This window comes from Salminus brasiliensis, chromosome 14 (assembly GCF_030463535.1).
Source record: "Salminus brasiliensis chromosome 14, fSalBra1.hap2, whole genome shotgun sequence".
Classification (NCBI taxonomy): domain Eukaryota; kingdom Metazoa; phylum Chordata; class Actinopteri; order Characiformes; family Bryconidae; genus Salminus; species Salminus brasiliensis.
The window spans coordinates 5004191-5075450 of NC_132891.1; the positions used below are offsets into that span (position 1 = coordinate 5004191).

The 71260-nt window shown below is 42.0% G+C and overlaps 3 protein-coding genes across 6 annotated transcripts; 1 reads left to right on the forward strand and 2 right to left on the reverse strand.

Annotated features, from left to right (window-relative positions):
- Positions 1-4636: 4636 nt before the first annotated feature.
- Positions 4637-8880, reverse strand: LOC140577410 (SAM pointed domain-containing Ets transcription factor-like). Its single transcript, XM_072697379.1, has 5 exons — positions 8472-8880; positions 6547-6744; positions 5377-5424; positions 5135-5269; positions 4637-4815 (listed from the first exon to the last, which is right to left on the reverse strand). Exons 1-5 carry the CDS (start codon positions 8878-8880, stop codon positions 4637-4639), a joined length of 969 nt encoding a protein of 322 aa, XP_072553480.1.
- A 21169-nt stretch (positions 8881-30049) lies between these two features.
- Positions 30050-39208, reverse strand: LOC140577391 (protein ILRUN-like). The gene is made up of 5 exons (XM_072697354.1): positions 38851-39208; positions 37809-37963; positions 36683-36880; positions 33527-33819; positions 30050-32130 (listed from the first exon to the last, which is right to left on the reverse strand). Exons 1-5 carry the CDS (start codon positions 39006-39008, stop codon positions 32095-32097), a joined length of 840 nt encoding a protein of 279 aa, XP_072553455.1. The 5' UTR covers positions 39009-39208; the 3' UTR covers positions 30050-32094.
- Positions 39209-41144: 1936 nt separating this feature from the next.
- hm13 (histocompatibility (minor) 13) lies at positions 41145-59089 on the forward strand. Of its 4 annotated transcripts, XM_072696915.1 has the most exons (14): positions 41145-41543; positions 43521-43544; positions 46173-46271; positions 47144-47226; positions 47319-47407; positions 48875-48960; positions 49641-49766; positions 50466-50523; positions 50626-50709; positions 51678-51714; positions 51873-51975; positions 52071-52156; positions 55778-55975; positions 57582-57670. In XM_072696915.1, exons 1-13 carry the CDS (start codon positions 41331-41333, stop codon positions 55926-55928), a joined length of 1239 nt encoding a protein of 412 aa, XP_072553016.1. In that variant the 5' UTR covers positions 41145-41330; the 3' UTR covers positions 55929-55975; positions 57582-57670. The 4 variants fall into 4 exon arrangements, with proteins under 4 accessions (XP_072553016.1, XP_072553018.1, XP_072553017.1 ...); XM_072696917.1 differs by lacking the exon at positions 55778-55975 and having other exon boundaries at positions 57582-59089; XM_072696916.1 differs by lacking the exon at positions 43521-43544.
- The last annotated feature ends 12171 nt before the right edge of the window (positions 59090-71260 follow it).

Consider the following 71260-nt stretch of genomic DNA (forward strand, 5'->3'; position numbering starts at 1 on the left):
GTCGCTAAACTCTCAACTATAGTAGGCTAGTTTTTTTCTCACCTGTTTTCAGAGCATGACTTCAGCCATGTTCCCACATGTTTTGGTGGCAAACCTTATTAATAGTGAAAAACAATGGAATTATTATTATTATCATTATTATTATTATTATTATTATTATTATTATTATTATTATTAACTGATTCAATAAAAATCTGGCTTTTTTATAAAATAAAAAGGTTTATCTGGGAGACACAAAATGTACCCCCAGTTCTCGAGTGACCCATACATTTATTTATCTTCTTACTGATCAGAGTCCAGAGCTTATCTAAAAGCAAGGCAAGAATAACCCCTGGAGAGGGCGCTAGTCAATTGCAGGGTACCACACATATTCATTTACTCACACCTAAGAGGTAATTTGGCATAGCCAGTTTACCCGTGTTTTGGAAATGCCACCAAGGTTCAAATAATAAAACAAAGGTTTGGAAAGCTTGGACATTGTACACGAAATGGACAAAAGTATTGGGACACCTGCTCATACATTGTTTCTTCCGCAATCAAGGGTATTAAAAAGAGTTCATCCTGCTTTTGTTGGAGTAACTGTCTCTACTGTCCAAGGAAGGCTTCATGTTGCTGTGAGGATTTGATTGAATTCAGCGCCAAGAGCATAAGTGAGGTCAGGATGTTGGACGATCACCACTCCACCACATCCCCAACTTCCCAACTCATCCTGAAAGTATTGAGATGGACACAGTTCCACTGCTCCACACTGCTCCACTACCACTGTAGCCCATGTCTGGCATTAGGCATGGTGCCAATAGGCTCACATTTATCTGCTCCCGAAAGTTACTTCTCAATGGGTGCAGTAGGTGAAATGGAAGGTAGCTGAATGCATTCAGTAGAGGGTGTCCGCAAACATTTGACAGTCCGTGGTGGTTTTCAGGGATTATAAACAGCAGTCATTTCAATGGGAGGAATGGAATGGTAATGCTGGAGGGTCCAGGCACTTTGCATGTAGCTAAACATCCTTGTGTCAACTCAGCCAACTAGGTTTCATCAGTTCTGCGAATGCTCATGACAAGAGTAAACAGCTGCACACACACACACACACACACACACACACACACACACGTTAGCACTAAGTCAACACACAGTAGTGTGCCCAGGGCTTCCCTGAAACTACAACTGAAAACAAAGAGAGTTTTGTGTATCTGCTGAGGGTCTCAGCGGAGGTCAGCGGAGTGTTTAAATGTGTTTACACACCCATTGATGCCTCACCTCTTCAGGGCAAGGGCATTTGTCCAGTCGTATAATGTAAATCACAATGTTTGCGTTTTAAACACTTTTCTGCAACGTTTTTGAACAATTTCACAGGTCTAGTTCAGCTTCAGTTCAACTGACAACAAATTCAAGGATAATATCAATTAAACGCTGGTTAAAACCTTCAAGTCTCAGGATTATTAGATTATTAGTGAGTTCCAGAGTTGCGAATCCTGAGGTCAGAAAGAGCACAGTTGGCCATGCTCTCTGTGGGTAGATGGATTCCTCCCCTCTTAAGTGATTATTATTATTATTATTATTATTAACTGATTCAATCATTTTTATATAAAAAAAGGTTTATTTGGGAGATAAAAATGTACTCCCAGTTCGAGAGTGACCCATACATTTATTTATCTTCTTACTGATCAGAGAGTCCAGAGCTTTTCAACTGACAACAAATTTGAGGATAATATCAATATTACATTTACATTTACATTTACGGCATTTAGCAGACGCTCTTATCCAGAGCGACTTACAAAGTGCTTTGCTATTTACCCAATTAAACGCTGGTTAAAACCTTAAAATCTCAGGATTATTGGATTCCAATTATTACTATTTGCTAAATTTCTGCACAATTCAATGGTTGAGATGTATAGTACCACACCTTCTCATTCAAACGTTTTCTTTTTTTGTTTTTTTTCTCATTAAAAATTAATAATGAAGTTATCCAGACTATGAAGGAACACATAAGAAATCAAGTAACTTAAAAGTAAAGCATTGAGGTGGGCTGTCATCTGGGGTTCTGTTAACTTGCGGTTTCTGAGGCTGGTAATTTCATGGGGTGGTCTTGATAAGAGCCAGTTTTATCATAATGTTTGATGGTCTCTGCAATTGAGGATACTTTCAAAGTTTTTCGGTCTAACTGAGCTTCATTACTTAAAGTTATAATGGACCGTCGTTTTTTTCTCAGATGAGAAGCTCTATAATATGGATTAGAACATTACTCAGATAGGGCATTTCATTGTATACCAACTCTACCTCTTCACAACACGACTGATGGGCAAGAAACTCAAAGTAATTAACTCTTGACGAGGCACAGCTGTTAACTGAAAGCCATTCCAGGTGACTGCCTCATAAAGCTGACTGAGAAAATGCCAAGATATGCAAAGCTAGGTGCCTACTTTAACACTTTTTTATTAACTAAATCATTCCATATGTTTTTCTTCATAGTTTAGTTGTCTTTAATATTCATCTACAACGCAGAACATAAAAAAACCAAAACATTTAAGGTGTGTCCAAACTTTTGACACTTTTTGGTACTGTAAATAAATTCATTCACAGTGTATGGGTGTGAAATTGTTTATTTTAGAGAAATGTTTTTTTTTAATGGTGGTAAATGGAAAAAGTGGTTGCCATGACTACAACACAAGTGTAGCCTACATAAATAAAAAGCAATGATGTAAAACTGTGTTTCATTACAAACTATTGTAGCCATTCATAACCTTTTAGTGTAAGCGGGTAGCTTTGATGCTTTAAAGTTTTCAGACGTCTGCGGCCTTAACGTTCACCAACATTGTAAACAATTGTGATGCAGTAAGGAATTTCTCAGGAATCAAGCTTTTCACAACAAACCGCTTTCAATGACTTTGCATAAAAGTTGAGAAACTGCCAGAATCCCACCTTAACTTTACGTTTTACGTTTTAACCATAAACACAGACACCTGTTTTGAAACGAACTCTTCTTGTATTTAACTGTGATGTTTATTTCATGACGCAGACAAGCTTTCTCTGATTTCTGCTTATTTAGAAACTGTTAAAAGTTGTTTAATGCCGACATTAAACATCTGGATTTAGACTGCACTCAACTTTCCACATGTTCCACAATATAGATTAATTCACAATCACATGATAGTAGCCAGCAGGTCTGTCCTGGACATTATAAACAGCACTGCAGTTTGTTGGCATAAAATGATTACAATTAAAGAGCAGAATTAAAATGATAATCTTGTTTTTTTGACCTTGTAAAGTGTCATAACATGGATAAAAAAATTGTTGGATAAAACAAAATTGTTCTATGTTGTATGTAAACATCACTAAAACTACCATCCCCTTCCTCAGTCCATGGCTCTATTTAAAAAAATGAGCCTTATGCATTTTAATTTACTTATTATTTCATTATTATTCAGTAACCACAACAAATATAAGTATTTTTCAGAGTGAGGATTTGAAGATCTTTGCAGTTTAAGTGGTTTAGGAAATATTTTATGATTGTCTGCAATAGTGTAAATATATGAACCATATGTGATGTGATCTTCTATAGGAAAAAAGCTTAAATATGTACATCACATACATGTATGTCTATATTTTAGGCAACATCTCAATTTGTTAATATTTTTATTGCTATGATTAATATTGTAACATATTAGAATAAAAATACAAATACATATAAGACTCAAGGTGCCATTACTTTTGCACACACCACATTTCATTTTTAAGGTTTTTCTTTCCCCCAAAAAAGTTAAAAGTTTGTTTCTGTAAAGGATGTGAACTTACATACACCAAGAACATCAAAAACATTCGATGTCATTTGACCAGGATGCCCAAACTGTAGCTAAAAATGAATGAAGACTAAAGGGTCCCAAAAGAGTATCTGTTGTATCTGCTGGTGGAGACTTAATTTAAGCATTCGTACCATAGGTTTATTACTGTGTTAATCAAAATGCAGAAGCTACTATGAATTATTTGACAGTATAACATTTTATAATTTTGTGGCATCCCACAGGGTTTTATTTTAGGGTCTATTTATGAGACTGATGCATTTAAGATGTTAAAGAACTGAAGTGCGGGCCTATGTACAGGGTTTAGGGAGTTAAGCGCTTTGCTAGAAAGTCACAACATCGCCTGTATGTTGTGTCCTGAACAGAAAAAAGGAGGTAAAACATCAGAGGTGAAATTAAGAACTGACCATAAGGAAAACTAAAGTGGTGCTCTTTGAACTAAGGCAGGTTATGCAAATGAAAAAGGCAGTTGGCTGTTGCTGTTGATACAGAGCAATCAGCAGGTCAGCTTTGTGAATGTGCTGCACTCCATCTGAGGTTCTAGCAGTCATTCAGAAATGCAGGTCATTCTTGTGGATATACGGTTAATGCATCTTTTCTACATGGTCAGTCTTACTCACAATACAGTCACTGAACAGTCACTGGTCATTCTCAATGTTGCCATTGTCAATAGGTCAGAGAGGTGTGGGGGGCTGAAGACCACTTGGGGTGGCTTGATGAAGCTCTGAGTCTAAGTCCATTGATTCTTCACCAGCAATCGAACGTTTCTGGTCTGGAGCCTTCAGTCTTTTCCCGCAGTGTCTCTGACCCCCCTCTTCCAATCTGCTTGCCTGGTTGCCTCACACTGGATGGACAAACTGATAGACCAGTCGCTGAGATACGTCTGGCTTTTTAATGATGCCCTTCTTGTAGTATTGCCGGATGGAGCGGCTCAGCTTATCATAGTTCATCGCTGGCCGGTTTTTCCTGATCCCCCACAGTTTGGCCACATGAGCTGAGTCTTCAATTTTGAAGATACCTGCAAAGTAAGAAACAGCAACACAATCTAAGCTCCGGGCTACAGAATAATAAAGCTGTCAATCATGTTTACTTCCAGCGCCTTCCAAAGCAGACTAGATCAGGTGTCTCTACATCTGCCATGTCTTGTTAAAAAAAAATTCCAAGAAGATCTTCACTGGAGAAGATCATGAAAAACAAATGGGACAATACCAATGTAGTCCAGGACAATTAAATTGTCCAATGCAGTTCAGGCTTTATTAAATAAGTAGCTCAATGCTGCATTTGACCATGAAAGAGATGGAGAGCCTTTGATAGTCAACACAGAGCGATCTTCTCACCTTTCTCCTTGTTGAGCCAGCGGATGGACCGCCCGTAACTGTGAGGTTTAAGGAGCAGCTCTCGGAGGAACTGCCACAGGTGGATGGGTTGACCAGTGCAGGACGAGTCCGCTTCAGAACACACCTCATCTGCTCCTGAAACCAGAAGAGACCAATGCAGTTGACTCTTCTGAGGGCCGTGTTTCATACTGAAAATATATACGATATGGCAAAAATGGTGGTGGAGCTGAGAAGAACCATACCTAGGAATGTGTTGTTTTCAGAGGAACACCGCGCTTTCATCCAGGCAGCTAAAAAAGAAAGAGCAGAATGAATAATCAAAGCCCACTTTATTAAGAGTTAAAGATAATAACATTCAAATAAACAAGCTAAATTAAGATTTATTTTTAAAGAATTCCTTGAAAGTAAGCTTGACTATCTAATAAAAGTCATTTCAGGCATTATGTGTTGTAGATCCTCTTAGATCCCAAAATTAAAATCATGGAGTTGCAGGTTCCCTAATTGAGTTACAGCCCAAATCCTAAAGGTGTTACAGTGCTAAGAGAATACGAACATCTTCATGATGTGAGAGAAGTTTGTGAGTAAATGACTTTGGCTAACCCTCATGCAAATCTTCACCAGACCACCTCAAGTCAAGAAGTCGTAAAGTGTAAGTGAGTCTAGAGTGTCTAGGGGCTGAGCCTGAGTCAAGTCTAGAGTCTTTAGGTTTTTAGTTCAAGTGAGGTCTTAAGTCTTAGGGATGTGAGTCAACTCTTAAATCTCATGGGATGTGAATCTGAGTTGAGTTTTGAGTGTCTAGGAGCTGAGCCTGAGTCAAGTCTAGAGTCTCTAGGTTTTTAGTCTGAGTCAAGTCTAGAGTCTCTAGGTTTTTAGTCTGAGTCAAGTCTAGAGTCTCTAGGCTTTTAGCCTGAGTCAAGTGTAGAGTCTCTAGGTTTTTAGCCTGAGTCAAGTCTAGAGTCTCTAGGTTTTTAACTTGAGTCAAGTCTAGAGTCTCTAGGTTTTTAGCCAGAGTCAAGTCTAGAGTCTCTAGGTTTTTAGTCTGAGTCAAGTCTAGAGTCTCTAAGTTTTTAGTCTGAGTCAAGTCTAGAGTCTCTAGGTTTTTAGTCTGAGTCAAGTCTAGAGTCTCTAAGTTTTTAGTCTGAGTCAAGTCTAGAGTCTCTAAGTTTTTAGTCTGAGTCAAGTCTAGAGTCTCTAAGTTTTTAGTCTGAGTCAAGTCTAGAGTCTAGTCTCTTGGTTGTGAGTCTGAGTTGAGTCATGAGTTTCCAAGTTACAAAGTCACAAAGTTTGAGAGAAGTTTGTGAGTAAATGATTTTTGTAGCAAACCCTCATGCAAATTTTCAGCAGACCACTGTTGTTGGGGGAAGTATTACTGTAATCACAGCAAAAAGGAGGCATCCCTGATTTCTCAGTACCTGATTTCCAAATGTCCAGGTGGGCATGCAGCATATCGCCACACTGTGAGGTTCGCTGCCTGAAATTGTCTTCACTCATCATGCACAGATCCCTACCGCTGAGGTCCTGGAAGGCCCGTCCCACTGGTGGAAGTCTGTACAGGTGTTCAGTCCAGAGCAGCCACTTTTGAACATGGCCTGAGCTCCACTCTGCAGGGTCTGGAGACAGAATATTAGAGATCAGTTAATACACAAACCTACTTGTGATATGTAGACCCACACAATTAAAATGTCTAGCTGTCCAGCAGAGAGAAAGCCAGTTTTGAGCAAATGACAGTTAACAAAAGACATTTGCAGAAGGTGAGGTCAAACATCCCTTCATGCCTGTAACTGACAGCAGCTCCAGGCCATACTTTGTAACATGATACAAAGTCTATACTTCAGCCCGCATGTGACAGCCTTGTTTGTGGACTCACTTACTACTAAACTACACCTGCAAACAATTATCCAACAAGAAAAAACAAGGCTTGCTTGATTATACTTCCAACTCCAAGGCTCAATTAATTAGTATGTGCAGTCAGATCTCACTGTCTCAGGATTATTAAATCAAATTTCCCCAGACAAATTGTGAGTCTGAGTTGAGTCTCAGGTCCCCAGGGTGTACATCTGAATTGTGTCTCAAGTCTCTAGGGTGTGAGTCTGAGTCCAGAGTCTCTGGGTTTTTAGCTTGAGTCAAGTCTTGAGTTTCTGGGATGTCAACTATCAGGTCAGGTCTTAGGTTTCTAGTCTGAGTCAAGTCCTGAGTCTCCAAGTCAAGGCGTACTAAAGTGTAAGTGAGTCTAGAGTGTCTAGGGGCTGAGCCTGAGTCAAGTCTGGAGTCTCTAGGTTTTTAGCCTAGGTCAAGTCTTAAGTCTCTAGGTTTTTAGCCTAGGTCAGGCCTTATGTTTCTAGTCTGAGTCAAGTCCTGAGTCTCCAAATCAGGACGTCCTAAAGTGTAAGTGAGTCTCGGGTGTCTAGGGGCTGAGCCTGAGTCAAGTCAAGAGTCTCTAGGTTTTCAGTTTAAGTGAAGTCTTGAGTCTTAGGGATGTCAATCCAGTCTCAAATCTCTTGGGATGTGAATCCGAGTAAAGCTTTGAATGTCTAGGAGCTGAGCCTGAGTCAAGTCTAGAGTCTCTAGGTTTTTAGCCTGAGTCAAGTGTAGAGTCTAGTCTCTAGGGTGTGAGTCTGAGTTGAGTCATGAGTCTCCAAGTTACAAAGTCCCAAAGTGTAAGTCAAAAATCAACTGTCTAGGAGCTGAGCCTGAGTCAAATCTCGGTCTTCAGGTGTTTTTAGCCTAGGTCAAGTGTTAAGTCTCTAGTCCTGAGTCTCCAAGTCAAGAAGTCTTTTTAGAAGGTTTTTAGTTTAAGTCTTGAGTCTCTGGGATGTGAGTCAACTCTCAAATCTTTTGGGGGGTGAATCTGAGTTCAGTTTTGAGTGTCTGGGTGTGAGTCTCAAGTCAAGTCCTGAGTCTTTTGGTTTTTAGGATGAGTCAAGTCTCTAGCGTGTGAGTCTGATTTGAGTCTCCAAGTTGAGAAGTGTAGATCTGAGATAAAAATTAAGTCTCTAGGGTGTAAACCTGGTCAAGCCTCAAGTCTCCAGGTCAGGGAGTCTTTAAGTTCAAGTCCAAATCATGTGTCAAGTCTCTAGAGTTTAGGTCTAAGTTGAGTCTCAAGTCTCTGGGGTTTAAGTTTGAGTTGAGTCTCAAGTCTTTGTAATTTGAGTTTGACTTAAGTCTCAAGTCTATTGACTTTGATACAATACAACATGCAACTCAAGTAACACTTGATCCAAGTCTCTGTCTCAAGTTTCCATCCGTGGTCTAAAGAACCTGTTGTAAATACAAACAGAAGGAGGATCCATATTTAGGTGGATCTGTGCACACTTTTGCCCCTGGCTGCCACGCCTACCTGGAGTAATGTTGAGCAGTTTACATGCTGTCTCAATGTCCTTCAGCACCTCCTCCAGCACCAGAGTCTGCACCTGCTCCAAACACCTGTCCTCCACATCCACCTGGCCATTCATCCCTGGACACAGACCACGTCCCACACTGTCAATCATTGGGCACTGTCCCGCCTCCTTGCAGTGAGTCATCTGTTCGTCTCTCGACAGAGGCGAGGCCACCTCTGTCTTCCTCACGAGCCAAGCTGTGTCCTCGGCCAGCAGCATGTCAAAGCGGGATAGGTACTCTGGCATGCAGGGAAAGCCAGTGAAGACCTTGGCATGTTCATCAGTACCCCACGGTGAAACATGGCTGTGGGGGAATCCGGGAAATTCCATGTAGAGATGCCTCAGGGCTTCAGGATCAGGGCTGGTCATGGTTTGCTCCTTTCTTAAGACAGAAACATATTTGCAAGTTGTGATGGTTGAAATATGAATTTAAATAAATTAATAATAAATGAATCATTCATTTTATAGTTATTTTGGAAACTGTATAAATTGCCAGACTTTGGATAATTATGATTATTCTGAATAAACTTAAAAACAAAATCTCCTAAAAACACTAAATGGACAAAAATATGTGGACACCTGCTTAAAAAGAGTTAACCCTGCTCTTGTTGGAGTAACTGTCTCTACTGTCCAGGCTTTCTACTAGACTTTGAACAAACATTGCTGTAAGTATTTGATTGCATTCAGCAACCATTGAGTTGGCAAGGTCTGTATAAAGCACTGCCATCATTCCAGAGAACACAGTTCTTCCCCTGCTCCACAGCTCAATGAGGGGGGGTCATATCCCTCTACCCCACACCTGGCATTAGGCTTAATGCCAATAGGCCCATGTTTATCTGCTCCAGATAGTCCTATTCTATTGGCAGTACTTCTCTACATGAACTAGACAAGCTGTGTGTGTGCATTTGCACATCTGTGTCAGCAACAAGTGCAACTTAAAGCAACTGAATGCAGTCATTAGTAGGGGAGTCCACAAACATTTGGACATATAGTGTAACAGAAGAGCTGTAATAACCGTGCCAGGAATCTCCTCGTCCCCTGATTAACATAAAGCAAGATAAGCGCTCACCCAAACAAAAAGCAAAGCCTTTTCAGGAGAACCGTTTGGGTGTATATTCGGGTCGTAAATCAGGCCTGTCACCCGAAGCAAAAACAGAAGACTGGGCCTTTGAAGGTAGCTTGGTGAATTTGCTGCGTAGGCACTTAAAGTGATTATCCTCAGAATGACAATTTGTAACAACTATAATTGTTGTTGATGTGGGCTGAAGATTTGGTTGAGAGTTTAAGAAGTGGAGTTTTGCACCAAATATCAATTCTGGAGAAGCCTCCGAATAAAAAACACTGATGAAACTTTGATAATTATACACTTCAGTGTATCATCCACACAGTTCCACTTATTATCCACAGCTAAAGTACAACAGATATAGTTTTTACCTGAAGATTTTACACTCCACACTGTACTGGTAGGGTGTAGTTGCTAATCCCCAAAGTATGAACACTATAAATATACCCCTAACCCCATTAGAAATACCTATATCCCGCCAGCGGGCCGGAAGTGTTCTATTACTAAAGAACAGCCCCACCAGTTTGTACAGACGTCCCTGTAGTTACTGACTAACATGCCCTAGAGTGTAATAAGCCATGTAGAATAAAGTGCCAATAATAATTACAATAATAAAATGCAAACTGCATTGTAATTATACTAATACAGGGTTGTACAGTACAACCAAACACTGTTAGGCTAAGTGCAATAAGGACATTAGGTCCTTACATAAGGTACTCTGTCCAAGGACAGTAGACAAGACACAAGACTGGGCACATAGACAATAAGTACAAAGACAATAAAGACACTACATATAAAAATATACAAATATGTACATGTACCCATGTGTTCATGAATGCTGGGTGATTAAGGTGCAAAGTTATTTAAATAAAGTAAATATAAAGGCCAGCGATGGACCAGCGATGTAGTCCAGTGATGGAAACGGGCAGATTTGTACATTTTCAGCACCATTTCATTTTCTTTTTAAACATCATATATTTTATAGTTGTGTTGGAAACTGTATAAATTGCCACACTTTGGATATTTATGATTATTCTGAAAAAAAAAACCTGAAAAATGTAAAGTCTCCAAAAACAGGGTAGTGCAATTAATACACTAAATGGACAAAAATATTGGGACACCTGCTTAAAAAGAGTGAACCATGCTCTTGTTGGAGTAACTGTCTCTACTGTCCAGGGAAGAAGGCTTTCTACTAGGTTTTGGACAAACATTGCTGTAAGTATTTGATTCCATTCAGGGGGGGTGGGTTATACCCCTCTATCCCATGCCTGGCATTAGGCATATAGTCCAGTGATTTGTACCTTTTCAGCACCATTTCATTTTCTTTTTAAACATACAATTAAATGAAAAAGCCTGGATTGAGATTTTTTGAGTGTATAAAAGCAAGGGAGCTTAGGATGACTAACTGTAGTGGGATATGGTACAATTATGTTCCCTAACTAAAGGGAACCCTCCTAAGCCCTCAAGGGTACATTTTTTCAGGAGATGTTGCCATTCTTTCATCACTGAATTTTAAACAATGTCTTTGTATTTCCTTTATGTGTAATAACCTATAACCAAACTTGGTGCAACTAAATCAAATCCAATCATTGTTTTTGTCATGTCACAATACAGGAGTGTAGGGTGAGTGAAAAGGGGTGCACTGTCTCTTTAGGATTTAGGATTTAGGGTTGATTCAGGGGTAAGGTTGAGGTTAGGGTTAGGATTAGGGTTGGGTGTAGGGTTAGATTTAAGGTTTAGGTTAAGGTTAATGTTAGGGTTAGGATTTAGGGTTTATTCAAGAGTAAGGTTAGGGTTGGGGTTAGATTTAAGGTTTAGGTGTAGGGTTAGGATTAGGGTTGGATGTAGGGTTAGATTTAAGGTTTAGGTGTAGGGTTAGATTTAAGGTTTAGGTGTAGGGTTAGGATTAGGGTTGGGTGTAGGGTTAGATTTAAGGTGTAGGTTACGGTTGTTTATATGTGGAGGTGTGCAGTATAACTGGGCTGATAGTACAGGTCCAGGTGGTAAAGCGCACGGTGCAGAGTGAGTCTATGTGGGTGGAGGTGTAATGTGGTTTGTTCCATAGTGCTGATTGAGGAGATATGTGGATGTGTGTGTGTGATGGGCTGTGGACAGATGTAATGCTACTGGCTGTTCAGGAGCCTGATGGCCTGGGGGAAGAAGCTGTCTCAGAACCGGTTAGTTCTGGATTTCATATATTGAAGCTTAGCAAATGTCACTATTTCAGAAGTATTTCAGACATAAAATGTGTCAATATTTTGATGCAAAACCTTGTATCTCCAAGCCTTCTGGATTTATACACCAGCCACTGTCTAAGGAAGTCTAGGAAGACTATTAAGGACACCAACCACCCAGTCAGCCAGTTCTGAGACAGCTTCTACCTCCAGACCATCAGGGTGCTGAACAGCCAGTGTATCAGTCCAGTCCGTCTCACCAGTCTCATCAACTCAAAGTTTTTAAAATCCGGGTGATTAAAAGGTATTTTAACAAATAAAGTTGACTTTTTACTTAACGTACATTTCTAACTGATTAAAAAATGTAAATCATACTTGAGTACTTTTAAACTTTAGTACTTTTAGGGTCTTCTGCCACACTCTGGTACTAAGCCCAGCTGGAATACTTTTACTTTCCTCAGTTCCTCAAGTTCTCCCCATTCACAGCCACAGCTTTTAATTAGGTCTTGCTGCACTGCTTCAGCTCCTGGACTGCTTGACTGTTGCTTCCACACTCTCAATTTGGAGCTTTATCAGTGCATCTCACCCCAAAGCTAGTACAGGTTGAGCTCCAGTGGGATCAACTGTCCTCTACTTCTTAAGAGTTGATGTCCTTATGCGTATGTAGACATACAGTGGCCTGAAAGGTAAACTGTCCTCTTACGTACGAGGTTTCCCTCTTGACAGTTTTCGAGTGTTTGCCATCAGCTGAACAGGCTCAGAGGAACCTTTGATAACCTGACACACTCAGTAAATCATAGGAAACAGTAATCGGTGCAAACAGCAGCAGTAAGAAACAGCGAACGGCCCGAGTCAGCGGTTAAGCCTGGCTCAGGAGTTATGGTTTCTTCTCGCCGCAGCGTTGCAGGGCGAGGTGTTTGTGGTTGAAGGCGTGACTGTTTGACATGGCAGTGGAGAGAAGTTACCATTCATCAATACATGTAATTTCTCTCGTGGGAAATGGCTGCCCTTTTCATACTCCTTCCCGAAGTCCTTTTCAAAACCCCAGTTTATCATGCAGTTTTCCACAGGTCTGGGATCAGCAGTGATTAGGAGAATTCGGGAAGATTTGGTCCCTTTAGGCCTCCTTTAGGCCTATTAGGCACCCAGAACAATGTATTAAAGCAGGCGTTTGCAGGTTTACTGATGTGATGTACTGATTCGCAAGCTGATCTACTGTCCATTGCCTTGGAAAGGGTTTCTTGGTCGGCACTTCCGTGTAAATGTGATAATGATCTGCCTGTGTGTCTGTGTGTTCCTTCTCTATCTCGGAATGCTTCAATGGCCTTATCCGTACTGGATCGCGCCACCTCAGCGGCTCAGTGCTCATCTTACTGAAGTGTTTGCTCTGGATCCTCTTGGAGGATGCACGCTACTTTACTGTTTTCCTTCCTTGATGATCAGTAGTGATTTGGCTTCCACTGCATAACACTTTGCATACGCTTCATCCTTCAGTGACGGAGAGTAAACAGTCCTGATGTAAGCCTACAGGAGGAAAACCTGTAATATGAGACTTTATTTTAGCGCATTTTGGACCCATGCTACAGGTCTGTGGACTGGACCGACTGGGAGTCAGTGGCACAGTGTGTGTAACACTGCCTTTGGACACCACCTCAATGGAGCTGAAACAAGGCAATCGAGATCTGACTGAAGTGTGTAGACTTTGAGCCTTAATTCAAGGGTTTTTTTTTTTTTACTAATCAAATTCTGCCATCAATGACTGCCTGAAGTATGGAACCCATGGACATCACTGAGTTTCCTCTCATGAGATGCTTTGCTAGGCTAGGCTTTTACTGCAGCTGCCTTTTACAGCAACACCTTTGCCATCACCATTGCTGCCTGTTGCTTTGCATTTCTTTTTTGCATCTCAGTTGGAGATATATATATATATATATATATGATCGATAGATAGATAGATAGATATGGTTATATATATATATATATATATATATATATATATATATATATATAACCATATCTCATTTTAATTTGTTTATTTTTTCCTAAACATTTTTTATACATTTAATACATCCATTGCTTTTCATTACATTCTGATTGATGAATTCAAAGGGGTTATTGAGGGAGGCCATAGAAGAACCACTTTTGGTTCTGTAATCAATACATATACATATAAACAAATAAAAATTAGAACCAGAAGTTTACAGCACCTATATAAATATATAGACTGCCTGAGGTATGGAAACTTATGGACATCACTGAGTTCCCTCTCATGAGATGCTTTGCTAGGCTAGGCTTTTACTGCAGCTGCCTTTTACAGCAACGCCTTTGCCGTCACCATTCCTGCCTGTTGCTTTGCACTTCTTTCCATCTCAGTTTTGTCTTCAATAAAAGTTAAAAGCTGCTCATTTGGGTTGAGGTCAAGTGACTGACTTTGCCTTAAAAAGCTATTGGGTTGCTTCCACTGTATTCCATCTGTTTTTTGGATCATTATCCATCGGTACTGTTAAAGAGCCATGTGATCAGCACTGGACAGCAAGGTACAGCTCTATACTCTCCAGAATTCCTCAGGATTCCTGGAGTCTGCCCGAGAGGTTAGATGTGCTTTTTGTAGCCGGATGATGAACTCGTTCAACTCCAGTATATTTATATGTACAAGTAGGCATTAATGTTATCTGGGTACTCTTTGTCACTGAAGGGTGAAGCGTATGCAAAGTGTTATGCTGTGGAGGCCAAATCACTACTGATCATCAAGGAAGAAAAACAGTAAAGTGGAAGTGGAGTGCATCCTGCAAGAGGATCCAGAGCAGATATTTACACTATTTTACACTATATATAACACTATATACACACACAAATATATATGCACGTATATATATACATATGTAGTCGCTGTCTAATGAAAAACATGTATCACCAATTTGGTGACTTTACAGGAGAGAGCAAAAATAATCTTAACTTTAAATAATAAAAAAAGTTAATTTGTTTAAGTAATTTCAATAATTTAGAGCGTCTTACCAGAGTATTTAAGAATGTTACAAGGCAGTTGGCATTTTCAAGTATGAAAAGTAAAAAAAATACAAAAATGTACAAATGTTGACATTGGCAAATGACAAAAAAGTTTAAAAATATACCTATATATATGTATAATGTATATAATAATACATTATATACATTATTTACAATAATAAAATAATAATTATTTTGCATTAAATATGTAATAAGTTATGTGTAAAAACAAATCTATACAGGACTAAAGTTCACATGTATATATATATATATAAACTAACACACACACACACACATAATACCTCACACTTGGAAAGGATTACAGAAAATACAACTTTAAATATTTTAAATGGTTTAAACGTAAAGATTTTAAGTGTAAATATAATTTAAAAAATATATATATATATATAAATATTTTGATTACATAAATATATTTATTTATTTTTACTTTACAATAAAAATATATATGTATCATTCCATTCAGTTACATTACATTACTACTACATATTCTCATAAAGCTCATAAAGACAGATATCATTCAGGGCAGGATTTCCCAAAAGCTCTTACCACAGAAATGCTTCTTAGAAGGCAGAGCGAGCATCACACTGAACACTCTCTCTACCTGTTAAAACAGCCTTAGTGCTAAGATGCTTTTGGGAGTCTTGGGCCCAGAGCAATGTCTGAAACACTTCAGTGCTGCAGTGTAAATGATCTGGATACTCACTCAGTGGAGGATGAGCTGCTGCAGAGTGGAGAGTTATGCAGGATTTTAGCAGCACAGGGAGCAGCACAGTTCACAGCCTGCTGTAGCTCTATCACCTGTAGGTCCTGAGCTGCAGAGTCTCCAGACTGTCCGTCATCTAGGAAGGCGTTGAAGCTGAAGAGCTTTATGAGGGACTGAAGTGGCCCTCTGGTGCTGCTGGAATGACCTTAAGGAGCAATTGTGGTGGCTTGTCAGGCGATCAGCCCTGAGGCACTTGAGTAGCTATCTGCATAAGGAGTAGGGAATGTTTAAGTGTGTGTGTGTGTAAGTGTGTTTGTGGATGGGGGTGTAGTAGGAGTGTGTAAGAGTCTAAAACTCACTGAAACCTCTTTCCGGAACACACTTTATCAGCAGTGACTTGTCAGGTAGAAGATAAAGGGGAATGAAAACTGAACAGACCAATTCGGTTGCACCATGCCTTTTAGCCCCGGGAGCATGCAAGACCTCTCCTGATGGCACAATCAGGAGGCACTCTTCTCATAGTCTCATGAAAAAGGATAAGACAAAGCTAGAGAAGTCAGAAAAATGTTAAATAAGACATTTATGGATGATCCGCTGACCAAAACGAATGAAAGAATTCAGCGTCACACGTAACCAGTGATGCAATTTTCATCTGCATCCCTAAACGCTCCTATGGCTATTACTGTATCTAAATATATCTCTACACTCTGAAAGGTCTGTATATATATATATATATATATATATATATATATATTGGGTTTTTGGGCAGTGGTGGCTCAGCAGTTACAGCGCCGGGCTATTGATAACATGGTTGTGGGTTCGATTCCCGGGCTCGGCAAGCTGCCACTGTTGGGCCCTTGAGCAAGGCCCTTTACCCTCTCTGCTCCCCGGGCGCTGGAGTTGGCTGCCCACCGCTCTGGGTGTGTATGTACTCACTGCCCCTAGTTCACTAGTGTGTGTGTGTGTTCACTACCACAGATGGGTTAAACGCGGAGCTATACAGTGACAAATATGTGCGCCTTTACCCTTATAATATATATTCCAATTTTTTTTATACATTTAATACATCCATTGCATTACATTGCATGTGTTTCAGGATATATTGCCTGTATATTCTGTATTCTTATTAATATAGTACCTATATTTGTATAGCAATATATGCTAAAGTTAAGTATTAGCAAAAAACAGTTTATCGTTGATGTTCAGTGCTTACTAACAGTTCTATTGCCATCTATTGCTATCTACCAGGATTCTGAGAATCAGTCAATTCTGGATCATTTTGGCACGCCACAGATCACATTCACATTTAAAGATTTAATAATATCAATGTTATCAATGATATAAAAAAATATGTATTATTAATTATATCAATATTTAGGTCCAGTGCACTTTTTAAATGAGTGTCATAGGTTTTAAATAACCCTAGGAATATTTTTTTTCTTTTAATATATTTATTTATTTATTTATTTTTAAAAACACTAAATTCATCTGATGTAGACTTTCTGTGGACTTTTCTGAAATAGAGCTGTTGCTGAATGAGGCAGAAGTTTAGTAAAAATATGTCAATGTAAAGAACCTTTACACTGTTTTACAAACACAGCGCTTCACAGGACCAAAAGTGGTTCTGCTATGGCCTCACTCAAAGAACCCTTTATAGTACCTTTATTTTTTTAAGACTGTACAGAAAGATGACACGCTGCTCTGTGCTGTATAATGGAAAAGGATCGCCCTCAGTGCGTCTGCAACCCTGCAAATATTTATTCAGGCTTTGATGGATTACCAAGGAAGAGTTCTGAGACCTGAAGTACAGTCTCAGCAAGATAGGGTTCCCAAAGGACTTCTTTGACTCTTAAAAACAGTGGAACCCTTTTTAAGTGGTTCAAAGAACCATCATATAAGGTTTTCCTTATTTGAAGAACCTTTGAAGAACCAATTCAGCATCAAAGGGATCTTTTGAGTTGCCATAGTTCTGTATAAACCACTGCCTTTACAAAAGAACCTTTGAAGAACCTCATGATTATATGACTAATTAACAGGGTGCACCTCCTGTATAAAGTTGTGCAGTTCTGTATAAACCACTGCCTTTACAAAAGAACCTTTGAAGAACCTCATGATTATATGACTAATTAACAGGGTGCACCTCCTTGCTACAGTACCATCATCTACTCATCTACTATAGAAGTAATGCCTTACACCAGATGATGGAAAATTGCTGTGAGAACCTGATTGCATCCGGCCAGGAGAGCATTAGAGCATTACTGAGGTCAGGTGCTGATGTGGGATGATCAGTTCCTGCACGCTAATTAATTCCAAAGTTACTGGGGCGGGTGGGGGGGAGTGAGGGTTACATTACTCTAGCTGTGCACTCATTGGACATGGTGACCTCAGGCTCATACAGAAGCTCAGCAATGGGTGCACCTTAAAGCAGTGAAATGGACCACCTGGATGACTTTTGGCACAACTGGGCTTGAAAAGAAAAAGAGAGGAAAAAGCCATGGAAAAAGAGAGGTTGTGGTATTTACAGTCATTTGCATGTGCAAATTTGTAAAGTTGACGTTTTGCAAAAGCAGCTTGAGGATTTCTTTGATGTGATACACGAGGAACATCCATTTATTTCCTCAACAGCTTTCTGGGTTTTCTGTGTTTGAGCCATGACTGCACTGCAGAGCGAAGAAAAGAAAGAAAAGAAATACCCAAGTAAAGGAGAGGCCTTTCTTTTCCTCGTAGGAGCGCTGAAGGCCCGTCAGCGAGAGGATCATATTTTAATGCTGTGATGGTGAAATAGTGGCAGCGGTCCAAGAGATAGATTTTTCTTAACATTCAGGAAAGGATAGATTTCATGCCAGTGTCACATCCGTGTAATGTGTAACAAAAACAGCACGTTTTTAATAATCACTCAATAAAATAAAGGCGATTTAAAAGTAGAGTGGCTTCATTTTTCTGACGTTCTTCTTTTTGGGATGTAAAAATTGCTTCTGAATGGAATTTCTAAATTGCGTAAAATTTCTCGGAATTTATTTTCTTTATACATCAACGTTTGCTTCTACAATTGCCTCATATTTAGTGTATGGGTTTTACCCCCCCATATGCCAACAACATCTTTATAAATATATTTCAAATATATTTCACAGATGCATTTTTGGCCATTTTCATGCATTGAAAAAATATATTTGATAAATACATTTTGAATATATGTATGTGAAGACCGCCTCACTGACCAACTGCTCTTCTTCTAGTCCTGAGACTGTGTGACATTCATGGTAGAAGTGGAGATACTAGGTTTTAAAAGACTTCTATAGAAGTTGAAGTATTAACTTAAGCTTTTTACTCCAGTAAAAGTGTAAAAGTACTGGTTTCAGAATGACTTCAAGAAGAAAAGTAATATAATATATAGTAATATCAGCTCTATTAAAGGAGCGTCTCTGTGCTCTACTGAGCATTAACATGAGCTTCATGGAGGAAAATATGAGGAGTCGTTGTCTAGAAGTTTTGTAAAGCTGCAGAAAGTCAGACTTCAGAGGCGTGTGATCAATAAGCTTTATTGGAGTGTAAATGTGGGGCTCAGTTGGGACGTTTCACTGCAGCTCTCTTGAGTCTCTGCCACAGACACAGTCTTCATACTAGACTACAGACGTCTGCTGTGAGCTCGCTGGAGAGTGACGGGACGTGTGCAGGTGTGATGGATCTCTTATAAACCAATAGGGAGTCAGAATGGAGTCTGTTTATTCTTCTCATCCAACCACGATCAGACTCACACAACTTCCGGATGGAGAGATTTATCTGTCTAGTGCTTGGAGCATTCAAAAAAGTCCTGCCCATAAAGCAGGAAAAGACTAGAAGAAGACAGCAGTGTGTTTTCAGATAGCTGTTTCCAACACTTGTAGCTAATTCAATTAAAAATGGTCGTTTATGAACTGTGAAGGTCAAATTGAGGTCTGGCAGACCAAGAAGAGGTTCAGGAAGGCCTTCAGGAAGATCTAGCAGACGCTGGAGTGGTGGTGCACTGTTCTACACCTGCAGCAATATGACTTTCATGGCATCAGACAACATTATTTGATTAGCTGTTGAGAGAGACATATATTTTGACCAGTGGTGCCCAAACTTTTGCAAGGCACTGTATTCCCAGTCATTTTTGAATGTGTCATGCAGTGGTAGCTAATACAGGGATACAGGACATCATCATCAGTCAGGATTCTGTGCTGACAATCCTTTCTACCCAAGTCTATCCAATGTGAAATGTCCAGCCATGTGGTCAATACAATACAAAAGTCAGGTTATCAAAAACTACAACTTACACCAATCAGCCATAACATTAATACCACTGGTGAAGACTACAGTGACATCTTTCAAGAGCAAGTGACCAGTCAGTTCTGTGATGGCTAGAAAGCTGTCCAAAATATCAGGCAGGTGCTGTGGGGTGTTCCCAGTATGCAGTGGTCAGTCCCTACCAAAAGTGCTCCAAGGAAGGACAACCGATAAACTGATGGATGACGGGATCATGGATACCTAGAGCACTGGTGTCTGATTGGTGGCAGAACTTTATATCGCTTTTGTTGATTGGATTGCCCTAGCTAAAAACACCCAGGCAGAGAAGTAGGGGGTTTCAGGGTTGTGGGTGATGTCTATCTGCAATTGCAAATTGAGCTGTAGGCTAATTCTCAGCCCTAGAGCGTCCCAATATTTTTTTTATTTAACCGATTTTTTAATGAAAAATTAAATAAAGTCCCTTTATTTAATACGTTTTCCCCAACAGTTTGAATCATTTTCAGCTATATATATATATATATATTTATACACATATTTATTAATGTCACAGTGTATGGTACTACACAAACTGTCAATATATTGATACTAATTATAGTATTTACAGTATTAAGACTATTAAGACTAGTAATAGCTGAATAACACATCTACGAATAATACACCTAGGGCTAAAGGGTGTAAAGCACATACTTTAAAATGTTATCTCTTAATCATTACTGTTGACACATTCAGACATAAAAGATGAATGTGCCAGCTTCCTTGATCAGCGTAAGAGGACACTGTTTTTGGGCTCATATTCAAAGCAATCACAGGATACATGACACTGTGGTTGGGGATTTCCCAGGGCAAAGTTGACTGCTCATGAAGGCTTACTTTATATCTTTAAAACAGACCTTTGATGTCTATATGAGTTGTAAATATTAGAATATGTATAAGATTATGTAATAATACACACATTTTCAGCTCATTCAAAAATTTGCGAGTCATCAGCTATTTGAGAAACTACCGACAAATTATTGTCCAGAACTGTAAACATAAACAGTGAGCATAACTTAAAGAAATCCTTCAGACTAGACTGCCAACAGAACCTGGCTTTGCCCCACTATGCCCCTATGCCCCACTGCTAAAGCTCCTCGGTATTTCCCCCTTCCAGAGGTTGCTGTTACTTTGTTGTGGAGGGTTGAAGGCAGCGGCCGGTCAGGTGGCTCGATTGTTGATCCCGGGGTCATGTGTAGCAACCCTCTGATTGAAAGTGTATTGGTGCTGTGTCACAATCCTATGTAGGCAGCCAAACATATCATTCACTATTAAAAACAGCAGTTCTAAATAGGTCCTTTGCTTAATGCCATAAAACATAAACACTTTTGGATTGTTTAGAGAACCGTTTTTGTAAAAGTTCAAAGAACCTTTTTAACCTGAAACCATAAAAAGACGGTTGCACAGCTTATTTGCTTCCCACTTCCGAGCAGTTGCCAGACTTTTACATCTTTCAACCTATAGTGAAACAGTTCTTGCTAAGTAGTTGCTACGGTATCCCAAGTGGTTGCTATGCAGGCTTTCGGAGGTTGCTGTTCCTTGTTGCACAAGGTTTGCAGCAGGTCAAACAGCTCGAATGTTGATCATAGAAAACTCCAACATTTTACGTTTATGGCATTTAGCTGACGCTCTTATCCAGAGCGACTTACAAGGTTACTCGTATTACAGAGGAGGGCCAATGTAGTGTTAGGAGTCTTGACTCTTATTGGTGTAGCGCAGCACCACAGTCACCCAGACTGGGAATCGAACCCCAGTCTCTCACATGGTGTGGTAGCTTAGCAGCAGGTAGCGGTGTTATCTGTTGCGCCACACCAATCACATACCAATAGTAAAGTGGTTCGAATAGATGACTTTTACAATCCATAAAATCCATCAAAGCTTCTGTGTCCGAGCTTCGTCGGTTCTGAGATATTCTTCGAAAAAACTGGTTCCTCTAGACATGTATTTGTTCTCAAGGACATGCCAGCTAGCATTTTAACTTGTGATTAACCATTAACATTTAAGGCATTTACATTTAAGGCATTTAGCAGACGCTCTTCTCCAGAGCGACTTACAAAAGTGCTTCACTGTTTACTAAAGAAAAACCTCAGCTAGTTTAAATAGACTAAAAATTCAAAGATCCTCTAATCTTAGACTCTACTAAACACACGTCAATAAGGTGACCACTCTGCTATTCGCCCATGTCCTCTCAGAAGAGGAGGGTCTTCAGTCTGGGTTTGAGGACAGCGAGCGTTGGACTCTGCTGTTCGGACACCTTGGGGAAGCTCGTTCCAACACTTCGGTGCAGGACAGTAAAAAGTCTGGACGCTCGTCTTCCATGGATCTTAAAGGATGGTGGGTCGAGCCGAGCCGTACTTGAAGCTGGAAGGGCTCTTGGTGCAGATCGGCTTTTGACCATCGCCATCAAGTACAGAGTACTGGCTTCTTCAGTTATTGAACATGACTGGATCAATGATCTGGTTTTATCATACAATAACTATTTTTACACTAAACAGATGACATCTGAAGTTTAGATTTGGGGGGCGGTGGTGTCACAGCGGTTAGAGCTCCAGGTTGTGAGTTCGATACCCGGGCTCAGCAAGCTGCCACTGTTGGGCCCTTGAGCAAGGCCCTTCACCCTCTCTGCTCCCCGGGCACCGCAGCAATGGCCGCCCACTGCTCCGGGCACGTGTGCTCACTGTCTACTGTGTGTGTTTCACTGGTGCGTTGTCACTGCATGAATGGGATAAAAGCGGAAGCCAAATTCCATCTATGTCCATCACAAATGGTCAATAGATGCACTCGTTATGGGCATGAATGTCCATATTGGCAATATTGGGCCTGAACCTCACATCTTTAATAACAGATAAAACACCTGAAGTCAGTCTTGATCAGTGGAATGTGACTCCAGGTGGAGTGTGAACCGTAACCCTCGCTGAGATGCTGCGACGTGAAGTAAGTATGCTGATGCAAATATTTACTCGGCTTGTCCCAGTTCAGGTGTTTGCGCTTCGCAGGGTCATGTGCAGCAAACCTCCGATTGAAAGTGTATTGTTTAGGATCAGATTTCGTCTTTTCCATCTTGAATAGCACCGTTTAACTGAAAGGAGACAAGACGGCGCTTTAAGCCAGGGGTGTACAAAGTTCAGGTGAACACTGTTTCACAATCCTACTAAATGAAAAGCAGACATATGCAGCAAAATATATGATTCACTATTAAAAACAGCAGTTCTAAATAGGTCATAAACACTTTTGGATTCTTTAGAGAACTGTTTTTGTAAAAGTTCAAAGAATCTTTTTAACCTGAAACCATAAAAGCATTTCCTGAAGAAAACATGAAACTTCCAAGCAGTTGCTAGCCTTTTCCATCTTTCTTCCTATAGTGAAACAGTTTTTGCTAAGTAGTCGCTATGGTATCCCAAGCGGTTGCTATGCAGCCTTATTCCCAGTTTGTCTTTTTGCAGTGTTTACGTGGGAGTCCACACAGACTGGGCAGAATACTGCTTGTTGCTAAGGTTTTCCTAGGCGGTTGCTAGGGTGTTGCTATTCAGGCTCTTTCCCAGTTCATCTTTTGCAGTGTTTACATGGAAAGACGCACAGCCTGGACTCTGTCATCTCTCAGTATTTCAGGTGGTTGCTAAGGTATTGCTTAGGCATTCCTGGGTGGTTGGTACGTCTGTTGTTAAAGTGTTTCAGGTGGTTGCTTGTGTGCTAGTTTGCAACCACCATTGCTGGGGGTCATGATTTCAAAGACCAAGACATGACGCTTCGCCATCAGCGGCCGGAGTCTGAGAGAGCACAACTGGCCGTGCTCTCTCTGGATGGGTAGAGTGACGTTGGCTGGCACAGGTGACGAATTGCACAATTTAAAGAGATGCTTAAAAAGAGTCACACAGATAAACATGGACATGGGGTTATATAAAGCTATACAGAGCTAATTTTAGAATGATTAGAGATTCATTCAAGAGCAGTGGTTATTTTTATTGAGACTCTTATAGCAGCTGTGTTGGATCTACAATACATGGACAAAAGTATTGGGACACCTGCTCATTCATTGTTTCGTCCTGATACTGCTTTTGTTGGGAGTAACTGTCTCTACTGTCCAGGGAGGAGGGCTTTCTACTAGATTCTGGATGAGCATTGCTGTGGGGATCTGACTGGTTGCATTCAGCCACAAGAGCGTTAGTGAGGTCAGAATGTTGGATGATCACCACCCCACCTCATACAAAAAGCACTTCCCCTGGCATTGGGCATGGTGCCAATAGATTTATGTTTCTTATCTGCTCCAGAGAGTCCTATTCTATTGGCAAGACTTATCTACAGAAAGTAGGCTCTCTACATCTTTAAGATGTTACTACATCTTCCCATAGGGTGAAACTGTTTTTGCTAAATTGTTTCTCTTGTATTTTAAGTGGTTACTAAGGTGTTCCCAGGTGGTTTATAGGGTGGTTGCTAAGTAGAGAAGTAATGCCAATAGAATAAGCACCATGCTGCCTAATGCCAGGCGTGGCCTAGAGGCGTATAAAGCCCCCCAGCACTGAGCTGTGGAGCAGTGGAGGAACTGTGTTCTCTGGACTTGAGGGGTATCTCTATAGACTGGAGGGGTATCTCTATAGACTGGAGGGGTATCTCTATAGACTGGAGGGCTATCTCCATAAACAGGAGGGGTATCTCTATAGACTGGAGGGGTATCTCTATAGACTTGAGGGGTATCTCTATAGACTGGAGGGGTATCTCTATAGACTGGAGGGCTATCTCCATAAACAGGAGGGGTATCTCTATAGACTGGAGGGGTATCTCTATAGACTGGAGGGGTATCTCTATAGACTGGAGAGGTATCTCTATAGACTGGAGGGCTATCTCTATAAACAGGAGAGGTATCTCTATAGACTCGAGGGGTATCTCTAAAGACTGGAGGGCTATCTCTATAGACTGGAGAGGTATCTCTATAGACTGAAGCGATATCTCTATAAACAGGAGCGGTATCTCTATGGACTGGAGGGGTATCTATAGACTGGAGGGGTATCTCTATAAACAGAAGCGGTATCTCTAAACAGGAGGGGTATCTACAAACAGGAGGGGTATCGCTACAGACTGGAGGGATATCTATAGAGTGGAGGGGTATCTCTATAAACAGGAGAGGAATCTATAGACTGGAGGGCTATCTCTATAAACAGGAGGGGTATCTCTAAAGACTGGAGGGCTATCTCTATAAACAGGAGAGGTATCTCTATAGACTAGAGGGGTATCTTTATAGGCTGGAGGGGTATCACTATAAACAGGAGAGGAATCTACAGGCTGGAGGGGTATCTCTATAGACTGGTCTTACAGTCTAACAGTGAACGTTAAACTTTTGACTATTTAAAAGTGAGATGACATTCTCTTGACACAACTTGAAAAATCCTCAAATCCACTGTTTTAAACAGTTCTCTGAAACAACTGACAGTACCACCAGTCTTCCCTCAGCTACGTCTTTTATCTTCACTCAGGATGCCTGTGGGCTAAGGCTCCTTTTTCCGTTCCTCCTTTGTCGTGTTGATCTGGGAATCTACACAGACAGGAGTTCAAACTGCTTGTAAACTTAAGCACTATTTGTAGTCCAGCTGAACATCAGTTCTAACCGTATTATGGTCATGCTCTTTCTCTTAGGCCATCATAATCACCAGGGTCAAACGATCAACCAAGGTCAAACCGATTTGCATAACATGAAAAGCCCTTACTCTTTGCATTGTGTTTCACGATAAACAGACCAACAGAAACCAAACGTCCAGTCCAGTCCAGTCCAGTTCAAACATACTAGAGGAAACGTCTCAGAGTTTTTTTTTTTTACACATTTTTACACTGATCAGCCATAACATTAGTACCCCTGACAACAAGTTTAGATTTTCATAGATTTTCTCCTGCTTTCGTTGGAGTAACTGTCTCTACTGTCCAGGGACGAATTATCCAATATCTACCAGAATTGCTGTGAGGATTTGATCGCAGTCAGCAAGAAGAGCATTAGTGAGATCAGGCCGTTGGATGATCACCACCCCACCTCGTCCCCAGCTCCCCAAACCATCCCAAAAGTACTGAATGGAGCACCAACCATCCATTATTCCAGAGATGGACACAGTTCTTCCACTGCTCCACAGCTCCTCAATGCTGGGGGGCTTTATACCCCTCTACTAGCCCACGCTTGGCATTAGGCAGCATGGTGCCAATAGGTTCCAATAGGTTCCTTATCTGCTCCAGAGAGTTCTATGGGTACTCTCCCTCTTGACAGGTGTCATTCACTTCACCGGTCAGTGGTTTTTAATGTTATGGCGGATCTCTGGACGCCTCCATTCAACTACCAGCATGTTATCTTTGTATACAGGCGATGAAGTCACACATAAAACCACATAAATGTAATAAGGGGAGGAAAAACCCTGCAGGATACGAGCCCTTAAGCATGGCCGTTAGTGGAACCTGTTGTTGTATTCCTCTTGAGAGATGTGGGCACTTCACATTCAAGATGTCTAGATTATGGCATCTAGCCAAGCTCTCAGTATCCCACTGGTCCTTGGGCAAAAGCCCTGATCAACAGCCCAAACGCTCTCCAGACAAAGGAAGCATCCAAACCACAGCTCACACAAGGAAGTTCTTCATAAAGAAAACAAACAAGCTATCAGATCAACCCGCCGTGCGGCCAGACGCTGTTGACACAAAGTCAAAAAACCCTTCTGAGTCTTGATCGCATGAACGATGATAAAGATACGGCCCTGCACACTTAATTAAAAGAAGCCTAAAGGATTAGACCAGCATTTTTTTTTATCTAACGTTTATCTGCTACGTCTTTCAGCAGATACCATAGACGTCAACGTCCCAGTTCTTAGTATCAGAACAGAAACCCTGCTCTCACAACACACTTATAATAGAAGCTAATGGGCCAGGGCTGAAGGTTTGGGCTAAGACACCTGTCCACTGCCTTCTATTACACAGGCAAGTCCATAAGTAATGGGACAGTGTTATTTCTTTAGGAACTACAGCCAGTTTTTCCACAGTTCCTCTATTTTCACAGGCTCTAATGGGAAACTATGTATTATTCTGCCCCATGGCCATGGCTCTCTCTGTGGGGTCAACTGAAGCTAATCGGTGAGGTACACTCCCCAAAATAAAGGTGCTACTAAGGGTTCTTAAAGGACTGCCGCAGAAGTCTGATTAATTCATTAATTCATTAATACCGAGATGATCTGATCTTTGATAATCTTTAATGATCTGATAAATAATCCAGCCCCACAGTTTAGATCAGATGAGCTGCTGGCCCTAAAATCCCTTTTTTTAGTATCAGTTTCTATAATCAGACTTTTTACACTTTTCTTAAAATGACTGTTTTATAGTGTTTAATATCTTATAATCCAGCCTGACTCTCCACTTCCTACCAATCAGCTCCCAGCTCCTTTACAACACTGATATCTGGTTGTTGATATCTGATATCTGGTTGTTGATATCTGATATCTGGTTGTTGAGCTCTGATATCTGGTTGTTGAGCTCTGGTATCTGGTTGTTGAGCTCTGATATCTGGTTGTTGATATCTGATATCTGTGGTTGTTGGTCTACTTGTGTGTAATAACTGGTGTATAATGAGTAAATGTGCTGAGTGTGTGAGATTGGGGTTCGTATAGCGCATGTGTGTGTGTGTGTGTGTGTGTGTGTGTGTGTGTGGTAGCATTAGCGTTAGCCTCCACTCTGGAGGTTTTGAATGGACTCTGCAGTACTGGTTTACAAACAGAGCAAGGCGAGTGCCGGTTCTCCCGCTGGCAAAACAGAGCGTTTCAGTGATGGTTTTACAAAGGGGGAGATATTATGGTCTGTTTTCAGGTTCCACTGTAAAATAGCTCCACACTGCAGAACCTCCACTCCTTTATTTAACCGCACTGCTACCGCCGTTAACGGTGCCTTGAGGATGCCAGGTCACCATGGTTAAAACAAAGACTCTGAACTGGACTGGGTTTAAAATGATGGGACATCCCTAAGAGGAACGCATTCTCCTCTGGTTGGCACCAGATAGCACAACAGCTATTACAGGGAGGCCCTGTTTTGGGGTCCAGCAGCATCAGCATTGAGGGAGACAAAGAGGGATATCAGCTGGTGTATTCTGGGGTCCACAGCCAGGACGAATTACTGTAGTTGGGACATGTTCACATTCAGGAGTTGGTAATAAGGTAAACTTGCCATAATAGATAGTGAAACATGGATTATTGAGATAAAATGAACCAAAAATTCCATTATCCCCGAATGACGGCGCTGCAGTGGACAGCGTCCTGCAGACTACACCTTGGCCCACTTCGTGACAAACTATGGAGATAAAAAAAAGTCTGGTGTTGATTCCAAGTGCTGAATTTGCATGTGGTAGCTCTTCATGGGAATTCTAACTAGGAGTTCCACAGAGGTGCCGATGCAAGTGAAGGAGGCCGTCATTAGGCTGAGAACAAAACAAACCTGTCAGAGAAATAACAGAAAATTTAGGAGTGGCCAAATCAACTATTTAGTGCACTGGTAAGGTTATAGCAACAACCTGGAAGACCAAGGAACAAGATCTACCACATACTGCAGAAGCAACCGAAGAATGTCTGTGGGCTCCAGACTTCAGGCAGGCATTAACTGCCAAGTATTTGCATCTAAATATTAAAAATTAATATTAAACTGACAAGCTCCCCGGACAAAGAATGAGTCACCTTGCGTGTTTAAGGTGGTAGTAACTTCAGGCTCCTGTAGATGGCGCTGCACAAGGATGCTCAGGCTAGAAATACCTGCGGGTGTGTGACGGACAGGATTCATAGGTTGAGAAAAGGTGGTACATTGCAGTGAGGGTCTTGTTGGATGTGTGGAAAATGGGCCACAAAGCAGATACAGTTAATGATTGGCTAAAAAGAGTGAGTGCATTTGGGCGTGGCCAGAGAGCATAGTGTGAAGGAAGTAGCTGAATCTGCAGGTGTATGGAAGCTTACGGTCATACAGGTCTACCAGCAGTGGCAGAGATCCCAGTCTACTGGAGATTCTCATCATTCTCCTCATTCTGGAGCAGGAGCGAGCAAAGGCCTCCTCCACTCTGCTCCGTGTGTTGATGGTCTGCAGCTTCCTGTGGAGAGTTCTTTCAGAAGTTGGTGGTGAAGAACCTGAACCTGTCTGCCTGTTCTCAATCTATGAATCCCGTCACACACCTTGCAGGTATTTCTAGCCTGAGCATCTTTGCACAGCGCCATTTGCAGGAGGCTGAAGTCACGACCACCTTAAACACGCAAGTAATATTTGTTACCACCCTTAAATTAAAGCGAAGCCAAAGAATTTTATCTTACGAACTTTCCTAAGAAAAAAATTCTTCTTAAAGCCCACTCACGTAGTTTTCTCAAAGATTTCTTCAGATTTCGTAGGTGGGATCTGTTCAGTGCTGTTTTGTACACCATGAATGTGCCCCAGACTTTCTGTTAGGACGCTTCTCAAGAACTAATTTAAGAAATTTCTGAGGAAGATGATGGTGAATAAGGCCCATGCTTCTTTAGTTAACCTGACGTAGTTCTTCTATGCCATCGCTCAAAGAATCTACTGTAGCAGTAAATTGGACATACAGGTCTGTTAGCATCTATGTGAGGGTCCCAAGGTTTTAAGAGCCTTAGTCTGATCATCAGCTACTGAATGGGTGCAGGAGGCATTAATATGGAGCATTAAGTGCAACATCCAGTAACAACACTTCCTTTCTTCCATTTACATTCACAGCATTTAGCAGACGCTCTTCTCCAGTGCTTTACTGTTTACTCAAGAGTAACCTCAGCTAGTTTGAATAGACTACCTCTAATCCTAGACTCTACTAAACACAAGTCAATAAGGAGACGATAGTACTCTACTATTCGTCCAAGTACTCTCAGAAGAGGAGGAGGGTCTTCAGTCTGGGTTTGAGGACAGTGAGCGTTGGACTCTGCTGTTCGGACACCTTGGGGAAGTTCGTTCTACCACTTCGGTGCAGGACAGTAAAAAGTCTGGACGCTCGTCTTCCGTGGATCTTAAAGGATGGCGGGTCGAGCCGAGCTGTACTTAAAGCTGGAAGGGCTCTTGGTGCAGATCGGCTTTTGACCGTCGCCATCAAGTACGGCGGGGCTGGCTGGTCCAGTCTCGGCTTTGTAGGCCAAAGTCAGGGGTTTGAATCTGATGACCTGAGGAAGCCAGTAAAGAGAGAACCCAGCAGAGGATGTTGAACATGGCTGAACTTTCTTCTTTCATTCATTCCTTCATTCACTCATTCCATCCACCTGATAAACCAGAGCAGCGAACAGCTTTAAAGTCTCAAAAGCTTGATAAAGCCTTTAATTCCCTGGGTCAGTCTTGCACGGCTAGAGAAAAAAAAAATCAGTAACTGAACTTTCCAAAGGCAAAACAGATGCTCGGTAAAAACAGTAAAACAGTAAACCACAATCAGCAAACTAAAAAAACTAATTCGGGTGCAAAGAATTAAGCAGCGGGTTCGAGTCAAATTAACAGAAGAGAAAACATCATCCAATCAGGAGCTCTTTTCAAGTCTGTCAGCTCTTGGAATTGAATAGACTATTATTTGGCTCCCTCTGCTGGTAAGACAGACCACAGCAGGCCTGCAGTGCCTCAGATGTAGCACTGCGCTCTGGTTTGGACTGTGTTGAGGAAGCATATCACCACCTAATGTTCTGTTAATCAAAGCTACTGCTTTCCAAAAGCAAAAAAAGGGGAAATTCAAGTCTAGGAAATAAGTACGCCAAACAAAACTGCTTCACATGGCTTGTTCCTCAGTGGCACATCGTTTTTTTTTTTTTTTTTTTTTTTTTTTAAGTGGCACACACAGTCTTACCCCTCGGCCTAAAACACGAGGGTAGACGTTGCCAGCGTTTCTCCACGCAGCAATGAATGAATGGTTCCTTCTGAGGTTTACTGTAATGCACTGTGATTATTTACCTCATTGCCACAAACACAGCTCAAATAAGCCCCATGAATCTGAGCTAAGCAGGAGACTAATGGGCGCCATGGCTCTCTCTGTGGGGTCAACTGAAGCTAATCGGTGAGGTACACTCCCCAAAATAAAGGTGCTACTAAGGGTTCTTCGAGGACTGCCGCAGAAGAACCACTTTTAGTTCCCTAAAGAACAACAGGACTCGTTCACCAACTGATCTTAAGAAGAAAGGTCTTCTGAAAACCCATTAATGCCATTTTTTTCAGCATCATTATATTAGAACATTCACCATCATTATAAGTGCATACACTACAGGGCCAAAAGTATTGGGACACCCGCTTATTTCTTGCTTCTTCTGAAATCAAGGCTATTAAAAGGTGTATCCTGTTTTGTTGGTGGAACTGTCTCTACGGTCCAGGGCAGAAGGCTTTCTACTAGATTTTGGAGGAGCATTGCTGTGAGGATTTGATTGCATTGAGCAACAAGAGCGCTAGTGAGGTCGGGTTGTTGGATGATCAGCACCCCGCCTCATCATCCCCAACTCCCCAGCTCATCCTAAAAGTACTGGATGGGGCTCCACCATCCATCATTCCAGAGAACACAGTTCTTCCACTGCTCCACAGCTCAATGCTGGGGGGCTTTATACCCCTCTAGCCCACAGCTGGCATTAGGCAGCATGATACCAATAGGTTCATGAGTATCTGCTCCCTCATGTGAGTCCTATTCTATTGGCAGTGCTTCTCTACAAGGACTAGACAAGCTGTGTGTGTGTGTGTGCATTTGTGTCAGCAATAGATGTAACTTAAGGTGAAAGCTGAATTAGCAACATTAGACGGGGTGTCCACAAACTTTTGGACATAGAGTGTAGCTGCAAAAGATTCTACGGTTTAAGAAAATCCTTAGGAAGCTGGTTACATCAAGTAAAAGGTTCTTCCCGCTCACATCTATTACAAACATGATTTGTGAGGGCTCACCGAGTCAGGACTCACTCAAAGAACCCTTTATAGCACCTTTATTTTAATTTAGGAGTGTAGATTGTTAAGATAAGAATAAAAGAAAGCGAAAGAAAAATTAAAACAGCCAAACAGGAAAGAAAAACGCTTAAAGAAAGGGAAAATATTGTTTTTTTTCCATAAAATACTTTTTATAAACACTTCTACAAGCACTCTTCTTAAATTAGCATTCACACATGCATACTCAGGGGGGACAGCTATTCATTCCCTGGGTTTAAATTCCCTAAATAATAAAAAAAACTGGTCATTATAACGAACGGTGGTGGTTCCAGGGGTGGGGCAGCCGGTTTGCCAAAGTGTCTGTAAGAGTCGTGTGTTATCTTCCCCCTCCAGACAGAGCGAGCACAAGGCCACAGTTTTATTTGTTACTGAACGACCAACAGTGTGTTTTAAGAGTCTCCAAACGGGTAAGGTCCGTAAGTAGGCTGCAGAAAAGACAGAGAGAGAGAGAGAGAGAGAGAAAGAACATGTTTAGTGAGAAGAAGAGTATGCAGTACTACTCTAATAAAAAGGGCTCTATATAGTAGTAAAGATGGGCTTTTTTGGCTTGTAATGAAAGTGGAAGCCTTTGATTCTTTTTTTTCCCTTTTTCTTAAAATAACCATACAGCCATGTGAAAAAATAGGACACCCCATTAAATCTGTCTCAACATATTTAAATATCTGGACATTTGAAGGATATTGAGAAACTGAAAAAAAAAAAAAACAGGTGCAGAGCATCAGCTACAGATGGTGGTTGTGTGGCGCAACAGGTGAGCTACCACACCATGTGGAAGACTGGGGTTCGATGTCTGGTCTGGGTGACTATGCTGCGCTACACCAATAAGAGTCCTTGGGCAAGACTCCTAACACTACATTGACGACCCCCCCCCCCCCCCCCCCCCCTCTGTAATATGAGTAACCTTGTAAGTCGCTCTGGATAAGAGCATCAGCCAAATGCTGTAAATGTGAATGTAAATGATCAGAACATGGTTAGAGAGGATTATTCTGGAGGAGTCTGTCTTATTTAAACCTTAGACATTTAGCCCCCTATCTTACGTTGCAATGCTCATTACTATCTTCCACCACGTCAACAGTCCATTTTCACAGCTTCCGCCTGCCCGTTTAAACAGCAGCGCTGCTTGTGAATATATTTACACCGATAGGCGCGGTGGTCTCAAAAATAGGTGTATTCAGGTCTGTTTCTGATGTATTGGTGTGCATCTTGGCAACGGAAAACACAGGAAGTGCACCACTGACCGAAAACAACCTAGGCAGACGTCCGACCAGGACTTTTAGGACAACGTGCTTTGGACAGATGAATTTCGATTTTCGCTCTGTTGTTTATTTAATTTTTTTTCTTACATTTATTTCAGATTTTTTACCTGTTTTCTCCCCAATTTAGATCACCAATTACCCAACCTGTAGGTATTCTCTCCCCTCCCTCACACGCAACACCCCCGACAACTAGTAGGGGCGAGACCAACCGTGCCACACTAGAGTGATATGGGGGATGCCGCCATCTATACTAAAGAGAGTCATTTAGCCATGTATACTAAAGAGAGTCAGGCCAACTGCACTCTCTCGAGGACCCAGCTGCCAATGATCGGGACACAAACCAGCGACAGCGCCTCAGTCCGCCGGACCACCTGCATTTCGCCGTTATCACAGGGTGTCCTAATATTTTTTTTTCACATGACCGTACAAAAGAGACTTTCTTTCTGTCCTAAGAACCATTTAAAGTTTAGTTTGTCTGTGTGTTCAGCACCAATGCCATCCTCTCAAGAACCTTCATACCTAAAACCTTTCAGTATCGCCTCCTTCGCCCCGGTCCTGAACTCACCTGATTGTACGAAACTACTGAGAGGTTGTTCTGCAGGTCGCTTGGTGCTAAGGTTACTGAGCTATTTGACAGTCCATTCTGTTCTGTTTGCATCGGGTCTTTGAGGCCGTCTTCAGGCGGACTGTTGCCATGGTCACCGCTCTGCTTGTTTTTCTGCGGAGAGGCGAAGGGGTTGTAGTCTTCACGGACGTTGCGGTTCGGCTGCGTGTTAAATTCGGCTTGAAAGGAGGACAGTTGCTGCGTCACACCCAGGAGGCCCCCCACCTCCACGCTCAAGATCACCCATATAACATCTGCAGTATAGGAGGGAGAGAACATGAATCAACAAAGGTTAGAGAATAATTAAAAGCCTTAAAACATTGGAGATTTAAGATCTCAACATTGAGACTGGTTTGGTGTGGGACGCTCCCTCCTAGAGAAACTTGCACTGTTGGAATGAGTTGCGGTGGTGGTGGATGAAATCCGACATCAGAGGCATTATTATTATGCCTGTGGTAATTATGTTATGTCCAAATATTTGTGGACACCCCTTCCTATCACCACCACCACTGTAGAGAAACCAGAGTCTGTTAGATCATCTATGAAGAAATTCCCTATAAGTCTACTGCACACCACTCAGAATATGGACAGGGCATAGCTCAGCTATAGGGCATAAAAATGCCAGGTGTAGGCTAGAGGGGTATGAAGCCCCCCTCCCCAGCATTGAGCTGTGGAGCAGTGGAACGGAGGTCACTGGAATGATGATTGGTGCCCCATCCAATCTTTTTGGGAGGAGTTAAGGAGTTGGGGATGGTGAGGTGAGGTGGTGATCATCTAACATCCTGACCTCAGCAATGCTCTTGTCGCTAAATGCAATCAAATCCTCACATCAATGCTCCTTCAAAGTCAAGTAGAAAGCCTTTTTGTAACAAAAGCAAGATAAACTCTTTTTAAACTCCCTTAATTTTGGAAAAAATGATGAATGAGCAGGTGTCCAAATACTTTTGCTCATATCGTGTAGACTGAGGATAGCCACGAAACTATGAATTGGGCGTGTTTAGATTTTGCCATACAGTCCACTAGACTCATACTGAATGCAGCGCTCTCTCTGAGCAATGCCACAGAAGAACCACTTTTGGTGCCATGAAGAACCAGGTTCGTACAGATGTGAGAGTGTGAAGGAACCATTTACATCAAGTGAAGGTTACTGAAACCTTTAAAAGGTTCTTCATGCTCTCAAAAGAATGTACAGTGGTGTACAGTGGTGCTATGAGACAGTAAGCAGTGCTGGATGGTGCTCAGTGACCCCATTAATTGCCAGACACTGACAAACAAGGACCTAGATGCCATTCCTAAACGTTCATAGCGGGTCTGGTACTTGGATTAGCAGATCTGGATATAGTTAGAGTTGCAGGATATCTACAAACGCAATGCTTCCTTTAATATTGGCTCATTTAGATGTTCCAGGTTCAGCAGAGGTTAAATTATTTATTGACCCTCTTCTACTGCAGCACCACTACGTAGAGTCCAAAGCTCTCCCTGACTAAGCATTTTCTCAGGCTGTGACCGAAACGTGACCTCTTCAGGTTTTAGGGCACTACTGAGTGCATCTGTCCAAACTGTGAAGTGCAGTTGGAGTTGTGATTTCCAGTGAACAGCGTAGCTCGCTACACGAGTTGAATGTGGGCCAGAATGCATTGCAAATCTGTGTTTTCTCATATAAGCCAGCAGCAGGCACAAGCCACTGGATGCCGTGAAGGCCAGATATCCTCCCATGTAGTTGGTTAACAGTAGGTGTAGGTTGCTCAGCAAGATTCTGCCATGAACAGTTCCATGCTGTACTGACTTTCATTCAGAATTCAGCTCTTGTGTGGGTACGCATGTTGATGATGAGGAAGTGTCCCAATTCATTGGTGTTTCTACCACTATGTAGTGAACTAAGTAGTAATCTCGCCCTATAGAAGGCAATACTACTTGGAGAGTAGGGATTTACTTCAGTCATAGCCATAGCTTACCAACAGCCACGCTCTCCCACCGGAAACAGCAAATATCTAGTGTATGATAGTGTAATGTGATGTGACAATAAATGTGATTTAATTTGATTGGACTATTAAACAAATATTTTCACATAAAACTCAAGTACATATCAGTATTTAGAAGCATCACAATGCTATGTTTTGCAGTATTGTATCGAGCTCTGAGTGGTCCAGCAGACTAAGGCGCTGCCACTATGACCTGAGGATCGCTGCTTCGAATACTGTGTCATGCTGCCTGCCATCAGCAGCCGGAGCTTGGAAGAGCACAGTTGGCCTTGCCCTTTCTGGGTGGGTAGATGCCACACTCTCTCTCTCTCCCCACATCTCTTTAGTACGTGCATAGACATCTGCTAGCTGAGTATGTTGTGCAATGCTTGCCAGCTGACGTTGCGTCAGCTGCAGATTGAAAAGAGAAGGTGGCCGGTTTTGTGGGTGTGTAGGAGGAGGCATGTTTCAGTCCTCCCAATCCTCCCAATACATGTAATAGGGGGAGAGTACTAACAAATGGGTTGGTAATCTAAAATTGAGGAAGAGAAGTCGGTTAAAATGATACATTTAAAAAGATGGCAGGTGGCAGATTTTGGTTAATTGGTTAATTTTGTGTTATGTTTAAAGCCTGGCTGCTAGATAGCAGTGTTGCACTCAGTACTTCAGAGCCCACAGCTCTGATTGGATTGAAAAAAATTATAATAATCAACTTTGCTTTTAATTATTTTATGCAAATGATGGCTTTTATGCAATTTTTGGTCAGAATTAATTTAAAAAAAGTAATATTTTGCCTTGCTTACAGTATTGCAATGTATTTTAATATGCATCATAGCCTCAGATTCTAGCCAATACACAGTATTTTACAATTAGTCGATGGAAAATCCTACAAGACCGAAAATGACAAGTCCACTGCTCTTATTCACAGCACATAGAATTGTCAGCTTTTTGATATCTGTGCTCATCTTAGTGTACAATATCAGCCAGCCTCAGACTGAGACTACCCATAGCGTCACTGGACAATAAGCCTCTTGGCCAAGAACTGAAACAGGAAACCCTGCCTAAGAAATCCTGAAGTTAGTATCCTGCAAAAGCAAACAGATGCTCAAGTTCTACGTTCCTCTATGTTCTAAAAATAAATAAATAAATAATTCACCTCCGTAGAAGAGTCCCGTAGCCGTGCACATCCTCCACTGTCCCTGGTACATTCCTGGAGCAACAGGACTGCGCATCTGCACACTGACCTCATACATCTCCTGAGGGTCCAGTGAACGTACCATTACAAAGTTGACATGTCCAAACTGGTCCCCGCCAATGTACTTCAGACACACTCCCGGTGGCCAGGATTCGGGACCTGCAGCACAAACAACAAGTTCATAGAGAACGTGTGTGTGTGTGTGTCTATTGTACTTTTCTTTGTTTATTTGCTGTCATTAAATTCAGGCAGCTCTTGAAGTTGGTGTGCTAGGGCGTGTGGGATACTCTCACAAGAGCTAAACTGTGAGATCTAGACAACTGCCTGGGTCAGGCAGATCTTGTGGGGGTTCTCAGGTATGCAGTGGTCAGTACCTACCAAACGTGGTCCACAAAAAAGGAAATGACATCCGGTTAACCCGCGACAAGGTCATGGGTACCTAAGGCTCCATGAAGGTCTCACATCAAAACGTACAGGACTTAAAGGATCTGCTGCTCAAATCAAGTGATGGTGCCTACTGAATAACAGGCTGGTGTTACTAATGTTATTGCTGATATGTGTATGAGGGCTTCTCCTGCACGGGGCAAGCTGTGTTTTGTATTATTGGGCTTATTAGTATGGTGTAAAGCGCAGTAAAGTGCAGTATGTCTTTAAATGGAATATTAATAGTCACCTGATTTTAATTATACAGACATGGCAAAGATGAGATGATTAATAACAAGTGTAATAACAATTTACAGCTGAATTTGTGAGCACTCTTTCATGACTAAGGACCAACTGAGCTAAGGGGAAGATTTTAAGGGGGTGTATTTTAGAAAATATCATTAAATTGGACCTACACTGACAGCTTAGGAGACAACTGTGTCAAATCTGCAGTAAATTTAAGTGATCTATATAGGAAAAAAAACAAATTCTCATATGAAGACGTCGTTGCTGCTTTACCAAACCGCCGCAAGATCGAATTTCCACTCTTGGACGCAATTCTGAATTAAATTCATAGTTTTCTGGACATTTATATGTTGTGAGGAGACTCCAGATTGCGAAGCTCCGTGTTAGGATCTCTTCAAAACAGCTGTGAGCGCAGTACCTGTGTTTTGTATCCGCCAGGTCTTAGTAAAAGGCGTATCTGGTGGAATGGACTCTCCTTCTCCAATAGTCACGTCTTCCACGAAGGACATCGATGGAGCTGTAGTGCTGGGGCTCTCGAAGTCATAATAAGCTCCAATGGCAGCCTGGAGGTTCCTGCAGGAGAAAGGAGCAACATCGCTCAATCAGAGAGACCCGGAAACACTTTCCATCACCTGGATTTATTGATCCACTTCAATTTAATACAATGGTACATGGTCATTTAAGATGGTTTACTGTTGATTACTGATGATTAATACTGATTAATAAATGATCCCAAGGAGTCTAATTTTTGCAATTAAGACACAAAAGACAATAAATTGTTAAAGTGTTAAATTAATCAAATAAAATATTACTTCATAATGTTTAATGCTGGCTGGGTTCTTGCTTATGAAATATCTATAGGAAACTACTAGAAACTTCTAAGTTAGCAAGAAATATATATTAATATGCATAATATTCATCCATTAAACTAAAACTAAATGTATTTTTATCTGTTTTTGTCTAATTTTAATTTTTATTATTAAAAACAACCCAAAGCCAACGTGTAACTAGATAAACAAGCAACTACAGCGAATCCAGGTCCGGAGGGTAAAAATCCACCCCAGGATTTTGCTCCAGCTGCCTGGGCAGCTCAGCTCAGCTGAGCTGCCCAGGCAGCTGGAGCAAAATCCTGGGGTGGATTTTTACCCTCCGGACCTGGATTCGCCACATTTAAAAACACAGACCGGAGCGTTAGCTTAGCATGTTAGCTAGCTTAACCAAATAGAAACAACCAGAAGACTTAAAAACATTAGAAACAGCTAAACCTAATTTAAGAACCTTAAACTTAATTATAGTTTAATAAAAATACTAATTTATGCAGTTGAACCGTATTAAAGCGGACGTGTCCACCAGCCTGTGCTTAACAGCCACTCTGCGGTCGGTCCAGCTCTTAAGGCAGGCTGGGCTCCGTGCTGGCTGGCTGGCTGGCTGGCTGGCTGGCTGACCACCGCGACACCCACCAGTTCGTCATGTCCAGGAAAAAGGCGCATCCAGCGGGGTTGAGCTGAAAGCCGAGCAGCCTCTGAAACTCGGTGATTAAAATGTCCTTGTCCGTCGTGCCCATGCAGCTGAATTTCTGAACCAGGTCCAGATCCATGTCCGTCTCCATGGCCTCCATCGTGGGACAGCGGAGACGGGAGGGGGGAGGGAGAGGGGGGGGGTCCTCTGTAAAATTTAGTCCGAGGCTTTAAAGCCTTTTAACTGGACCTTAAAAAACACCACAACAAAGCTGAGGACGCATGCGTCAGGGCTGAGGGATTGATAGTGGGTGCGTGTGTCAGTGAGAGGGGATGGGCGATACCACCGGTGTTACGATACGATACCTTAATCGATAATCGATAAAAAAAATTGTATCGGCTTAAAATATTTTATTTTATATAATATTTAAATTAAATAAAATTAAATAAATAAGCATGCAACCTTTTTTTCTGTGAATGTTTATATTTTTAATTATATCTGTGCATAATAATTCTCATCTATTCATAACTGTTCTGGTTACTTTTTTACTTCATTACTTTTAGTACCTTTTCACTTATTATTCTTTATTTCTTTTCATTGTTTAGTGTATTTTTCTTTCTTTTTTATTTTTTTATTTTCCAGCTGAGCTAAGCTGGATTTTTACTCCCCGGACCTGACCTGGATTCGCCATATGCTCACATCAAGCTATACAATAAAAATCTACATTTAAACTTAACTAAACCTTAACTTAATGAAGTAAAGTGCAAAAGTGCAAAAGAAAAATAAAAGAAAAATGAAGAAAATAAAAATAGAATAAGTTACATTTAAGTTAAAGAATAGAATATAAGCAAAAAAAAGTACAGAATACAAATATACAAATATATATACAGAGATTCGCCATAGTTGCTTGTTTTATCTAGTTACACGTTGACTTTGGGTTGTTTTTATATATAAATATTGGAATAATTTGACAAAAACAGCCAAACATACATTAAGTTTTAGTTTAATGGAGGTACTATTATGCATATTATGATTCTAAAGGCATTGAAGGCATTTAGCAGATGCCCGTAGCTTAGATACTACTAATTACAAAGGCCAGTATGGAGACCCTAATACTCGACGCTACGCCTCGCCCAAGTACTCTCAGAAGAGCTGGTGACTCTGACCAAGAAGAAGGTCGCTCCACCGCTTCGGTGCAGGACAGAAAAACGTCTGGACGCTCGTCTTCCGTGGATCTTAAAGGATGGCGGGTCGAGCCGAGCTGTACTTGAAGCTGGAAGGGCTCTCGGAGCAGATCGACCTTTGACCGTCGCCATCAAGTACGGAGGGGCTGGCTGGTCCAGGCTTGGCCTTGTAGGCCAGAGTCAGGGGTCTGAATCTGATGATCTGAGCAGCAGCTACAACAGGAAGCCGGTGGCACTCCAAAACGAGCCGTACAGCGTCCAGAATGTTAATATCCAGAATGCCTTATTTTTTGTAGAGCTGCAATCCAATCCATCATTCATAATCAAATTGATAGTTAATAAAAAAAAAAATTGACATAATGTAAACATATGGCACCAATAGAAATGCTCCAGAAATGACTTGGAATAAAATCTTCTGCAGACTTAGATTAGAAAAGTCTAGTCTAAATTATTTCTATTATATTGTAAAAAATTAATGCTAAAGTTTACAATATAATATAAATAATTTAGACCTAATTTAACCGAACCTATCTTCATCATATGCCTTGTTATTTTAAATAGTTAAATTAAATTAGATAAATTAAATTAGCATAGGGTACTATGGTTATGGTCCAGGCTATTCGACCAACGCGTATGATATGCTGGTCATGCTGGTCGGCCAGTTTGGTAGTATTTGTCAGTGTAATGTGTCCTCCGCGTTTAAACCCATCTGTGGTAGTGAACACACACTCACACACACACACACACACACTCACACACACACACTAGTGATCTAGGGGCAGTGAGTACACACATACCCAGAGCGGTGGGCAGCCAACTCCAGCGCCCGGGGAGCAGAGAGGGTAAAGGGCCTTGCTCAAGGGCCCAACAGTGGCAGCTTGTCGAGCCCGGGAATCGAACCCACAACCCACAACCCTGTTATTAATAGCTCTGACCGCTGAGCCACCACTGCCCAATGCTGAAGGTCCAGCAAAACCATCAAACGAAACACACACACACACACACACACACACACACACACACACACACACACACACTGGTCAGGTATTGTGCGTAATTTGACATGCCACTCCGATAGGTGGCAGTATCGCGACTGTTTCTCACCACAGAGCCGAAGAAAGCTTTAGTTTCCCGGAGAGCTTTTAGGGAAACGTGGCCTTACCGGAGAGAAGACCGCCGCGGTTGTTGTGACCAGGCGCTCCGGACTGACCGTGCACTTTCTGCTTCACACACACACACACACACACACCTTTTCTACTCCTTCATCGCTTTCTCTCACACACACACACTCTCCCGTCATGGCCGATATAGACCAGGGATCCTCTGCGCCGCTGCCCACCGAAGGCGCCCCGCTGCAGGAGGCGAACGGCACGGACGCGCTGAACGCCACCGCCGCCAAGTTCGTGGCCACGGCCGAGGGCACCGCGCTGGCGTACGGCAGCCTGGTGCTGATGGCCCTGCTGCCCATTTTCTTCGGTGCGCTGCGCTCCGTCAGCAGCTCCAAAAGCAAGGTGGGTTCCGGTTTAGCTCGGGTCTGCGATCTAGGCCAAATGACACGGACTCGGATAAGCGAGGGAAGCCGGATAAGACCGGCCCGGATTTGCTGGGGTGGCTCGGTTACCCTCCGGCCGGTGTACTGTACTGCTAGTCTACAGGGGGATGCATTTTGGAGGGTGGTAATGTTAGATAGAGGGGTTCCCATATGCCAGATGTTCGCCTGCTGAACAGCTGGCGCTCTCTTCTTGAACCGGAGTGCAGCAGACTACTGTCACTTACAAGGTTTTTCTACAGGAGTCCTCTACAAATAGTGTATTTCTGACCATTACTGTAACCTACAGGTTATTAAATATGCATATCAGATTACTATAAGACAATGAGTTAATTATAAAAGGGGATGAAAATATTGCGTATTGTAATTTAATTATAATTATTATATTTATATAATATTATTTTTCTTATTTCTTTTATTTTCTTATAATAATAAACTGAACTCATTTATTTAATGCTCACAATCAATCCAGTTCAGCCATTTCCAATAACATAGCTGATCGAGCAGCTGTGTTTGTAGTCTTTGCAATTTTGAAAATCGTCCGGACGATCAATAAATGATCAAAAATGTTTGAATTCATTGTAAATTCTCTTCATATCTCCAAGAATGAAACATCTGAGTAGCCGTGTGTCTCCTGACATCCTGTAACATATGGCACGTGTGACCTCATATCAGTGCTTATACACTGCTTAACATGGTAAGACTGACAATGACTCGTGGCTCCGTTTTATTTATTAATATAAAATACGTATACAAATAAAAGCAGGTCTTCATCCAGCTTCATCCAGCTTCAGGCTCAGAAGTGGCTCCTGCAGCTCTTCAGCTCCTGCACCTGTGTATTCTGCCTCTCTGGTTTTAAAGCACGGCTGAATTGGGCTCTCACTTGACGGCATGGCGCAACCCTTGGGTCAAGGTGTATGCTGGTTGGGTTGTAGTAGACGGGTCTGGATTAGCCTGGGATGCTGATTCTGTTTATAAAAAAAGAAAAATCAGAACCAAAAATTCAGTTATTTATTTATTTTACAGGATTTCTAAAAAAAAAAGTGTATTTCTGACAATTACTGTAGCTTAGGGTAATTATTACTGTACAATAGGGTAATTTATAAGGGGGTGAAAATACTGCATATTGTAATATAATAATACTATAATTAATGTGTAAAAATTGTAATAATATGTAAAATGTGTAATTTATTTATATGTTTAATATATATATATATATATTTATTTATTTGATTTATAATTTTTTATTTATTTATTTACACATTTTAATGCTGACTATCAGCCAATTTTTATCCGATCTTTGTTCTTCTATAAGTAATACAGGCCCACAACTTGGGTAAGATATGCTAATATCCAACAGTAAACCCCAGTAAAATCACGATTTTAGTACCAGTTTCTAAAATCAGAATAAAATAGACTAAATAATAAAATAATATTGCATGTTTTGTACTAAAAGAGAGGAGACAGGACAGGAGGACAAAAAACGCTGACAGTTCATCAAGAAGGTTCATTTGAATAGATTTTATTTTAATCTATTCAAATCTTCCATGTTTGGTATCTGATCAGGCTTTTGGGGTGGGGGGGGGTTAACGTCATGCAGTCGTGTTGGTTGAGTGTTGGTTGAGCTCCTCACCTGCTTTATTATTGCTCATGCCTCTCACTATAAACAGGCCCACTAGTCCACTGCTGTTCTACAGGGAACTCAGAACTCGTGGGGTTTTGCAACCCAGCACCTTGTTGGGATACTCCTAATTCTGTCATTAAATGTTAAAGACTGCTTTCCCAGACCCAGATTAAGCCCAAGTCTAGACCGAAAAGCATGTGCAGTGGTGACTCACCATTGGCTTTGCAGTTGAGTCCGACAATAGGCTCAGTCCATGTCTAGGAAAGCGGCCTGTAGTGTTTCCTCCTGGCCTTACGTTTCTTATTTTGCCCGTAGGTCGGTGCTGAGAGTGGTTACGGAGTGAGTATCAGCACTGGTGGCACAGCCAGACACCGCCTACTTACCACCTGTGTCATTCACGCCTCATGGTGTCTGCGTGCAGGGGAACCGCGGTGGGGCTTTCACGGCCGGGTGTGGACAGCTTTGCGAGTGTTTTGTGGAGTCCAGTGCAGTCAAAACTGCTGGCTGAAGCTGATGCTGCTACTTCAGCTGCAGATGATCAGAACATAGTTAGAGGGGATTATTCTGGAGGAGTCTGAGGTCTTATTTAACCCTCGTTTAGATGATTTAGTCTGGTCTGCTCTTGATTGAAGTTGAAGTGAGTGGTAAAGAAGGTCCCCATCATGGCCAGATCCAAAGAGCTCTCTGAGGCCTTCAGAAAGAAGGCTGTAGATGCAGATGAGAAGATGGTTCTGGGACTGGGTTTTAAAAACAAGTGGAGAACATTTAGGACCACGGCTAACATGGCCAGGTCAGGCCGTCCTAGCAAGTTCAGCCCAATCGCAGACCTGAAGGTGGGTAAAGAAGCCATCACAGGATCTGCAGGTAGCTCTTATAACAGCTGATGTCAAAGTACAGCATATAAAACAATCAGAAAGTGAAGAACTCAACACGTCTGATTTTAATGGGAGGCGTGCAAGGAAGAAACCCCCTGACTGTATAGGCTCATCCAGCACTTAGTAGTAAATAGGGGTAAGGCTGGTGTCAGTCTGCTTCAGGAATCGGTACACAGCACAGCTTTAGACTGGAAAACTGAAGTGTGGTGTTTTCTATTCTGTTATAGTCATTAATTTATGTTTTTATTGTGTATTTATTAAACATTTATTTCTCATATTTGAGGCACCAGTTCTGTTTTACTGAAGTATTCTGGGAGAGAGAAGCGATTTGTAGAAACGGTTGAACGCTGACCATGATATGGCCTCAGCAAGTCTGTTATCAGACCTACATTTTCATAAAGGTGAAGGTATATCAGGGCTCCCTTCATTCATCATCAACTGCTCCTCAAATTCCTCCACCTCACGCTCCCACCTCCCCGCTCTCAAACAGCATCCACATGTGTTTTTACTAATAGACATTTTCTATAAAGAGCATCATTTTTTGGGTGCTTTTAGGCTCCCCCTGCAGTTGTGGAGTGTAATTCATGTTTACACCACTGCAGTAAGTCCAAATCTTGCTTCATCTCGCACCCTCTCATGGACAACTGTACATGGGCAGAGTAGTACTACAGGAGTTTACACTAATATGACTCTGTCCCATAGTGCAGTAGTAGCAAAAATGGGCCTGGAGTGGCATTGACAGAGATGCCATTCTCCCTGTTAGTCAGTCAGTGCTGTTTTAGGGTAGGGTCGCTGCTGTTTTAGGGTAGAAATGCTACTCAATGCTCCTATCAAGCAGTTTGGGGTAGATCGCCCACTGAAACGGCGTGTTCTAGTTTATAGTGTAGGATATTAGCTGCGGTTGGGCTAGCAAAGACAGAGCCAGCGATGATCTGGGTGTGCTGGAGCTGTGGCGCTGCTCTGCATGCGTTTTTAAATGACGTTTAAGATCCCATTACAGTATGAAGTAATATGTTTTTCAAAGAGGAACTTCACAGCGGAAGAAAAGCTCCCAAACATGAAGCCTCATATATTTAAATTGAGGCCTTTTGAGTCATTGACACACTATCCACCACCCTGACCCACTTTATGGCAGCAGTATTCCGCCGTGGCGGCAGTTTAATTTGCGGCATTGTTTGGCATGTGTCGTGGCAGCTCACCGTAGTGGATAGTTCGAGTGTGGGAACGACTTCTGGGAATCATTTTTCCTCATTTCTTGGTTTCCATTTTTAATGGTTTGGGTTTTAACACTGATGTCAGAGTAACCACATATTTAAACCTAGAGCTGGGCAATATTTAAACATTTTCTGTCACAATATCTAAAGCCATTTTTTATGATGTGTGATATTTATCACAATACTTCGTCATGTAGACAAAACGCATCAACAGTGTAAAATAAAGAAATATATATTTTCTACTCAATTTTACTTTGCACTCCCTTTAATTAAATAAGACTGATTACACACTCTTTGTAATGGAACGTGCAGATGATCAGTGCTCTTTAAGCACTGCCGATATGTACAGTATACTCATAAACGTTAACGTGTACCACGATAACCAGATTTATCACAATACGATATAATATTGCCCAGCTCTATTATAGATGGTATTAACGATGGTTTGGTAACTTTTATCAATAATTTCTAAATAGTTCTGACCAGAGGAGGATGGGTTGGGTCCCCCTTGTGCGTCTTGGTTCCTCCCAAGGTTTCTTCCTCCAGCTCTGAGGGAGTTTCTCCTTGCCACTGTCGCCATTGGCTGCTCACTGGGGGTCTTGGATCTTTAATGTCTGCTTATATCTTTTACTAATTACAAATTATGTAAAGCTGCTTTGTGACGACAACCGTTGTAAAAAGCTATACAAATAAATTTGACTTGACTCTGTTTAAACCTCTTAGGGTAAATGTGTCAGAACCCTTGGGCTGCTTTGGTGTGTGGGTGTTTGTTTTTGTTTTTTTTTTTGGGGGGGGGGGTGGTAATTTGAGAAAGTTAGCTCCATTCGTTACCTCTGAAGTCTGTCTGTCTTCATTATCTCTCTTTGTCTTTTTCACAGAATTCCTCAGACATGCCAGAAACCATCACCAGCAGAGATGCAGCTCGCTTTCCAATCATTGCCAGCTGCACTCTCTTCGGCCTCTATCTGTTCTTCAAGGTGAGCGGCATCCCCCTCATGATCACGTTCTTTCATAACCAGGGTTTAGATGATTTGTCTTTATAAATTGTTTACAAATTGTGCACCTTTTTCAAAGTAATGTTTTACTAATTATTTACTTACATTTTGTTTGTAAAAAAGCTCTATTGGGATTGGATTTTTGTTTTAATCCTATATAAATAAATCATCAGTGATCAAATTCTTGCAATTTTACTGCCGTCCTTCACTACAGGAACTAGACAATCTGAGTTTGTGTGCATTTACACACACGCTATACTATACGGACATAAGTATTGGGATAACCGCTCATTCATTGCTGCTTCAGCAATCAAGGGTCTTTTAAAAAAATATTTAATAAATAAATAATAATAATATAATTTTGATGGAGTACCTGTCTCTACTGAACAATAACATTTAAATGATTGTTACTCAAATATCTTGTATCCTCAAAATGGCAAGACTGGCAAGAATGGCATATTTCATGTCATTTTCCAAAAAACAATGATCTGATTCACATTGTCCAAAAGTGGACAAATGGCCCAAAACATTTTATTATATTTTATCTTATCTTAAAATATGTATTTTATCTTATTTTAAAAACAAATAATACAAAAATCGTACATACATTTATCTAAAACGTAGATCGTCTTTGCAGCAGCTGAGTTTCTGCTGTTCTTTAGTTTGACCTGACTGCACATTTGCCCTGAAGATCATTGAAATTACAGGACTAATTTTACTATATATTTTTTACTTTCTTGGTGTTTAAATAAATGACAGTTCTGTCTCAGTCGAACTGAGTATACAGTACTTGCGCACCTTAATGAAGGGATCGTATCAGTTAAACTGCTTTTCTTGTGTCTTTCTGTATCTAGATCTTCTCTCAGGAGTACATCAACCTTCTCCTGTCGATGTACTTCTTCGTGCTGGGGATTTTAGCTCTGTCGCACACGATGAGGTAAGGGGCACTCATGGGCATAAAGACCATCCTCGACAAGTTCTAACACTTACATCTGTCTAATGCCGTCTGCATTGTCTGTCTTATGTCAGTCCCTTCATGAATAGGGTTTTCCCCGCCAATCTGCCCAACAAGCAGTACCAGCTCCTCTTCACCCAGGGATCAGGAGAGACCAAAGAAGGTGAGGACTGGTATGATTGAGTAGAGATATGAAGAAAAAGGAAAAGCCTGAATAAGAAATGGGTTTGTTTGAAATCATTAATCTGTGAATACCAGCTTTGTTGAACTGTAGGGGTGCACTGATATAAGAAATGTGGGTCGATGATTGAAAGTAAATCTGGAAATTGAGACTACATCTACCTAGCTGTGCAATCTTGCCTGTATAAGGTGATAGGGACATGAGGCTCCTGTAGATGGGGCTATAAATACCTGCGGGTGTGTGACAGGACTCCTTGACTGAGAAGAGGTGGGACAGTGCAGTGAGTGTCTCGTTGGATATGTAGGAAATGGGTCACAAAGCAGAGGGATTGCATTTGGGCTTGGGCGAAGGCCGTAGTGTGGAGGAAGTAGCTGAATCTGCAGGTGTTTGGAAGCTTACGGTCACACGGGTCTACCAGCAGTGGCAGGAATGGCAACACCAGTTACTTTCAGCAGTTTTTCTTTTTGTCTGGGGAGTTCAGGCATGGACTAAAGGGTTATAAAGCCCCCCAGCATTGAGCTGGGGAGCAGTGGAAGAACTGTGTTCTCTGGAATGATGGATGGTTGGTGCTCCATGGTGCTGGTACTTCTGGGATGATGAGGAAGAATGATGATCATCCAACATCCTGACCTCTCTAATGCTCTTGTCACTAAAGATACAACCCAGACAAGCAGGTGTCCTAAACCCCTAAAAAGGAAATGCTGGGCTGCCTGTAGGCACTGCTGTAAATTATTGGACACCACCGTGTGGCTACGTTATTAAATGCAGATATTTTCAAGTAGCCAGGTTAGATTACTGATGGGGGAAAAAAATGAGGGGCTTTTCCTATTGTATTAAAAGTGGTTGCTGAATCTGGAGGATAATCGTCTACTGGGACCATTTTGAAGGTCTTAATGTCAGCCATGCTACTTTAAATGCACCTGGAGAGATTTCAGCATTCTCCTAGTTAATGACTCACAGTCTCGTCAGTCCTAATTCTCCCTTTTTTCCACTGCCTTTGACCTTTTATTTTACCTTCTGTTACCATTGGCTTCCTCAAAAGAGGCTCAGATCTGAATCTTTGGAAAGCTGCTTTGTGGCAACACCTGTTATGAACAGTACTGTGCTGTATTCTGGATGGCTGACGTCCCATTCTTGAGGCAAAAAAAAAAAAAAAAGTGAGTGAGCCGCAGTAGAAAATAGAAAACACAAGGTGGTGACTGATTTTACTGAGGCCGAGAGTGAGGGAAGGTGACGGTTATGGTCAGGAAATGAGAGAGAGTAGCAGCATATGGCAGTTAGAAGCTGTGCCAAGAGCACCAGGGTGATTCTCTGCAGATGTCCGTGTCAGAAACCGAAAACGATGCTCCGTGCCTGACTGAGCTGACGGTTTCTCAGATGGGTTGTGAATGTGTTGAATGCAGTGAAATGTTAAATTGAAGCACTAAAACAGGACCGATCTCCCCACAGAAATCGTCAACTATGAGTTTGACACCAAGGACCTGATATGCCTGGGGATTAGCAGCGTTGTGGGCGTCTGGTACGTCCTTAAAAAGGTACGGTTCAGCTCCGCAATTCTGAATAACATGGTGTGGTAAGTGTCCGTCCGCTAGAGGTGTAAGTCTGTAAGCTCTACTATCAACTGTTTCATTCCAAAACTCGATGATTCCTGCAGAATGGTTGACAAATGTATGCAGGATGTCCTTTAAGGAGCTAAAAATGCTCTAACATGTATAATGTCTTATGTTATTAAATAATAAAAATGTCAATTATTTTTACTAACAATAATTGACTTTATTAACGTGTGTGTGTGATTTTCGCACTTGTCTCTGATCTTAAACGAAACTCAGAAACTCTCATCCTTTAATAATCTACTGCTATAACAGGCTGCTTGTTTGGGTGGATTTGACATGCTTTTGATATTTTGACTGATGGTATTTCATGATTTACCGGCAGTCTCAGTAACTTTCATTATGTTAGAGGTGACTTATTTTGTTGTAGAATAAAAGTGAGATTTTTTGGGTTTTTCTTTTTTTTTTTTTTTTTTTCTGAAACCAATAAATTGGATTCTAAGGTCGGCTGATTTTATTGACCTGCTGATAGATCAGTCAGTCCGTAGTGTCTTTAGGCATGCCTTGTTTATTTGTATACGTGTGTGTGTGTGTGTGTGTGTGTGTGTGTGTGTGTGTGTGTGTGTCATTTCAATAATGTGACATCATGTGTTCTTGATTGACAGCACTGGGTTGCCAATAATCTCTTCGGTCTGGCCTTTGCCCTGAATGGAGTTGAGCTCCTACACCTGAATAACGTCAGCACTGGCTGCATCCTGCTGGGGGGTCTGTTTGTGTACGATGTGTTCTGGGTAAGTTTACCGTACAGCAGTTTTAATTGGAGTATTAACTGACATGCAGCATGTTGTATTGTTTTTATAGTAATTAGCATGTTGGGGATAAACATGGGGGACGTTAGTGGTTGGAGTGTTAGGTTGGGTCACTGGAAACCAAATAATTTAATTTAATTTCTAGTACTTTTGTAATGTAGCTTGCAGTAATTAATAAACTGTAAATTGAAATGTTAACACTCACTAAATAAGTGAATTGGGACACTGCTGTATTGTGGTCAGTACACCCCTAGTAACTCCATACATGCGTTGCTGCATGATGTGCTGTTTTCTTTTGGGGAAAATACAATTTAAGAGGAAATAATTTAAATAATATAAAGGATATACATTACTTAATTTTTTTAGTTACATTTTAACCAGAAAAAAAATTATATATATATATATATATATATATATATATATTATTTGTTTAGATAGATTTTAATATTCTAAATGTTCTATTTTGGAACGAATTGCGTTCTGGGTTTTGCTCTACTTATTCGATCCACATAAAATTCATCAGAATGATGTAAGTTGTATTGGCTGTCAGACGAGGTTGGCGGTCCTTTGGCTCGGTCACTTTCTATCAGTGTGGTTTTCCACTTCAACTACCACTCCTCATATGCAGCTGTCTTCGAATATGTGATGATCAGACGTGACAATCTGCTTCTTGGCTTCTAGGTTTTTGGCACCAACGTCATGGTGACTGTTGCAAAGTCATTCGAAGCCCCAATTAAGTGTGAGTATTATTTATTAATTGTATTTATGTATCTGCTTGCTAGCATTGGTTGGTCAGCTGACTTCTCAAACTGACTTGGCTTTTCTGTCTCTGTTCTTGCAGTGGTTTTCCCACAGGACCTGCTGGAGAGGGGGCTGGATGCCAGTAACTTTGCCATGCTGGGTCTGGGGGACATTGTCATTCCAGGTACTTTTAGACAGATAAAGTCTATGATGCTGTTTAGCCAAATGCAAGCTAGTTACATGCAAACCTAATTGCAAAAATGTAATTACTATTGACTGCAAACCTAGAAAATGCCTACAGGGTTCCCACTTGTCCCAGTACTTTTGTCCATATAGTGTAGGTATACTGTCCGGCCATCGTGTGTGAGTTTTTAATTATGGAAAAGTCGTGGAAAATGTCTGTATTAAAGAGTATTAAAAAAATCACACATTGAAAGAAAAAAAAATAACCAACTAATTAATCATTAGTTATTATTTTACTAATTATTTTTCATTTTAATAATACTTAAAAGTCCTTAAAGGATGGTCTGTCTACTCCCAGGCAGTTATTTTCATTTCTACAGGGTCAGGCACCTCTTTATTATTATTGTTATTATTATTATTGTTATTTTTAATTTATTTTTTTTATTTTAAACCTCTGAACCCAAAATTGATACCCTAGCTAACTTTTAAAATATGTATTTGAAAAAATATTTATATTATATTAAAATAAACAAAAAGTGTTACACAGGAGTTTTCACCATCAAGATGGTTTGTTCCTTTTATTGAAAGTCTGGGCTTTCTGTAATACAGCCCACATGTTTAAAATAAGATTAAGATTAGGATCACAGTTTATGACTATTGTACAGCAGGCAAACCGAATTGAGCCTCCGTTTTAACCCAGCCATGGCACACACATATACACACACTGGTGTCTATGGGCAGTGAGCTTGCACACAAAGTCCACCTTAGCACCCGAGTAGCATTTGAGCCTTGAGGTGCCTTGCTTAATGGGAACCTCATCCGTGCCGTTGACTGACTTTCTGGCCCCAAGCCGGCTTCTCTAACCTTTTGGGTGCCCAAATCGTATCGCACCCAGTGACGTCTTCTCTGGCCAGCAGATTCATGTAGTCGTAATCAGACACTGAAGCCATGTTTCTTTTTTGTTCTCAGGGATCTTCATCGCTCTGCTGCTTCGTTTTGATGTCAGGTACATTTTCTCAGATTTTTTGCATTCAGATCTTTCACATTTGACTGGGATTTAAGTAAATAAAGGGTGGTCTTTGACTTGCAAAGCACTGTATATAAGGAGCCATGCACATATAAGCATTGCAAAGGTCCAGTGAAATGTGTCCGTTCTTTACACAGTCTGAAGAACAACTCCCGGACATACTTCTACACCAGCTTCCTCGCCTACATCTTTGGCCTGGGCCTCACCATCTTCGTCATGCACACATTCAAACACGCCCAGGTGAGAAATGGAGAAGCTAGGAAGGAACTAACAGAAGGGAAAATGCACTTTCCGAACAGTGACTGAAAATGCTGCGTGTGTTCTGTGCTTTCCAGCCTGCTCTGCTATACCTGGTCCCAGCCTGTGTGGGTTTCCCAGTGGTGGTGGCCCTGCTGAAAGGAGAGCTGACGGAGATGTTTAGGTAAACGGCCTGCAGGCCTTCACTATCTTCTCTAAACACTTCAGATAGCACACGGCCCGGCCAGCAGTTAGGTCTGTTTGGTCTACGCCAGCATTTTTATCATCCCAGTTCAAAACAAACAGGACCCTGACTTTTAGGACTTTGCCCCAAATACTTGAGGGTTTTAAAGGGTCCATGCTGTGGAAACCCCCCTTTTGAATGAATCTTGCTTGTGAGGTCACATTTCTGCTTTTTGAATTAAGTGCCATACAGACAGCCAATCAGAACAGAGATCATTTACATATAGGTTACAAAAAACAGGGCCCTGACTTTCAGAACTTTTTTATAATAAATATAATATTTTAATATTATATTTTATATTATTTATAGTTTAGTCCTTATTGCTTTTTGAATGAGGTAAATTATTCATAAGAATCATGGTAACAGAAACAGGACCCTGACTTTTGGAAATTTGCCCGAAATACTAAAGGACCCCTTTTTGAAACGGGCCGTTTTAAATTCATCTTGGTTGTGATGTCACAGTCATGAAAGCATTTACACACAGCATTTCACATTCAGCCTATTTCTGTAGTAGTTGTGTTTGTGCCTGATTGCTTTTTAAATGAGGCACAGCACAGGCAGCCAATTAGAACAGAGGTAATTTACATACAGGTCACCAAAAATAAATTCATCTTGGCTGTGATGTCACAGGCATGAACACATTTGCATTCAGCTTTTTCACAACAACCTATTGCATGAATTTTTCAAACTGCTTTCTGAATGAGGCACAGTACAGGCAGCCAATCAGAACAGAGGTCATTTACATATAGGTCATAAAAAAACAAACAGGACCCTGACTTTTTTAGGACTTTGCCCCAAATTCATGAGAGTTTTAAAGGGCCCTCCTTTTAAAGTCGTCTTGCTTGCGAGGTCACAGTCATGAAATCATTTCTGACTGCTTTTTGAATAAAGTGCGGGATAGACAGCCAATCAGAACAAAGATACTTTACATATAGGTCACAATAACAAACAAGACCCTGACTTTTAGAGCTTTGCCCCAAATACTTGGAATTTTTAAAGGACCCCTTTTTGAAACGGGCCAAATTCATCTTGGTTGTATATTCGTCCCGATTGCTTTTTGAATGAGGCACAGTACAGGCAGCCAATCAGAACAGATGTCATTTACATACAGGCTACCAAAAATAAATTAATCTTGGCTGTGATGTCACAGGCATGAACACATTTGCATTCAGCTTATTACATGACTTTGTCTGACTGCTTTCTGAATGAGGCACAGTACAGGCAGCCAATCAGAACAGTGGTAATTTACATATAGGTCACTGAAAAAAAAAAACTTTTTAAAATGGCCCGTGGAGGCCATTTGCAACACATTTGCATACGGCATTTCACTTTCAACCTACTATTGTAGTAGTCGTATTAGTTTAGGGGTATAGGACAGACAGCCAATCAGAACGGAGATAATTTGCATAAAGCTAATTTACATATTAGGATTTCTCTCACCAGTAAAGGGCCGATGTACTGGAAAACCCCTTTTTGAGTTCATCTTAGTAGTGCTGTCCCAATCATGAACACATTTGCATACAATATTTCAAATTCAACATAATTATATTTTTAGTCCTGTTTGCTTTTCTGATGAGGTGCAGTGCTGGACAGCCAATCAGAAAACGGGTCGTTTACAAGTAAAATGTAGGAGATGGGGACTTTTAATATTCTCTAATTTCAGTTCTGACACGTTGGCACTGTTTATTACACAAACTCAGTATTTGCCTGTGAATAAACACACACGCATACACGCGCGCACACACACACACACACACACACACACATACACACACACACACACACACACACACACTCTCTCTAAAATCCCCTAATCCTAATCTGACTGCCGATCAGCCTCTCGAAAAGGAAGTGGGGTGTGTTGGTCAAAGCACTGAAGGTGATATTGAGCTCCTGGCAGAGGGAAAGTGAAGTTGGCACGGTAGTAGGGGGGCATCGGAATGCACCTGCCCTTCCAGCCCAGCTACCATTGGCAGGAAATCCTGCCGATAGCTGCCATGGCAACCATCAGGCGGTGACCTTCAGAATGGACATCAGACGGCTTGAGTGCTAAGTTGTGTTTCTATGGCAACCAGCGGGGAGGTGGTTCTGCACTCTTTGTTTTTCCCTTTCTGAGCTGTTCCAGAGTGGATCAGATCCAGCTGGCCACTCCATGTCAAAAACGAGCAAGCTGAGAAAAAAACACTGGTTCTTAGTCCTGGTTCTGTAATAGGTGGACCACAGTCCAGGTCTGGATCTGGACACTGTCCTATCCAGACCTGGACCTTTTACTGATAAACTATTGGAATGTTTGAATATATAAGCATAGCTTTTCTAGCCTGTCCGGCACACGTTTAGTGGCCCTGGAGATTTGCAGACCAATCGAATGCATTGTAAATGTCACATGATGCTACTTAGCCATTCAGCTCTGTGCATTATGATGAGGAATCAAATGTATAGACCTACTGAATATAATGTACATCTTAAATATATAGAAAATAAACATCTAAGTGCCTAGATCTATTGAGGATTTACTGTCTCTCAATATTAAATCTTGGCACTGGAACTGTCCTGGGAGAGTCCGCCCAGTCCTTACATCCCAGCCTCAGGCCTCGCTCGCTCCTACGCTCAGCCTTGCACACCTAGGCCAGATCTAAATACATAGTGGATCTACATTTTGAAAAGTGCTGCTTTCTCTCTGTGTGATAGTTTGGTGAGAGAATCTGTCAAACCTGTATGTGTCCAAAAGTTTGTGGACACCCCTTCTAATAATGCATTCAGCTACTTGAATTTGCATCCATTACTGGCACACACAGTTTGTCTAGTCCCTGTAGAGAAGTACTTCCAATAGAATAGGACTCTCTGGACCTCATTAACGCTCTTTTTGCTATATACAGTCAAACTCTCACAGCAGTGCTCCTCCAAATTCTAGTAGAAAGCCTTCTTCCCTGGACAGTAGAAACAGTTACTCCAACAAAAGCAGGATCAGCTCTTTTTAATATCCTTTGATTTCAAAAGAAACAATAAATTAGCAGGTGTCCCAATACTTTTGTCCATATGGTGCAGGGGTGCACAACTCCAGTCCTGGAGGGCCAGTCTCCGGCAATGGTTGGTAGTTGGCCTACTCAGTCACCCCTGATTCAACTCCTCGGTTAATTAACATTCAGAGTGGGTGTGGTTGAGTAGGGCAACTACCAAATTTCAGTGAAGAGACCTGCCCTCCAGAGACCTGAAGAAATATTAGCTATATTTGAAATTTGGCTATAAGGTTGCTGCCACTCCATGTCTATGGATAACAGTGTGCCGTACATCGTCAAAAAACATAAGCGAGTATATTGGCAATTGCCTACATCAGTTTTGGCAGATCATCCACGTTTGGGTTGGAAGGAAAATTGTAAATTTGATTTTCCAGCAAACGATCATTTTAGGCTGCTCTAAAAATCTGCTTTTCTATGATCCTATTCTATCCTCTATTCTCTCTGTGCTGTTTCTTACCCTCTTTACCCTCCTCTCCTCCTCCCTCACTCATTTTCCCCTCTCTTGTTCTCCTCCTTTTCTCCCTCTCCCCGCTGTGGTGCGCAGCTATGAGTCGTCTGAGGAAGTGTTGCCTCACACGCCGCGCCTCACCCACTTCCCCACTGTCTCTGGCTCCCCGGCCAGCCTGGCCAACTCCATGCAGAGCCTGGCCGGCTCCTCCCCCCGCCGCCGCCGCCACACCCCCTCCAACATGTAACGACCACTACGTCTCCTTTACCGCCCTGTCTACCATCACCTGGGCAGGTATGCCCCCTTACCACCCCCAACCACCCCCTCCATCTGCCACGATCGATTTACACCCCCCCCTTTTTCTCCCTCCCTTCTATACTCTATACTCCATCCCTACAACATCACCACAGCCACCTTCATCCTCTCATCCTGTAATGCTAAAGCAGTGTTCCTCATTCTGGTCCTGGAGTACCCCTGCCCTGCTCAGACACCTCCACCCCCTCCACCCCACCTCAGCTCAACTCCAGGAAATGCAGGGCAGGGCTACACCAGGTTGATGGGCTTTATTCCTTCATTCAGTGGTTGAGGTAATGCTGAATGGTCCTTATGAGCAGTATCTTAGCACTAGGCCGTTTAGCCAGCTCAGTGGAGTTGAGTGTCTCCTTTGACATCAGGGATGGCAATTTTCGATGTCAGCATAGTGTCCGTTCAGGGTTCTGCAGCAAGCTTTTGGCGAGGAGCAATGGGCTGTTTCAGTTTCAAGTTGTTAGATCTGGATGGGATGAGTCTTGGGTGCCTTTACACTTTTGTTTTAGGTGGCTTGGCCTTATCCCGATATAATCCTGATACTCAAGACCGAGAAGTATAGTTATTTACCTTCTGAGAACGTCCACACTGCTGCTGCATCCGGCTGGGAGTAATGTCCGTTAATGGAGCCTTGAGGACGACTGACTCCTTTGTTTAGCCTCACTTCCATATTTTCTAGAAGTAGCCATTGCGTTTAGCCTCGAGAGGCTTTTGCTAGATATCTGGGTTTATGTAAATGTTGGGGCTGTAAATTTATGAGCCAAGACTGTTATGAAAGTATGAGTTTTACAGCATTTACATTATTTAACTACGCCAAGGAGCCAAGCTTTTCTTTCTAGGGCACCTCTAATTTGATGGGGCCTGGTAATGCTGGGAGGTGTGCAGCTACGCTGTGCACCGGTGCCCCTAAATCAATTCCGTTTATGTTCACAGCGTTAAATTTTAGGCCTCGTATCAGTATATATGATATATGATATGATAATGCCAGCCTAAGTTATACCAAAACAGCTAATTACAATTTGACGGTCAATAAATGTCTAATGTGGAAACCTCTAAGTGCTCAGCTCTGCTCAACAGAGAAAACTGTGGCTGGAGACATTCCACCACACAAAGTTCGATAACATGACCCTGGTTTGCAGTTTCGTTGAGCAGAGAACTATACAAACCAGAGGATCCAGAGGGTCTGTAGGGATCTACAACCTAGTAGAGAAGGCGAGAGGCCTCTTCTAGGTTGGTCATGAGGCTGTAGAATGAACCAGATGCACACAGTCTTAACCGGTCTATGCGGACACTCCATAAGCCAGGGGTGGGCAGTTCCGGTCCTGGAAGGCCAGATTTCTGGTCAAGCACACCTAATTCAACCTACTTCTTGCCAGGCTTAGTTAATTGAGGTCTGTCTGAGCAGGGAAATCAGCAAACCGTGCTGGACTTCGGCCCCTGTTGCCCACCCCTGCTGTAAGCGCCAGCAACAAGGAGCAGGCTGTCTCCGGTGCCCTTTGCTGATTGTCCTGTGCTGACCTTTCTTCAGCTGTACTCTGTTGACCTCCTCATGCCAATGTCTCTTTCTCTTCCCCTCCCCTTCTCTCTCCATCAGGTACGAGGAAGTTTCACCCGAGGCGGAGGCGTCACAGACAGAAGAAAAGACAGAATCCGATAAAGACAAATGAACTCTGAGTGAAAACGACCCCCTCAGTCACCAGCTCCTCCCCGCCCTCGTTTCTTTTTTCGCCAACGCCACATTTCCAGAGCCTTGCACCTCTCGGGTTCTGCCAGGGGGGGGCGCTCTTCATCTTGCCCAGTGTGTTGTGCTGTGCATGGAGCAGGCTGATGTATTCTGTAACTGGTTTAATGACGATGAGGTGTTTATTTTGTGTAGTTTCTAAATGGTTTGTAAAGCAAGATGTACAACAGCTTACTCGGTGCCTCTGTATTCGTTAACGTTTCGTTACCACTTTTGTCTCATTTGTTTGCATACGTCATCCAGTTTGCCTTCTGCATTCTTGTAGGATTTTTTTTTTATTATTATTATTATTATTATTATTATTATTGCATATTTTCTCTTTATGGTCCAGAATATATAAAAAAATGCATTTGAAGCAGGAGTGAAGAAGCCGCATATTATTTTATTTTTAGTTCTTCACATTTGTTGGGATGGCTATGCTGTCCAACGAAGCCCATACACTATCTGTACACCGGTACACTATCTGGAGAAAAGTATTGGGACACACCTTAATCATTTGAAATCAGGTGTATATCAAATCAAACATCTAGCCATGCGTCTGCTTTTACAAATTTCCTCCACCTGAGTGGTATTATTATTATTATTCAACACTGGGAGCGTTTAGGAGGAACAGCTCACAGAGAGCAGCTCAGCCACTGAGTGTCTGTCAGACCACGGGCAGGGAGAGCGGGGTCAGGGCCGAGTGCTAAGCTCAGAGCATAGTGCAGAAAAGCCTCCAGCAGCTTTTATGAGCTGCGAAGGGGGACCAACTCCATTTGAAAGCCTTTGGATTTAGAATGGGTGAGTGTAGGTGTCCCAATACTTTTGTCCCTATAGTCTACACACGGCACAAAGCAGGTGGTTTGATTGTCACGTTTTCAGGTTGAGTAAGCCATTGGTTCCTCAGGACCCCAAGAGCCTCCAGGTCCACAATTTCCTTCTCCCCCAGTATTTTGTAATGGAGCAAAGCTGTGGGACCGTCAGGACCAGTTTGAGAACCACTGACGTCTAATGGACGTGTGTAATCGGGGGCTGGGACGAACGCCACGTTCTAGCCGTTGTCATCTTTATTTCTATCAAATAACTGGGACCAAATGACTTCAGCTGCTGGAGATGTTTTAAACACCTGACCTTCTCAGAGAGACTGTATGTACGAAGCAGTTCTGGGACTAAACCTGTCAAACGTTCAGGTTGATCTTTTTAGATCCTGAAGTGTTTGGGACGTCTAATCCTTCGCTGCAAGAGCTTTCTAAAGAGCGTTTAAGGATTGTATGTGTATGTAAAGTGTATGAGGAATGTGCTGAGTGGACACACTCTGACCCACACGTATCATGTCCATGAATATTGTTCTAAGCTTAGTAAAGTGGCATCATTTGCAGTCAGTTCTTGTATTTTCTTCATTTTTTCCTTCTTCTGATGTTCCTGTGCAAGCTATCTATTCAAGCTACTTTGAGGAGCAGTTAATGGACCACCTATAAGCGCGTCGGTGAGGTCAGGTACTGACTTGGAATGACTGTTGGATCACAAATGCCGCTTCAAATCAGTCCAGATATTTTGGAAGAAGCTCCATCACTCCGCGACTCCACAGACTCCCACTAGGAGGGGGGGGAGGGCTTTGTACCCCTCTGGCCAAAGCCTTTAAGTGAAGAACCCGGTAATATCGTCAGTAGCAAGTCATAAATGTGGGTATACCATAAATACCATAAGTAGCTACAGTGTGTAGGTATATATGTTGAGCATCGGAGCAGGGGTGTCATTAGACCCACTTATTTGGTTCTATCCTGGGTTGCATCCTGCAAATTCACTACAGGCACTAGCTACATTTCCCATAATGCCCCAGCGGCTTTTCCAACTTTGTTTGTTTTTTTGAGTAATTATTTAAGAGAAAGTCAGATAATGAATAATCGCTTGTAGCCACTTATAACCTCATAACCTACCGAAAAGAGCAACATGTCAGTTAAGTTAGCATAGGCTTTATTTATGCTAGCTAATAGCAGGCCCTTGATACACAAGCTCGCAAATTAAGCCTTGTTAATTACTAATATTAATATTACCACTAATAATAAGGGTAAAGGTGCAAGTATTTATTACTGTACTATTGCATAGCGAAATGTGCCCTCTGCATTTGACCCATCCGTGGTGGTGAGAACACACCCACTGGTGAACTAGGGACGGTGGGCAGCCAACTCCAGCGCCAGGGGAGCAGAGAGGGTGATAGGCCTTGCTCAAAAGCCCGGGTATCGAACCCACAACCCTCATGTCATCAATAGCTTGGTTGCTCTAACCACTGAGCCAGCACTAACTAGTAGTAGTAGTATTAATCATAATAATAACTAGTAATATTATTACTAAAAATTCTTGGTGTGCCCAAGTCTAAGTAGTCTGGACACTTTTGGGTATGTATGCTGGACAAGACAACCATATTGACCATTAGTGTTGGATACAGACAATGAGAGGGTGAAGGATCTTGCTCATGGGCCCAACAGAGACAGCTTGCAAGCCTGGGTATTGAACCCACAACCGTTTCATTCATAGCCCGGTGCTCTATCCGTTGAGCTAGGGTTGGAGAGTGTAACCTCGTTCTCCTCAGCCTCATTCACAGAGTCTTTCAGCCTTCTTCATACATCACCTCCCTCAATCTCCTTCCTCGCCTCAGCAGTAAACCCACAATGAGGTCAAAGCCCTGAAGACCCAAAAGCTATTTAAAGACACTGTGTAGCCAACGTGTCCTGTGATCATTTCAGTCATCTTAACTTATACGTTCCTGCTAGTCGGTGTGTAAATCTCCAGTCTTCAGAGTTGACCTCATTAGTAGCTCAAAGGGGAATTTTACAAATTTTCAGAAAGTGTGCAAAGGAAGAGATTTGTTGAGGTCTGAGAACGTCCACAGGTGTTTCTCTCCATCCTTTTCCCACTGTGAGAAGATGACTCCAGACCTCAACTTCATGGAACACAAATATAGCCATTGTATTTACCCTCCAAAACCAACAGTGAACCAGTGGTGTCCAAATACGTTGTCAACAGAGTGTATTTGATTAATGTGGAAATGATGCATACATCTGACTGGAGCAAATTCTGTGCATATGCTCCTTGGTTTTGGAAGAAACAATGAATGAGCAGCATGTGTCCCAATACTTTTGTCAAAAACCGTGTGTATACATCTGGCCACAAAAGGGTACCCACTCAGGTGGTCCTAATGTTATGGCTGGTCGGTGTATAAATTCACTATATAGTCAGAGTCATTAGTAGTGTTGCGAATGGTGGTTTTAGCTGTAATTGTGAAAGCAGTGCCAGATTAGACCTGTGAAAAAGTGAGCTGACTGTTTTCTGCCACTAGAGGGCGCCAAGCAATCATCCCAAACAAGTGAGCTTGAGAAATTCATGAGCTTTCAGGGTTTGCTGAGCTCACTGAGCCAAAGTTCACCTCACTTTCACAACAGTGGTTACTCTGATCACTCCGCTCCCCTCCGCTCTGCTCTGCTCGGCTTTGCTTTTTGTTTGCAGTACATGGATATGCAAAGTCCGAGGTCCATCAGAATCAGGCTCCAAGCTTCAGACAGCGGTGCAGGAAGCCCTGGAAGGTATTCTCAGAGTAACATCTGGAAAGATTATGCATAATAACTGTTTATTTGTCCACAGTCCACAATTACAGAAATTCATGTTCACGTTCATTGGACACTACATGTCCAAAAGTATCCGGACACCCCTTTTAATTAGCGAGTTCAGCTCCTTTGATAGCAGCAAGCATTGATAATAGTGTATAACTTGCATTGACAGTCGATGGGGAGCAGGCTAAGGTCACCATGCAGGAACAGGTTCAATGCCAAGTGCTGGCTAATATGGCCTAAAGCTCCACTGGGCCCAATGCTGAGTGTGGCCTAAAGGTGTGTGAAAGGTCTAGAGCTCCACTGGGACCAGTAGAGCTGCATTTTGTGGAGTGGTGGAGCTCCACCATCCAACTGTAGGTGGAACTAGTTCCACAATATCAGTACCGACCTCACGGATGTTCTCGTGGCTAAACACAAGCAAATCGTCACAGTATAACATGTTTCAGCATCTAGTTTAAAGCCGAAGAGTAGAGGCTCTTAGTCCAGCACAAGGAGGACAAGCCCTCTAGCAATACCCTTGATTTCAGAGGAAACGCTAGAAGGACGTGTGTCTGCTTCTGGAGATGCAGTTATTTTGGTTCTGGAGGTCAACCGAGCTTCTTGTCACCCAGAAGGTCACTGAGATATCCGAGCAGGAGGGCCTAAACGCTTCACACACACAGCTGAACGAGGCTGGGAGGAAGACTTATTGTCTCGCGTTTGTTTGTGGACAAAACGTAACAACTGCGTCTGACTTTCATCACCTGAGTGTGGACGGAGCCGGGAGCGGTGAAAAACATCTGGATTTACATCCACTGGCCCTGTGGGAAACGTCCTGATAAACATAAACGCTTGACCATGTGAAAGCTTTCTCAGACGCTTCACGCTTCTTTCAGAGCTGCTTAACAGACCTGTTTCCCTCGTAGCCATGTTTTGTTTTTGTACGGATCCAGAAGTTGGTCCTCAAACGTCCCTAAAGATCTCAACTGGAGTCTGGTGGGGGGGAAAAGCATATGCCCTGAGCTTACTCCATTCAAATGTATGCAGAATTTCCGCATTAATGAAATATGCTAAATGGACAAAAGTATTTGGACACCTGCTCATTCACTGTATGAATGAATTTAAGGGAAATTAAAAAGAGTGTATCCTGTCTCTAAGTTCAGAGAAGGCTTTCTAGACTAGATTTTAGCCAAACACTGCTGTGAGGATTTGATTGTATTCAGTGAGCATTAGTAAGACCAGGATTCATTTTATTTCCCCCTCAAAAGCTCTGGCAGTTGACTGCTTACCTGTGCACCAGTTCAGGTTATTAACTGGACTGGAAGTGTGTGTCTGTGGCATGTCTGTGATCTCTGTAGAAGTGTGTGACTGTTTACGCTGCAGTGTACATTCTCACGCTCTATCTGTAATTGCATTGAACTCATAGACTCTTTAGGGTGGGATCTGTGTGTTTGCCGAGCCGCTCGGCCAGTCAGATGGAATCTGCAGTAGACAGGGATTCTCAGCATTCAGGAGACGGCAGATGAAGCACCATGACGACTCCACGCTGAAAAGATGCAAAAACACAGAGACGTGTCCAACCTCTTAAAAACAGAAGAGCTGAAAGGGTTTTTTGGAGCCATGCCATAACTGGTTCTCTTGGGAACCAGACCTGAGACGCGTGAGTGTGAAGAACGTTTATATAGTTTAACAAACTTCACATAACATAGAGATTCAATCTGAATATCCGTCTGTCTGTCTGTCGGTCTGTCTGTCTATCTGTCTGTCTGTCTGTCTATCTGTCTGTCTATCTGTCTGTCTACTTATTTATCTGTGTGTTTGTCTGCATGTCTGTTTATGTATTGTATGTGTGTCTTTCTTTGTATCTGTCTGTATATCTCTGTGTGTCTGTCTACCTATCCATCTATCTGTTTATCTATCTGTTCATCTATCTGTCTATCTATCTATCTGTCTGTCTGTCTGTCTGTCTATCTATCTATCTATCTATCTATCTATCTATCTACTATCTATCTATCAGTCTGTCTGTCTGTCTGTCTGTCTGTCAGTCTGTCTGTCTGTCTGTCTGTCTATCTATATGTCTGTCTGTCTGTCTGTCTGTCTATCTATCTATCTATCTATCTATCTATCTATCTATCTATCTATCTATCTATCTGTCTGTCTGTCTATCTATCTATCTATCTATCTATCTATCTATCTATCTATCTATCTATCTATCTATCTGTCTGTCTGTCTGTCTGTCTGTGTTACCTTAGAATAGAGAATAAAATAAGGGTTTAGGGGTTAACTTTGAGAAAGACAGAGAGAGGTTGGTGTAAATCATGTGTGTAAAGGTGTCCTGAGAAATGGTCAGAGGCTCTGGGGTTTACAGTGAGCTGTACTGTAATCTGTAACACAAGCGTATAAATGATTTTCCTGATGCTGTCAAAGCGTATAACAGCCCAGCATGAGCCGAGATTCCAACACACACACACACAAACAACGGTCTGGGGGCACCTTTGCCCCTCTCTCTCTCTCTCTCTCTCGCCCTCTCTCAGTATACATTTAAAAAGCTTCAGTCTGTGTGATCAGATTTAGTTTCAGTATCACCAGAACAGAGAGAATACCAAACTGTTTCTCTCCACATCCCTGCTTCCCGCTTTAACCCCCCCCATCCCCCACTCCCCCACCCCCCTCTTAACCCCCTCTGCCCGTCCCCCGTGCAGGTGTGCCTTTGGAGGTCTGCGGGGGGTCTCCTTGCCCCCTGCTCGTGTCACGGCCCCCAAAACAAGCACTTCACATTAGCTCGGTTGCCACGGGAGTTGCTAAGTGCCTCGGCCTGTGTCCCATAGCGACCGCCTTGTCGCTAACCTGGGTGTCCCCTCACCCTTTCTCTGACTGTCCCCTGGCCTAAACTGACCCAAAGAGGGATCAGTGTTCAAAGCATTTAGAAGTGGAGCAGTGACCAATGTCTGTGGATCTCTTTTTTTGTTTAGTCAGAGCTTTGAGATGGTGCTGGACCACCCTCCTTTATCAAAGCTTCTGGGGGAATAGATGGGAGCATAGCTGGCCTATCAAACCTTTTCCCAAAGGAAAAACAAGAGGTTTGAGATGTTTGGTGTCTGGATTTGCCGGGGGTGTAAGTAAGGTCAGGAAAGCTGTACTATAGTTTAGAACTTAGTACAATGGTAAAATCCTAGTCAGCTAACAGTGGAAGACCCTCATTGCACTCTGGGCCTGGCTTTCTAAGCTGCATGAATGAAGAGATGAATGTGGGGTGTAAGTGTATAACTGCAATGAGAATAAATCACTTATATAATATATAAATATGTATATATATATATAGTAAAAAGTGAATGCTTGAACTGAAAGCCTCACTGGTGCAGTTGTAGGTGGGGAAGATGAAGGCCTGACCCACCCAACCTTTTTAGATCATTTTGGGGGTTGAAAATCTCAATCTGTGGACGAACTATGTGAATGTTTATCAGACAATACAGGATATTATTACTGCTGATTCAAAAATTGGGACAAATGTATATGGACACATGTATTTTGACACCTGCTCTCCTTCCGTGTCTCTCTTCTGAATGCAGAGATGTTAAAAAGAGTTGATCCTGCTTCCTGCTAAAGACTTTCTAGTAAATTTTGGAGGACATTGCTGTGAGGATTTGGTTGCATTCAGTGACAAAAGAATATATATGTATATATGTGTATGGATGCATCAATGGCCTATAGGGCACCACTGTTATGCCGGTAAGAGGCTCTTAAAGTGTGAGAGGTCCATTCTTCATACACCTTCACTGCGGCAGCTCTAGAATATCCCACAAAGTAAGCGGTGTCCGAGATGCTACTGCTACCACGCTTTGCCTGGTACACTATTATCATACGTTGGGACAACCTACTGTTTTGGTGTCCATAACATTGAAATGCACTACTTATGATGTGTCCTATTGTCAGAAAAATGGATGATGGAACATTATGGAATTTTGGAAAGGTGTCAAAGGATAGTCGTATGACCAAGAGGCAATGTTACCTAATGATGAGGTTGAGTGAGCTTGTCTAGTCCTTGTAGAGAAGTACTGCCAATAGAATAGGACTCTCTGGAGCATGAACCTATTGGCACTATGCTGCCTAATGCCAGGCGTGGGCTAGGGGGTATAAAGCCCCCAGCATTGAGCTGTGGAGCAGTGGAAGAACTGTGCTCTCTGGAATGATGGATGGTGGTGGTGATCCATCCAATACTTTTGATGTGAGTTGGTGAGTTAAGGATGATGAGGTGGGGTGGTGTTCATCCGACATCCTGAACTCACTAACGCTCTTGTCGCTGAATGCAACCAAATCCTCACAGCAATGCTCCTCCAAAATCTAGTAGAAAGCCTTCTTCTTCCCTGGACAGTAGAGACAGTTACTCCAACAAAAGCAGAATAAACTCTTTTTAATACCGTTTATTTCAGAAGAGACACTGAAGGAGCAGGTGTCCCGATACTTTTGTCCATATATACATATCCATATGTATATATATAGATATACAGAGAGAGAGTGAGTGTGAGAGAGAGAGGAAGGAAGGGAAGGGAGTGAGTGGATTTACTGATGAAGGATGGAGATGGTTAGTGCTGAGTCAGGGTGAGCGTTTGACAGAACAGAAAGCAGCTCTCTCTGCCATGATTCAGAAAACAGCTGAAAGTCAGGAACACCCTCTTCTCTCGGAGCGGAGCAGACTGACATTTGATCATCAATTTTATTTGTCTGCTGTTTTGCTCTGAACTGCCAGCGCGGAACAGCTGGTGCTACTGATAGGACCACGGCTGCACACTCTGCTGACATTTTAGCTACAAGAACTCTGTGAAAATAAGACATGTTAAAAATGTGTTTTTTAAAGGCTGGGGGCTTCACAGCTGCACCGAAACAACAGAGCTTGCAATTTATGGGACTTAAATGTGTTTCCAAATCAATGAAATATGTTCCGTCTACACAAGCGCTGCCGAGAGTGAGTAAACTGAGGGAGGAAAATGGCCGGTAATAGGTTTTATTCATACACTTATAGACAAAATAGACAAAGGTTCTTTGAGTGATGCCATAGAAGAAGCACGTTTGTAGACGTTTGAGTGCGAGGATCCTTTTAAAGGTCTGATGAACCTTCACTTGGCCTCGTTCTCCAAGATCCTCTTTAGAAGTGGTCCTAACAGAAAGTCTAGGTAACATCTGGAACTCTCTGTGACTTTAGCAATCCAGTAGTGTGAAAAGTGTTGGGACTGGACGTTGCCAAAGGTGTTAAAGTTATTGACATTCATCACTCAGGTAGAAGTGAGTGGAGATACTAGGTTTTAAAAAGACTTCTATAGAAGCTGAAGTATCAACTTAAGCTTTTTACTCCAGTAAAAGTGTAAAAGTACTGGTTTCAGAACGACTTCAAGTAGAAAAGTAAAAGTAATGGAAGGAAAACAAAGGCCGAAAGCTTAGGCCGCGCCACAGGGGTCTATAGTGCACTACATACTGGGTTACTGTCCTTTCACAGATTCATACTGGGTTAATACTCTCAGACTGTCTAACTATGTCCTTTCACAGATTCATACTGGTTTAATACTCTCAGACTGTCCAAACTATGTCCTGTCACAGATTCATACTGGGTTAATACTCTTGGACTGTCCAAACTATGTCCTGTCACAGATTCATACTGGGTTAATACTCTTAGACTGTCTAAACTATGTCCTGTCACAGATTCATACTGGGTTAATACTCTCAGATTGTCTAAACTATGTCCTTTTGCAGATTCATACTGGGTTAATACTCTCAGACTGTCCAAACTATGTCCTTTTGCAGATTCATACTGGACTAATACTCTCAGACTGTCCAAACTATGTCCTTTTGCAGATTAATACTGGGTTAATACTCTTGACTGTCTAAACTATGTCCTGTCACAGATTCATACTGGGTTACTGTCTAAACTATGTCCTTTTGCAGATTCATACTGGGTTAATACTCTCAGACTGTCCAAACTATGTACTTTTGCAGATTCATACTGGGTTAATACTCTTGGACTGTCTAAACTATGTCCTGTCACAGATTCATACTGGGTTAATAATCTTAGACTGTCTAAACTATGTCCTGTCACAGATTCATACTGGGTTAATACTCTCAGATTGTCTAAACTATGTCCCTTTGCAGATTCATACTGGGTTAATACTCTCAGACTGTCCAGACTATGTCCTTTTGCAGATTCATACTGGGTTAATACTCTCAGACTGTATTAATTACTCTCAGACTGTCCAAACTATGTCCTTTTGCAGATTCATACTGGGTTAATACTCCTGGACTGTCTAAACTATGTCCTGTCACAGATTCATACTGGGTTAATACTCTTAGACTGTCTAAACTATGTCCTTTCTTAGATTCATACTGGGTTAATACTCTCAGACTGTCCACACTATGTCCTTTCACGGATTCATACTGGGTTAATACTCTCAGACTGTCTGAACTATGTCCTTGCTTTGATTCAAATCTCTCTCCACAATTATTACAGCAGGCTGTCAAAACCACACACACTGCAGATCTATACAGGATCAAATTCACTGTAAATGTTGACCAGACTGTAATTCTACACATCTGCAGATTCATACAGGATTAAAATCACTCACATATAATTGACATGCCAATTGTCTTTAATGCATACAGACTGTTAAATACAAAGGACCCCAAGTGCAGAAGGGGTTGAGGTTAAGTCACAGCAAAATTCTCATCTGGTCTCAGTTCCGGCTGTTGTTATGCGACTGCTAATTGTTTTCATTTGGATATGGAAAGCAGAAGTTGTTTCTAGATGTTTTTATTCTGCAAATCTGACAAATGCAACTGCAGGCAGGTTTTTCCCAGATGAAGGACTGGGAGCACTTCAAGTACCATAGGCTTATAAACTGCTAGTAATAAAGTCCTCCTGTGCAAGCATCAGTACTGATGGGTCACAGCTGTTCTGCCAGCCGGGAGAGCAGCTCCAGCCCAAACACACATGGGGGAAGCAGGTCCAGCACTGTATCCGTACTGCTGCTGCTGCTTCTGCTTATTGAGTTCTTCCATAGAGTAAGTTTGCTGAATAATATAGGAGAAGAGAGAAAAGAAAAGAAGATAAGAATGGAGAAAAAAAGAGAACAGAAGAGGGGGAGAATAGAAGAGAAGAGAGGAGAAATCAGGAGAAGGGAAAATAAAAGAGGATAAGCAAAGACAAGAAGAGATGAGAAGATAAATGAAGAAAGAAAAAGAATGGAGAAGAAAAGAGAACATGAGAATAGAAGAGAAGAGAAGAAGGAGAAGAGAAGAGAAGAGAAGAGAAGAGAGGAGAGGAGAGGAGAGGAGAAGAGAAGAGAAGAGAGAGAAGAGAGGAGAGGAGAAGATAGGAGAGGAGAGAAGAAGAGAAGAGAAGAAGAGAGGAGAAGAGAAGAGAAGAGAAGAGAGGAGAGGAGAAGATAGGAGAGGAGAGAAGAAGAGAAGAGAAGAAGAGAAGAGAGGAGAGGAGAAGAGTAGAGAAGATAGGAGAGGAGATGAGAGGAGAGGAGAGGAGAAGAGAAGAGAAGAAGAGAAGAGAAGAGAGGAGAGGAGAAGATAGGAGAGGAGATGAGAGAAGAGAAGAGAAGAAGAGAAGAGAGGAGAAGAGAAGAGAAGAGAGGAGAGGAGAGGAGAAGATAGGAGAGGAGAGAAGAAGAGAAGAGAAGAAGAGAAGAGAGGAGAGGAGAAGAGTAGAGAAGATAGGAGAGGAGAGGAGAGGAGAGGAGAGGAGAAGAGAAGAGAAGAGAAGATAGGAGAGGAGAGGAGAGGAGAAGAGTAGAGAGATAGGAGAGGAGAGGAGAGGAGAGGAGAAGAGAAGATAGGAAAGGAGAGGAGAGGAGAGGAGAGGAGAAGATAGGAGAGGAGAGGAGAGGAGAAGATAGGAGAGGAGAGGAGAGGAGAAGAGAAGAGAAGAGAAGATAGGAGAGGAGAGGAGAGGAGAGGAGAAGAGTAGAGAAGATAGGAGAGGAGAGGAGAGGGAGGAGGAGAGGAGAAGATAGGAGAAGGAGAAAATAAGAGAAGAGAAGAGAAGATAAGAGAAAAGAGGAGAGAAAGGAGAAAAGAGAAGAAGTGAGAAGAAGAGAAGAAAAGGAAATAGAAGAGAAGAAAAGATGGGAGTAGAGAAAATAAGAAAAAGAGAAGATAAGATAGAAGAGAAGAGAAGATAGGAGAGGAGAGGAGAAGAGTAGAGAAGATAGGAGAGGAGAGGGAGAGGAGAAGAGTAGAGAAGATAGGAGAGGAGAGGAGAGGAGAGGAGAAGAGAAGAGAGGAGAGGAGAAGAGTAGAGAAGATAGGAGAGGAGAGGAGAGGAGAGGAGATGAGAAGAGAAGAGAGGAGAGGAGAAGAGTAGAGAAGATAGGAGAGGAGAGGAGAGGAGAGGAGAGAAAAGAAAAGAAAAGAAGAGAAGAGAAAAGAGGAGAAGAAAGGAGAAAAGAGAAGTGGAAAGAAGAGAAGGAAATAGAAGAGAAGAAAAGAGAGGAGTAGAGAAATAAGAGAAAGGAGAAGATAAGATAGAAGAAAGAAGAGAAGAGAAGAAAAAAGGAGAAGAGAAGAGAAGAGAAAAGGAGAGGAGAAGAGAAGAGAAGAGAAGAGAAGAGAAAAAGGAGAGGAGAAGAGAAGAGAAGAGAAGAGAAAAGAGAGGAGGAAGAGAAGATGGGAGAAGAGGAGAACAGCAGTTTGTAACAGGTCTCACAGATGGAAGTTGTGAGATATTTAATTAAACATGACCTGAGCGTCCTGCTGCCTCACAACTCTTTCAAAGCCTGTCACTACGGAAACAGGAATTAAGCCGAAACCACTCATGGTCTCTTCCCTAAACTAGCCCCCCTCCCCTCCACCACTACCACCACCCCCAACAAACAACGGGTTCACCCTCCGGCCCTCCTTTTCTCTTTTCTCTCATTTCCCTAAGGGGAAGTGTTGTGATGTAACTTCCACAATAGCAAATCCACTGCTTTCTGTGTGTGTGTGTGTGTGTGTGTGTGTGTGTGTGCTTTGTAGGAACAAAACTGAACCTAAAGGACAAACTCATTTTTCCTGACTTTGTAAAGTCGATTGTGTAGATCAGTGTTTGAGGCCTGTTTAAGGACACTGGGGACACACGGGTATCCACTGTAGTTAGGATGTCGTGGCTGGGGGGCTCAAGTAGGCCTAAATTGTAGGCTGAACTGAAAGCAGGTGATCTGGTCAAATATGATATTGAGGCTATTTATTGGTCTGTATTAATGTACATTAACATTCTGTAGCTGCCTGGTTTGAGAAGTATTTCCACCCTCACACACACACACTGCCACGGTCCTACAACCTAGGCCTACTTGAAACCCCCAGCCATGACATCCTAACTACGGTGGATATCCGTGTGTGTGTGTCCAGTGTCATTTCTTTTTTAATACAATAATATCACCATGTCACTATGTCACCATAGCATTTGGAAAAGGAGAAGAGAAGAGAAGAGAAGAGAAGAGAAGAGAAGAAGAGAAGAAAGAGAGAAGAGAAGAGACGAGAAGAGGAAGAGAGAAGAGAGAGAAGAGAAGAGAAGAAGAAGAAAGAGAAGAGAAGAAGAAGAGAAGAGAAGAGAGAGAAGAGAAGAGAGAGAGAAGAGAAGAGAAGAGAAGAGAAGAAGAGAAGAGAAGAAGAGAAGAGAAGAGAAGAGAAGAGAAGAGAAGAGGAGAAGAGAAGAGAAGAAGAGAAGAGGAGAAGAGAAGAGAAGAGGAGAGAGAAGAGAAGAGAAGAGCAGAGAAGAGAAGAGAAGAGGAGAAGAGAAGAGAAGAGAAGCAGAGAAGAAGAGAAGAGGAGAAGAGAAGAGAAGAGAAGAGAAGAGAAGAGAGGAGAAAAGAGGAGAAGAGAAGAGAAGAGCAGAGAAAGAGAAGAGGAGAAGAGAGAGAAGAGAAGAGAAGAGCAGAGAAGAGAAGAGGAGAAGAGAAGAAGAGAAGAGAAGAGAAGAGGAAGAGAAGAAGA

What these genes read in the sequence shown, in the direction of transcription:
- LOC140577410 (XM_072697379.1), bottom strand. Translation starts at nt 8,880, where the DNA reads ATGACCAGCCCTGATCCTGAAGCCCTGAGGCATCTCTACATGGAATTT. An exon ending in CCTGGACATTTGGAAATCAG is followed by an intron (nt 5,425 to 6,546) that starts GTACTGAGAAAT and finishes TTTCTTTTTTAG; the next exon opens with CTGCCTGGATGAAAGCGCGG. An exon ending in TGAAAACAACACATTCCTAG is followed by an intron (nt 5,270 to 5,376) that starts GTATGGTTCTTC and finishes TTCTGGTTTCAG; the next exon opens with GAGCAGATGAGGTGTGTTCT.
- LOC140577391 (XM_072697354.1), bottom strand. Translation starts at nt 39,008, where the DNA reads ATGGAGGCCATGGAGACGGACATGGATCTGGACCTGGTTCAGAAATTC. An exon ending in TACGGGACTCTTCTACGGAG is followed by an intron (nt 33,820 to 36,682) that starts GTGAATTATTTA and finishes CCTATACTGCAG; the next exon opens with ATGTTATATGGGTGATCTTG. An exon ending in CAGTAGTTTCGTACAATCAG is followed by an intron (nt 32,131 to 33,526) that starts GTGAGTTCAGGA and finishes TCTTTTCTGCAG; the next exon opens with CCTACTTACGGACCTTACCC.
- hm13 (XM_072696915.1), top strand. Translation starts at nt 41,331, where the DNA reads ATGGCCGATATAGACCAGGGATCCTCTGCGCCGCTGCCCACCGAAGGC. An exon ending in GCTCTGTCGCACACGATGAG is followed by an intron (nt 47,227 to 47,318) that starts GTAAGGGGCACT and finishes GTCTTATGTCAG; the next exon opens with TCCCTTCATGAATAGGGTTT. An exon ending in GAGCTGACGGAGATGTTTAG is followed by an intron (nt 52,157 to 55,777) that starts GTAAACGGCCTG and finishes TGTGGTGCGCAG; the next exon opens with CTATGAGTCGTCTGAGGAAG.